The sequence below is a fragment of the Notothenia rossii genome (genome assembly GCF_949606895.1).
Source record: "Notothenia rossii genome assembly, chromosome: 4".
Taxonomy (NCBI): Eukaryota; Metazoa; Chordata; class Actinopteri; order Perciformes; family Nototheniidae; genus Notothenia; species Notothenia rossii.
The window spans coordinates 15,241,016-15,312,463 of record NC_136902.1 but is presented as its reverse complement, the minus strand read 5'-3'; the positions used below and the strand labels follow the sequence as shown (position 1 = coordinate 15,312,463).

The 71,448-nt window shown below is 40.1% G+C and overlaps 5 protein-coding genes across 11 annotated transcripts in view; 2 read left to right on the top strand and 3 right to left on the bottom strand.

The window, feature by feature from the left end:
• cnbpa (CCHC-type zinc finger, nucleic acid binding protein a) overlaps nt 1-417 on the bottom strand; it is a 4,029-nt gene extending 3,612 nt beyond the window's left edge. The window contains exon 1 of one of the 3 annotated variants that reach the window (XM_079678911.1): nt 284-417. The gene's annotated coding sequence lies outside the window, so the exon portion shown is untranslated. The remainder of the gene's footprint in view (nt 1-283) is intronic. The other 2 variants (XM_079678910.1, XM_079678909.1) reach the window with 2 other exon arrangements.
• A 2,038-nt stretch (nt 418-2,455) lies between these two features.
• On the top strand, nt 2,456-15,091 carry raf1a (Raf-1 proto-oncogene, serine/threonine kinase a). Of its 5 annotated transcripts, none has more exons than XM_079678872.1 (19): nt 2,456-2,935; nt 5,225-5,281; nt 5,367-5,593; nt 5,705-5,817; nt 5,931-6,033; nt 6,131-6,288; nt 6,756-6,845; nt 8,670-8,823; nt 9,227-9,286; nt 9,502-9,526; nt 10,110-10,225; nt 10,502-10,619; nt 10,798-10,882; nt 11,015-11,191; nt 11,275-11,321; nt 12,554-12,672; nt 12,788-12,919; nt 13,729-13,863; nt 13,958-15,091. In XM_079678872.1, exons 3-19 carry the CDS (start codon nt 5,393-5,395, stop codon nt 14,096-14,098), a joined length of 1,974 nt encoding a protein of 657 aa, XP_079534998.1. In that variant the 5' UTR covers nt 2,456-2,935; nt 5,225-5,281; nt 5,367-5,392; the 3' UTR covers nt 14,099-15,091. The 5 variants fall into 5 exon arrangements, with proteins under 5 accessions (XP_079534998.1, XP_079534996.1, XP_079534997.1 ...); XM_079678870.1 differs by having other exon boundaries at nt 9,227-9,346; XM_079678871.1 differs by lacking the exon at nt 5,225-5,281 and having other exon boundaries at nt 9,227-9,346.
• A 4,105-nt stretch (nt 15,092-19,196) lies between these two features.
• syn2a (synapsin IIa) lies at nt 19,197-29,449 on the bottom strand. The gene is made up of 11 exons (XM_079678881.1): nt 28,894-29,449; nt 23,659-23,716; nt 23,473-23,564; nt 23,122-23,278; nt 22,879-22,968; nt 22,657-22,719; nt 22,321-22,463; nt 22,159-22,233; nt 21,867-21,969; nt 21,577-21,723; nt 19,197-21,422 (listed from the first exon to the last, which is right to left on the bottom strand). The coding sequence occupies exons 1-11, from the start codon at nt 29,229-29,231 to the stop codon at nt 21,288-21,290; spliced, it is 1,401 nt and encodes a 466-aa protein (XP_079535007.1). The 5' UTR covers nt 29,232-29,449; the 3' UTR covers nt 19,197-21,287.
• A 4,634-nt stretch (nt 29,450-34,083) lies between these two features.
• Nucleotides 34,084-40,786, top strand: vgll4a (vestigial-like family member 4a). Its single transcript, XM_079678902.1, has 6 exons — nt 34,084-34,274; nt 34,837-34,991; nt 35,891-36,053; nt 37,133-37,358; nt 38,152-38,266; nt 38,398-40,786. Exons 2-6 carry the CDS (start codon nt 34,910-34,912, stop codon nt 38,595-38,597), a joined length of 786 nt encoding a protein of 261 aa, XP_079535028.1. The 5' UTR covers nt 34,084-34,274; nt 34,837-34,909; the 3' UTR covers nt 38,598-40,786.
• Nucleotides 40,787-52,284: 11,498 nt separating this feature from the next.
• Nucleotides 52,285-61,124, bottom strand: LOC307037769 (sodium- and chloride-dependent GABA transporter 1-like). The gene is made up of 15 exons (XM_079678858.1): nt 60,842-61,124; nt 59,438-59,815; nt 59,078-59,209; nt 58,808-58,908; nt 58,538-58,647; nt 58,263-58,395; nt 57,461-57,595; nt 57,260-57,363; nt 56,481-56,605; nt 56,186-56,298; nt 55,390-55,521; nt 55,175-55,277; nt 54,802-54,902; nt 54,471-54,638; nt 52,285-54,340 (listed from the first exon to the last, which is right to left on the bottom strand). The coding sequence occupies exons 2-15, from the start codon at nt 59,661-59,663 to the stop codon at nt 53,900-53,902; spliced, it is 2,124 nt and encodes a 707-aa protein (XP_079534984.1). The 5' UTR covers nt 59,664-59,815; nt 60,842-61,124; the 3' UTR covers nt 52,285-53,899.
• Nucleotides 61,125-71,448: the final 10,324 nt, after the last annotated feature.

Below are 71,448 nucleotides of genomic sequence, written 5' to 3'. Positions count from 1 at the left end.
TATTGTTTCCGATGGATATTAAAGTAAATACATCATAAAAACTACATTTCCCGCGCCGGGCGCACACACCAAAGTCGTTGTTAGGAGCTAACGTTAGCAGGCCGGAGCGAGAACCCGATGCAGTTATTCAAACCAAACAAAACCCGTGCGTTTTTACAAAAGAAACCGGACTAAACGTCCGATTTCCCTGCAATTCTTCATTTTGACACGGTGTCGTTTTTCAAATCTACACGAATATCATTTACGTTGATTGAATCATTTGTAGTGCTGTTTTATTGCTTACCTCGCTGGCTACCTTAGCTCTGTCAGTGTTTACGCCTCCTTCTTTGCGCTACATGCGGTGCGAACAGGAGTTCCTGAATTGTCATTCACAGTATCCAGTAGAAATCGGCACTCTCATTGGTCACATACTCTGAAAGAAACCAATCAAACACGAGGAAGTCTGGACACCGCCTCTATGAATCAGCCAATCGCGGATACAGAATGGTCCCCTTTCCCTAAACTGACTGGTCTTGTTTTTCCAACTTCTTAAAACATTGAGGAATGTTAAAGCCTTATTATAAGCAATATACTTATAGGAAAACTGGCACTACTACTTATACAAAAACAACGACTACTAATCATTTAAATAATAATATTGATAATATAATCATTCATAATAGTTTCAGAAAATATGAAAAGTTAAGTAATTAATTAAATGACAGTACCTGGACATGTGTCAAAAGAAGCTTCTTTTTTAAAATACAGAATTAGTGCAATAACCAGTCTATCTGATTCTAAATAAACACTGCCACTGTTATGTGTGTTAATAATAAAGGAAATAATAAGATGTCTATGAAAAACATTCTTTGATTACTTCACTTCTCCCAAAGTGTAATTAATTGAAAAAAACAGAATTAAATCGAAGTAGATCTTAAACTATATTGTATACCAAACAGCTTATTTGTGTCTCAAACAAGAAGGGTCTATATCAGAGTTACTAAATGAAAGTCCAAGGAGTCCTGATTGCATCATATTTTGAATACAAGTGAGCTGATAGAGATAACAATCCATGGGAGCAGCAAGCATCTCAGCTAACTGCCTGAGTGCTCAGTCAGATCAATAAGTGGGAAAGATGCATTCAGCTCAGTCTTAAGGTGGCTTTCACTGTAAAGCTTTGTCATAGCAATTATTATTTTCTGTGGTCTTTATTCTGCAGCTCACAACATTAAACACAAAGAAGGGCAAATATCACATCCTTTGTGGCATCATTTTAAATGTAATAAGAGATGTTTTACCATAATATCCAGCAATGACTGAAATACAGTAATACTGTTGAATGTGGGGTGGAGTACCTTAAAACGCTCAATGACAAAGCCCTGCCCTCATCTTCACCGAAACAGTGTTTGGCATTTCTGTTATTTGTCAGATGGAACATCTGTTAGAAAATTGAATTTTTTTAGAAAAGTAGTACATTGTAAGGAGGATACAATTTAACATGGGTTTGTGATTTGGATTTCTGGAGTCTGCTGCTGCTTTATGGAAACAATGTATGCTGAAACCTAAGACATATTTACCAGGATGTTGATAAGGCTGTTTTATTCTCAGATGTCAACTCCATCTGGCTGAAAGGACCTATGATCCATCTGTAATCCGGGTACCTCAGGGGACCCACACCGGGATGCTACGGAGATGATGAACACATGGTGAGTGTAAAGGGTACGGTTTAAAAATGTTAGTGTTTCTGGGTTTGATATGTCATTGGCTAACAAAAGCTGTAGTTTAAAGTCTGTTTGTTTTTTTAGTGTTGTATGTCTTTTAATAATGGACCAAGAGTCTCTTTAAATAAAGCTGATGATGATGATGTTTTAATTTATTAAGCCATTCATATCCAACAAATTAAAGAATGATGAACCTTTATCAATTAAAAAAATATGTATTCACCTTTAAAACTAGATTGAATACTTTTCTATAGCCTACATGCCATACTTCAAATGGACTCTTTATTGTCTTTTTGACCAGATATGTAAAATGTAGCATGACTGTCATGAATTTCAGGAAGGCTCCAAAGAAATCCAAGGAAACGCTGCACTGTCCCTTTGTATCCAGATGGTGGTGCACTTGAAGTTAATAATGGATTACTCCCTTACTCCAAACCGGTAGTGGTTAGATTTTTTGCTTTTCAAAAGATACTGTTGCAACTTGTATTTTAACAAAAGTGCACGAAAAACTATATTATTGTTTCACATGCATTAGCCTTTGCAAAAAACCCACAACAACAACAAAAAGACACTAGGAGCTCATTTGCAACGTAGTGGCTATCCAATATGACTTTAACTATAGTATATTATGTATAGTCTGACCTTGTATAAAGACCCTAATACTATAAAAATATGCAGTTCATTTTTAATAACCAAAACAGCGGTTTGAACAAAGTGGGAGGGATTAAATTGTGCTATAGTTGCGCAGTGTGAGGGATGCTTGCAACTCTTGTTATGACTGCAAGGTCCTGTTTCAATCACTGGCGTCAGACGGACGCACGACACCAACTCAAACCTTTTCACCTTCTCCTGAACAACGTAAATATTGATTGAAAAGCAAGGACGTGCCGAGCAACTAATGGGAGTTTTAATTTGAAAGTGCTTCACGGGACTTTAACAGTATCCCTCGTCGTGTCACTTTGAGGGTCCGACGGATTTTTTCGCTTGTATCACGACTGGGATATAAAACTTTTCCTCTTATTATATTTTGTGGCTCGTAAAAGCGACAAGCCTATGACCTTCACGTCCAACAATATTGCAACATTTACCGGATACAAGGTTATTTGATACAACTTTACGGTTTTAAGAAGTTCGACTTTTTCCCTTTTCTTTGAATGCGTTGCAAATATGATGATGTCACCGACGCCACTTTTTCCTGAAGTTATGGCGGAGCACAACTTTTCTAACTTCTCTTGGTAAGCACACACAGGCTACTGGCTCTTAGCATGGCTACTCTTTTGAATTGGGTTTGAAATGTTAACTACAACTGTAAAACTGCTTCTCCTTCGGACACATGACCACGACATGCATCGCTTGAACAAGTGAAATTTGAATGGAGGGTGAATGTGCAGTGAAGTTTAACGATAGAGTTTGCCGCTGAGGGCCTTCAGGCAATTTCACAGCAATAACTGGATCTACCAGGCCTTATAAAAACACACGTAGCTACTAATAGCTTCTGTGGTTATGTAGCCTAAATCATGCACGCCTTTCAGTGGTAGGCGTAGTTTACTAGTATGTTTAGTAAGTTTGGATTTATTGGAACTCAATTGAAGCCGTTCAAAAGTCACTTTAGCGAGCCTCTCTACACAACTCTCCTGAAATCAGATGTGGAAGAAGTACTCAGATATTGTACTTCAGTAAAAGTAGAACTACCACAGTGTAGGAAAACTCTGTTTCAAGTAAAAGTCCTACATTCAAAATGTTACTCAAGTAAAAGTACAAAAGTGTTCGCATCAAAATGTACCAGAAGTAAAAGTACTCATTATGCAGATTGGCCTTTTCCAGATTGATATATAACATGTGTTGGTTATAATTATTGTGTTTATCAAAGCTGGTAAGGGTGAAGTTGACTTTTTATACTGTAGGGTAGCTTGTGAATTTACTCATTTTTAATGGTTGTTTATATTTCACATCATTAATCAAAATCTGCAAAGTAACTACATGTATTAAATACATGTAGTGTATAAGTAAATAGAGTAAAAGTACACTATTTACCTCGGATCTGTAGTGGGGCAGATACAAAGTAGCAACACAAAAGTAATACTCAGGTAAAGTGCAAGTCTCTCAAAAGTGTCTTGACTCCATTACTTGAGTAAATGTACTTAGTTACTTTGCACCATTGCCCAAGATGTGCTGACATTGATCTTACCTATGACTTTAAAGACTTAAGCGAAGTCATTGAAACTCTGCTGTGGATGAAACCATTGTGCTGGTAATTTATAGCTGACTGCGCTATGTAGACTGACCTGTTATGTAGAACAGATCTAAGCAGAGAGTAGTAAAGTCTGGACTTCACATTTACTGTTGATACACATTTTTATGGATGAATCACAGTGCTTGCTTTGAACACGATTCCTGTATCATGTTAGGAAGAGTGGAAGAATTACAGTCTTCCAAGTTCTTGACTTTCTGAAACATTGGTATGTCTGCTGTGACAGGTAACCACTAACTGCAGTAAATCATCTCCTCAGTGTTAACAGGTCTTTGTTTGGGACACACCAGAGATAATTAGGAGTTTTGCTGAGTAAAAGTATACACAATTAAAACGAAGACCAAGAATCAGTGACACTTCTGGATATACAAGTTGAACTAACTCTTTGTATTGAAATCAAAGTGAAAGAGGGATCACATTTGTTTGAGGAAGGGTAGGTCCAACTTAATTAGTTTTTTTCTTCAAGTCACTGAGTAGTTGACAAAGAACAAATTGGTTTGGAAGAAGCACATATTTCTTTGTTTAGTTAACCAGTTTTAAGTTATTCCTTCCCTTTATCTCTTTGTATAATAGTCCTAATGTGTGAAACTTGTATGATCCAAACTGTTACGTTTTAGTCTTCTTTTGCTGCCTGACCATGCAGAAAGAAAGAGTCTGTTGAAAGCATATACTGTAAATAACACGACTGACCTCTGTGGTGGCCTGAGATTCTCCTGGTCTGAGTGGATTAGTTTGTCTACATAGCTCTGCTGCTCCACCTACAATGAAAGGGAAAGGACAATGGCTAGTTTAATCCTAAAAAAAGCACATGTGGTATTCCTTAAACTACTACTATAGTGTGATATAGTTTAGGGTTGAGAGTTTAATAAGCACATTGGAACAATAAACTGGTCCGACTGACACAATCGCTTGACTTTTCTCTCACGTTTCTGATAGGGTTTGCTACTAAGCTACAGATATAAGCCAGTGAAACGCTTGAATCGCATTGTCCTATGAGAGGTTTGATTGCATCTGAGATTAGATCAAACAAGTTCTCGATACATTAACACATCTCTGTTCTGTCACATTTTTCTGTCAGTGATACCACAGCTGCTTTTTCAGTGGTAAAAAAAATGCCACAATTGAAGCTACATATTTGATATTCTAGAGATAGATTTAGGTTGAGACTATGCATTTAAACATTTGTACATCCTCCGAAAGATTGTCTGGCAAATTTAACTTAAATACTTTTTTTCATGGTGGAAAATCATTTACCCTCTATTTAAATCTGCAGACTACTCTTTTACACTTCAACACTGAGTCTGCACACCACCAATATCCTCCCAAAGAAGTAAGAGAACTACTGTAATATTGATTAGACTTTGCTTTGAAGCCCTTGCACTGCTTATACTGTGTGCGGTTTTCTTTTTTTTCAGACCATTGAGTGCATTTGGCTTTACTAATGGAGCACCTTCAGGGAGCGTGGAAGACCCTGAGCAACGGCTTCGGAATGAAGGACTCAGCGTTTGAGGGCCCGTGCCTTTCCCCCACCATGGTCCAGGGCTTTCCCTACCAGCGCCGCTCCTCGGACGACAGCAAGATCCCAGACTCCAAGACTAGCAGCACTATTCGTGTCTACCTCCCGAACCAGCAGCGCACCGTGGTGAGTCGCTTTTTCCTGCTGGAAGAAGATGGCATACAAGGCTGATGAAATACTGATGTACAGTTACTTAGAAGAATATGGAAGGGTTAACCTTTTTTTTTCTCCCCTCAGGTAAACGTGCGACCAGGTATGACTTTGTACAATTGCCTGATTAAAGCACTAAAGGTGCGAGGTCTGCAGCCTCAGTGCTGCGCTGTCTTCAGGCTGCAGCCAGGAGAGAGGAGGTGAGCTCAGGACTGTTTGAAACATCAGAAATTGAACTAAACACAATATTTCCTGTTACTGTTATTTTTCTTGCTTTGATATCCCCTCATGTAAAGTTTGTTCTTTTTTACAGTAAAAAATTACGAATGGATTGGCACACCGATTCCTCCTCCCTGATTGGAGAAGAGCTACAGGTGGAGGTTTTAGACCATGTTCCATTGACAACACATAATTTTGTGAGTATCTGAAGTATTTGCATTAAGCTTACACTTAATTCAGTTCAGAGTATCACTGCTGAAGTAATACATGTGTATTTTCTTTGTCATTTTTCAGGTTCGGAAAACATATCTGAAACTAGCGTTCTGTGATATTTGCCAGAAGTTTCTGTTGAACGGTTTCCGCTGCCAAACATGCGGCTACAAATTCCATGAGCATTGCAGCACCAAAGTGCCCACGATGTGTGTGGACTGGAGTAACATCAGACAACTCCTGTAAGTGTCTTCAATAGCCCATTCTGTAACATTACATTATGATGAATCTATTATAGAAATACAACTGACAGACATACTTGCCATCGTAGAGCCACGCTTTCTTTTAGCTTAAGCTTATAATGTACTTACATTTTGAATCTAATCAAAGCTGAGGTTGGATTCATAGTGCATGAGAAATAGTGTTGAGGTAAAAAAGAGAAAGCATGTTCTGCTGATACTACAGGTCTCCTGATTTAGCTCCTATATATGGATTTGCGTACTCACACTGAGAGTAGAAGCTTATTAGTGTTATTTTGCATGCAGGCTGCAGGACTGATAGTTATCATTTGTAGGATCCATATCATTGACAGTGGCGAGATCAAGCCTTTCACCTGCCAACCATTGTATTCTTTAGCAGTCGGCTGTTATTTGATTAAACTCTGACACATTCCCACGCACTGAGGGTCTTTATCGCTGTCGATCTTCAGGTTGTGTCCGACACCTGGCGACAGCAGCGGCCCGTCCCTGCCCTCGCTCACGTCCCGGCGAATGAGAGAATCCTTGACACGGTTTCCAAGGTCAGGCAACACTTTTATCTCTGATCGATCCACAACCCATACTCATTGTGGTTAAGATAAATACTCAAATCTACTGTAGCTTTGCCCTCAAGATGGAGTTTTTCCCATTTTTAGGGACAAATAAAAGGACATTTTTGGAGACAGAGAACCTACACACACAAATACAAACTACATACAAAATATTTTTGCAGATTTGAGCCCACCTCTTCTACGGTCAAAGGGGCAAAAAGGAGACAGTACTTATTTTTAGATGGGTTTCCTTGTATACAAACCAAATGTATGCTTGCATTCAGTTAGGGCTGCTCAATTAATCATAGTTTAATCGCAATTACGATTATGGCTAGCAACGATTACGAAAACAACGTAATCGAAATAAAACGATTTTTTTTTAAATTATTTTTATTTTTATTAAAAAAAAAAAAAAAAAATCAGTTGAATTACACTTAAAGTTCAGGGTAATCAACTGTTAAAAACATGCTCTTCAAATTTATTTTCTCCAATAAATTGATGTTTTCAAAGTGAATGGATAATCGTTTTTAATAATCGTGATATCAATTATTGACCCAAATAATCGAGATTATGATTTTTGCCATAATCGAGCAGCCCTACATTCAGTGTTGCTTACCAAAGCGCATTGTGTGTATCATCGCTCTACCAAATTAGTCTAATGCATTTTCTTTCACATAAAACATTTGAAAGTATTTCAAACCCGGCATTGTTTACTTGCTCACAGTCTTCCTCTTCGACTTTGCTGCATATCGCAACGTCTAACATAGGGAACATGTAACACATCAAGTGCTTCCTTGTACACAACATGAACAAAACGGGGACCTTCACAAAGAACCAAGTGTGGAACAATGGCGTATTTAGGCAGCTGTGAACATGATCATTTCCTGTTTTTTGCAAATCAGTCTTATTGTGATGTGTAAGGCACCTAATCTGAATTGAATTAAATCCTATTTCTAATGACGTCCTCAGCTTTGAGGTTTTAGCAGTCTAAGAGCTGATGTAATGAGAGGCGTGAAAAGAGCCTGTTGTTTCAGCAGCACTTCAAATGGTTAAAAAGCACTCTGAGCTGCCAAATTAGCGCTCGCAGAGTATCAAGTTGTTCCATGCAGAGCGATCTCAAATGCTCTTTGGAAACATAGTCCTGGGCTGCCAGAAGGGGGATTGTTCTTGAAGAGAGAGCAGTGCATGGTTGTAATTGTGATTTAATATGATCTCTATGATTAAATACGTCATTCACTCTTCGTCGCCCCATTTTAAACAGCAGCTAGAGCCCAGCTGTTAATAATCCAGTAACAGGAACACTCTTGTTCATATGTTTTTGGATATTTGAACTGGATCAGGTTTTGTGCATTTTTGAAGTGAACATCTCAAGTCAGACTAACATTTGGTTTGTTATCTGATTTACATATTGGGCTAGTGAGCTTTGTACTCAGCTGAGCCAATACTGATATTGGCAAACATCAAGGGCAAAATAGCTCTACTTTGTCAAGTGAGCCAAACATGGGGAAGGCCAAAGTAAAACTACTAATAACTACTTCACCGCAGTGTGTTTTTCCCCCATAGTATTATGCATGCGTGGTAGCAGTTTGTTGACGACACAACCTCAACATATGATGCTTGACTGGGGAAAAATAACAAACGAAACCTGAAAGCCACTGCATCAACCACCGCCACACCCACCACAGTACAGATTATAAAGAATTCACTGTTTGCTCTCCTGTCATTGGTGCATGTGCATTTTGAAGCAGTGACAAGAGACGTAGACGAACAATAGCTGTTCTCTGGTAATATTTGGTCCTTGTCCACCTTTTACAGCTCGGCCCACCGATATTCCACCCCTCATGCCTTCAACTACACCGCGCCTTGCACGCCCGCAGGCGGCTGGCTCTCCCAGAGGCAGCGCTCCACCTCCACACCCAACGTCCACATGGTTAGCACTACCCTGCCTGTAGACTGCAGCATGATTGAGGTAACTACACACCACCCTCTTGGGTACTCCTGTAGGTTGAAGCCACTCCTAAAATATCTCCTGCCTGAGAGGGATCTTGCCCTCTTACGTACATCTCAGGCATTCCAACTATCTGCTTCTTTCTACCTCTTATCTGTGTCAAGTGATTCACCTGAATAGCGTTGAGCCTGTTTTTATGTTATTTTAAAATGTGCCACACTTGACTTCCCCCTCTGCAGGTCTAGCTTCTGCATTTTTCACTCATGTTCTTGCATAATCAGCTCTTTATTTCCTCTATATTGTGTTCAGGTAGTAACTGAGAACTATTATTTTCCTCGCTCCTTCCTTACTTTGCTTTACTCTGTCCCTTTCCCCCCCCCTGTCTTCACTTGCCTGTTGTATTGTGTACCCTGCTGGGGAGTAGCTAGACTGCCTGAACACGTCCCCCAGCTCCTGGTGCCATAGGTTCTGGCTGAAGAGGAAAGTAGGTATTGTGCACTTCTCCCAGTCTTTTGTTGAGGCCTCATCCGAGAGACCAGAAAAGGTTAGAAAGCGGTGCGTCTGTGTGCAGTCTGAATTGCATGCATTGCAAACAGACTATCTGCATTCATATCTCAGTACGGAAGTCAAACCATGAGTGACTGCACAGCATGTTGTTCACTGTGTTTACTGACACCATTCTTTTTTTTTTGCCTCTAGGATGCAATGCGTGATCATGACTCGTGTAAGTACCCGCTCTACTTTTCTCGTGGTGTGTACTTTTTTGTGTTGCATCACACTTCATCCTTACACTGTCAAATCTCCCCCTTTTTGATTGTGCATTCATTTGAAACAAGTGTAATAATTCAAAACTTGTTCTGTTTCTTGACTGCTCTGTTTCCCACCAAATTGGGACATTTCTCATCAAAGCATTAATAATATTTAATAGATGTAAATAAATAGCTTAACACTACAGGTGGTAGGACGGTAATACAAGATGGATTTGTATGTGATTAAACATCAAACAAGGAAAAAAGGCTCTACAGACACATTGTAATTAATCAATACACAACTTTTACATTCATTCATATCAACAAATGTGTCACCTATTTATTTTATCATTGGCCATATTAGCTCCCTTTTGTTGAGCCTGATAGAAGCATGAAGGAGGAGGATTGGACAGGAGTCAACATTTGACACTTATATCCCATTTAATGAAATCTTAAATATCCAACACTATATAAATGTCATCCTCTGTGTAGATTCAGTAGTAAATGATTTTGATGGTGATGATCCATACTTAATCACTTTTTTCTCTAATCTTGAAGCGGGTAGTTCCCCCAGCCAGAGCCCCACAGGCTGGTCCCAGCCTCCGTCCAAAGCCCCCGCCCCCAACCAGCGAGAGAGGGCACCGTCCTTCAACACTCATGAGAAAAATAAAATTGTAAGTCCGATGCATTGTTTGTATGCCGGTGTCGAAGCAGTTAATGACATTTACTATCAAACCACTTTCAAAGTAGTTTTTTAAGAAGTGTACTTTGCTGCATTCCACTAGTGGAGTAAAACAATCCTGCAGTCATTTATTTCCTGCTTATATGCTGTATATAAATAGAAAATACTTTCAGACCAGTTATGGAGAACAGTGTCTGATGATAACTGGTTTGATTGATTGGTTATGAGTCTCACATAAATTGCTCCTTCTTGATTTCTGTTCCTCCAGAGGCCTCGGGACAAGCGGGACTCTAGTTACTACTGGGAGATCGAGGCCAGCGAGGTCTATCTGAACAACCGCATCGGTTCTGGCTCATTTGGAACCGTGTACAAAGGGAAATGGCATGGTAGGAATGTATTTCAGATGGGGCAGGGCACTTTCAGGTGTAACAACTTGCACTTTTACTTGTCTATACTACACTTAACAATTACAAAAGATTCACCTGTGCCCATAAGGATTTTCATATGGGCTCACAGGGGATTCTTGGGGATCATGGGGATCTGAGCAGAGTCTTTTTGTTGTAGGTGATGTAGCTGTGAAGATATTAAAGGTGACCAACCCAACACCGGAGCAGTTTCAGGCATTCAGAAATGAAGTGGCAGTCCTGAGGTAAAGGTTATGCATCAATACATTTACACAATAACCCTTTTTAAAGCTAGGTTTTTCAGCTGTTTAAAAATGTCACCGCAAAATGTTATGTTATCTCCAATTCGTTGTTTCCTCTCCCTCTCTACCTCACAGGAAAACACGACATGTCAACATCCTGTTGTTCATGGGCTACATGACGAAGGACAACCTGGCCATAGTGACCCAGTGGTGTGAGGGCAGCAGTCTCTACAAACACCTTCACGTCCTGGAGACCAACTTCAAGATAATCCAGCTCATCGACATCGCCAGGCAGACGGCTCAGGGCATGGAGTAAATCCTGAGAAATTGATCTTTTTTGATTTACAAAATTAAAAGAAACCAAAATATCATAACAAAAAATCTCTAATTTTCAGCTATCTGCATGCAAAGAACATCATTCATCGTGACATGAAGTCCAACAGTATCCTTTCTATTAGCTGTGTGTGCTTTGTGTGAAAGATAAAAGCACTTCATGCACTTTAACCTGTTTTTCAGGTCTCAGCCTCGAAAATGACATTCCCAGAACAAATGACTATAACTTCACTTCTAAAAGGGGAAAATTAATAATCTTTTCTCTCAAAGCAATGATAAACCTGTGAGTTGGATGTAGAAAAGTCAGAATCAATATAGATGTTTTTATTTTAAAGTAAATTCAGATTGAACATAGTAAAAAAAATTTAATTATAGTTTCTGTCCAAAGAAAACCATGACTTATAGTGAAAACCACCCTTGAATGATGCGATAGTAGACAAAAAGCTTTAGGAATCCAAACTATAACATACAATAAGTACCCTGTATCAAGATTGATGCAAAACAAGTGACATTTGACCTTTTTTAGAGAAGTTTAGAAAAAAAAAACACCTCTAGGGTCATTTGGGTGTATTTGCCATATCTCTGAAAACTCCATCGGTCGATTTTGGTGATTGACACCTCTTTTGAACCGTTAGAGCCAATAGAATCGAGGGGAAGTTCCTAAATCCATCTAAAAATTACCATTGGTGAATGAGAGTGATGCTCAGCCAGCATGCCCAAAACCGGAAGCTCTCTTACACTCTATATGAAAAGTACGTTTATTGACACAAATGTGATGATGGATTATCAGTAATCATTTCAAAGGGACACAGAGACATTGGATTAACCTTCAGCAGCGTTTATATGCGTTTTAATGCCCTTGAACACAACTTTTGATCAGAAAACAGCAAAGGTAAGAGGTATTTGCCGTTTTGGCCCCGTAAAGTGAAGTTGTGTGTTGTCTTTCCTGCCTTATGCCGCCGTGAGTTTTGGTCACACAGTGATGATACTTATACCATTGGAATCTCAGCTTTTATATGATATATAGTTTGTGTAGATTGCATGAAGTATAAAATATTGCTACCGTGAGTTATGTGCCAAGTGCTTTAGCACTCTTTCGCTTAGTGCTAATTCACAGGCTTGGCGTTAGAGTTGTGTTTTTTTTTAGGTAAAAATGGTTCATATCGTCAGTTAGCTGAGTCTCTTCCCGTTAAGTGGGTATGACACATTAATAGGTTGTTAAATGTTAAGAAGCCCTGAGACACAGTTTAGTGAAATGGTGTAACAGGTTAATCCTCATGGTGGTCAGGATGTGTGCTTTTCTCAGTGTGCTTCAGCTGTGATTCCTTGACAGCGGTGTAGACATCTTCTTGCATGAAGGGCTCACGGTGAAAATCGGGGACTTTGGTCTGGCCACAGTGAAGGCCAGATGGAGCGGCTCGCATCAGGTGGAGCAGCCCTCTGGGTCCATTCTGTGGATGGTCAGTAACACAGCCTTCCTTTCACTGAAGCAATGAAGACAACTGTTCTGAGACTCTTGTCATGTGAGACACAACAGCAAATCTAAAGAAATGTGTGTTAACTGTGTGTCCACAGGCTCCTGAGGTTATCCGGATGCAGGATAACAACCCCTACAGCTTCCAGTCTGATGTCTATTCCTATGGAATTGTTCTCTTTGAAATCCTGACGGGAGAGCTCCCTTACTCCCTGATAGCAACAAGAGATCAGGTAAAGTCTCATCAGTTACACGTTTCATATTGTGTGTCAAGTGGCAATAGTTTAGTGTTACAAAAGCTCCTATAGCTGAGACACTTTTGCCTAAACTTTTAAGTTGGTTTACAAGTTTGGTCATGTAAAACAGGGCTGCAACCCACAGTCAGTCAAGCTCTAGTCCTCGCCTGTGTCCCAGTGTCAGTCAGTGAGCCCGGGCCAGAAGGTGGTGGACAGACACTGGGTCGCTGTCTGCAGGGGGGTTATGGAGCTGGCTTGAGTCCCATCGTGGAACAGAGGCGGCCTTCCTGGAGCCACTGGCCTAATTTTAGACCCCGTAACACAACCCTGCCCGTGTGTTTGAAAAGCGGTGCATGGGAGTGCAAATAAGTGTCTGTGGTTTTTCGTCCTCCCGCAGGCCACGAGACCAAGTCTGGATCGTGTCTGGCTGCTTGTTCAGTTCAGTTTATTGTGTTTGTATTCAAAATAGGATAAAGTCTCTGTACAAAGTGTGCCCGTAAGTGCTGTTATGATCCCCTTCTGACTGGCAAGCACATGGAGTACTCCTATCATCCATTATCTGAGCAGCATCAAGCACTCATGCCTCAACAAAAGCTCCCGTGTTTTAGATGCTTGTCAACTTTTTACTCTCTGGGTGTTTTTTTAACTTGTCCCTGAGACGATCTGCTGAGTAATCAGGTGCCTCCTGTTGTGGCACTGACTTGGATCATTAGTTGAACTCTTAAACGTTTTCAAATGGGATCCATGTTCAAAACACTCCCTCAGTCTGATCTGTCTGTGACCCCCCCCCTCCCCCCCCCTCTCAGATTATCTTCATGGTGGGAAGAGGCTACCTGTCCCCAGACCTCAGTAAGCTCTACAAGAGCTGCCCCAAAGCCATGAAAAGGTTGGTGGCCGACTGCATCAAGAAGTCCAAGGATGAGAGGCCGCTCTTCCCACAGGTGAAGTACTCTCTAATTAAAGACTTCTAGAGGGATAAAGACTGTTTTGTATATTTAATAATGTTCTTTTCCATGTTATGCTTCTTTTTAATAGATTTTGTCCTCCATTGAGCTTCTCCAGCACGCCCTACCTAAGATAAACCGCAGTGCCTCAGAACCGTCCCTGCACAGAGCCTCTCACACTGAGGATATCAATGCCTGTACTCTGACCTCCACCAGACTGCCTGATTTCTAGAGTTTCAGACAGCCCTGCCTCCTCTCCTTACACTTACCCCATCCACCTTCTCTTTCAAAATATCCAGAAGAGTCCAAATGCTAAGTATGCCCAAATGCTATACACACAGATGCGAATGTAAACCTACAAATGTACATACAATCATACATAAACCCTGTCTAATCAATACAATATGTGAGTAAGAGAGGAGAAGGAAGTGGATCTGAATGAAGATGGATTGCAGTGGGAAGAACACATGAAGAAGCTGGCTTAAGATGGTGCCCTTGATTATCGCTGCACGTATTAAGAAGTATGCAGAGGCTCAACGGTGACAATTTGGTAACATTTGTAAATAAGTGCACGCGCAGCTACCTAAGACGATGATAAATGGACACTGAAGGAAACGCAAGAGGAAGACAGATGTTTCTCTCTGGATTTGGGTTCTGGGATGTGAAGCACAGCCTTCTGTCTGACCGCGCTGGTTTCTGATGAAGAGGAATTGAAAAGCTAAGATGCCTTAAGAGGAAACAAAGCCTGGACTAAGATCCTGCACAATTCACCTCCTCTTGTCATCACAAAGCCGTCGGAGGTAGTCCATTTAGTTGCACAATAGTAGTTTATTTTGCATTGTCTTAAAGGATAATGGTGTAGAAATGGGGAAATTGTTTTTCTTTTTTTATTGTCTTTTTTTGGGGGGTCATTTTGGAGAACTATCAGCCTGTCGGACAGCGAGCATGAGTGATGACGGTAAAATGGAATTTGCACACACTAGCAAAAGCAATGGTTATTTCCTAACCGTATACATATGGCTTCATAGATCTGTAGATACACACACATTCTTATCAGTCCTCACCATGGGAAGGTTATCATGAGCTGGGCATGTGGCGGTTGTCTTAAATGATTGGAAACTAATTAGTATTTTTTTGTCTTTGATGTCTCTTTCAGGAGGTTAAACGTGTTTTGTGTCCTTGGATTCGATATTTTAATAAAATTAAGTTAATTTCCTTTGCCAAATATGTGTTTGTTAAATGTTGTACTTATTATTAAGGGGAACAAATGTAATTAGTCCACACACTGTACGTTATATATTTGTATGACCACCATTTGAAGCTGGTGAGGTGAGATTTGATCAGATTTGTACGGCCTCCTCTCTCGTTCACTCACACTAAAGTCCCATACATGTGCAAGACTTTGTGGTGGGGTGAAATGTTTGCTGTAGCAGTGGCAACGTGGTGTAACCTCACAGGGGATCCAGTGCATACACCATTATACATACACCAGGGGATTCCTCCATTGGCTGATGCTTCTGTGTAGGGCACAGCCATTGGCAGGCTCTGTGGAACAACAATCATTTAGCATGGGAGGGACGTGCTGTGGAAAAAGAGGACAGTTATATTTTGTTTTAGAGTAAACATGCAACGTGTAGTTCCTGCTGGGCAAGGGCGTGCACATTTATAGTAAATATGGGCATCATTTATGTGATCTAAATAAGAAATGATTGATTATTTTGAATTGAAATGTATGCCAAGGCTGTAAAAAAACATGATAGAAGCTTTTTTCAGTTCCTTATATTTCTTGAGTGACACGTCACAGGTTACAATAGTGCGGATGTCATCAAAAGTGGAGCAAGGCAATAAGAGCAAAGTCATCAACTGACCGCTAGTCTTCTATTTTTAAGACGGTTTTGCTATATGTGTTTAACTGTTCTATTTCTGCTTTCTGACTAGCCACACAGGCACACAGTCATACGCCCCTACAAATAGCTCCATCTAGTGGCTGTTCCTTCAGGGTGTGTCGCCCTTCTTCACACGCTAGTTGCAGGAATAGCGGTAAGTACAAAGTAGCAAGACAACAATGCAAACTATGCCATTATGAGCAAAAATCTGGCATTCAAACCCCTTGTTAAAATGACAAGGAGCCTGAACTACCTCATTCTTTTTAAAAGGAATACGTGTGTAAGGAAACACAGGCTAATCATCAGGTTATCCATCTTATTCATTGTAGTTCACAAAAGCGTTTTTTAATGTGTAAATGTATTTTAAATATGCATATACACATTTATTTCATTACCAGGGTAAGTATATTAAGTACATTTATAAATAATTCTCTTTAGACAATGCAGACTCAAAGAGAATAAATAACACACATTCATCTACTAATGCAGTTTAATAACAAGAGAACCTCCAGATGTCTAGCACCAAAATAAAGCTAATAGGAGCCCAGCTGCGATCAATGTAATAGTGTCTGCCAAAATCTCTCTCATAGCCTCTATGTGGAATAGAAACCCATTATATGAGTGTCACTTTATAATGAGCCTACAATGGAAGACCACATCTTTTCAATGGTGCTGTAACAGCAATCTTCACTGTATATGAGAAAGACAAGTGTGTGTTGTAGGCCTCTTGTGCCTCAAATCCACCACCAGGTGGCATCAAGAAGCTTTGTGTGGTCCACCAGTATTTAGCAATCAAACTGCAATGTTGATGGTGTGTATATTTTTGGTGTTGTTTCATTGTAAACAATAAAGTATTAAAAAGGAACGCTAATACGTTAGAAATAGGAGTCTGGTACATTTCATGATATGCAATGATCCCTGTGTTACTCACTCATTCTCCTTCATTATTGGATGTATTGGTGCTTCTTTCTCTCATCCACTGTGTTTTTCAGCAGATGGTCAGTGCACCAGGGTACAAGATTTCCATGTTGTGCAGCAGCTTGGCAGGCAGCTGGGAGGAGTCTAGACGGAGGCTCCTCAGCTGGATCTCCGGGGCCCTCAGTGTATTTCTGAGTTCTTCAGTGGCTTTTACTCCACCACCAGGCCAGGCCAGTGTGCTTGTTAAGAGGAGAAAACACATCAGCACCATCTGGAAGCCTCACAAACACATAAGGATGAGCATATTTGATCCGTTGGAGATGCTTGCTGATATCATGACTTTGCTGTTTCCAAGACAAATAGCAGATGTGTGATGTGATATGTCATTTAGCTCCACTACCTCAGATCTCTCAGAAAATGAATGCTCCCATCAGGACATAAGGTCTCTGCAGCCAATTACTGATGAGTCATGTGTAGGCAGAACGTGCACAGTGCTGACCAGTCTCTGCTGTTAGGATCAACAAGTGGATAAGCACAGAAAGGCCTCATACTAGTAAAATAACAAACTCAAAATGTTGAGGTTATCATTAGAATTGTGGGTAAAATGATCGTTGTTTTTACAAATATAAGACAAATACACACTCACTTCACAATGTGTTTTCTCTTTGTTGAAATAATTTAAATGGTTGACATTTACTGTGCATAGTAGGCAGGGTTTGTGCTTCTATTTATTCTTAGTTTACAATGTAAGTAAGTTTTGATTGTCATGTGGACATTTGAAGCCCTCCTGTGCACATACAAGGTGAATAGACATAGTAGAATTTACTTCAAAATCCACAACTATATGTCTTAAAAACACAATATTTGTAATTGGTACAGCACACCAGGTCTGTTAACTTGACAGTAATTGCATATGCTGAGGGATCCTTGTGTACTCTCAGTCAAAGTAGCTTGGTTGTGGAAAAAAAGCATTTACAGATCTGGTGGGAGGTTGTAACACTGTCACCAGTTGGCTGATTCAGTATAACTAAAAAGGCAAAACATCCAAAGCAACAAAGCAAAACAAATAATATCATAATGGAGTGCACCTTATGAGATATTTTTCAATTTGGAAGAAGCGTTATCAAGAGAATAATAAACCCGATTGACAAATACGCTTTGGTAAGTAATGAATGTGCTAGGTGAGGTATTCGTAATATCATTTGTTACTGTCATGCAATGCTTGAAAGAAATGTTAATAACATTGTATTATATTTTATGAGTCAGCACTTAGTTTGTTGCTTCGTCTAACCTCATATAATTCGATTTAAATCACAAAAGAGACTGTTCACATTCACAGGAAACTTCATTCAGGGATTGCCTTTTCGGTTTAAAACGAGGACTGAGGAAACATAATCTTGGTGTAGTTGTGGAAACATTTAGATTTTTTCTGTCTGTCAAACCAAAAGCACTGAGACGAGAGCATTGTGACTCTATATCTGCAGAGGGAGTCAGGATATTCACTCTGTAGCGATTCCATTAGGTTTTCATGTTTAATCTTGTAATGTTCACTGGTTCTGGCAAAACTGAATCCTTAAGCCATTCAATAAGACAGTCAGTAGCAAGCATAATACCCAAGGCCCAAAATACAGGCAAGCTGGAATAGAACAGCCAGATCCGGTAAATACAGGCTAGAATATGCTGGAGAGTTTGGTTGAAGCAGCCAAGACAATCTGGCAGCAGCTAAAAGAGGATGGTATAAATTCTGAAGGACAAAAAGGAACTGAGCTGCAGGTGATGAGTGGGGCTGTGGAAATGAGGTGAGGGAAATAAGTTGAAGTCAGGATCTGAAATGAGAGGAAAAACAAACTAAGAGATGGTGCATTGTGTAACAGATAAAATGCAAGCCAATATATTTGATGACCATGTGTTTTTCTTACACTGTCTTTGAAGAGTTTCTAAAAGTATGCCACCCTCATGTATCTGATATGAAAATGACAAACAAATTGTCATGCCAATATCATTTAGTCCAGCACAACAGCATATTGAGCTAGGATCTCATTCAAAACAACATGTATTTGAATTTACACTTATTGTGAGTATTTGTGGATTCATTTTCAGAAAAGCGGTTACAGCCTTGAGGTTCAGCTTTGGAGCAGTCCTTTGTGAAAGAAATCCTTGTGGGGCCTTTCATTTGAGCAAAAGATAAATGTTGACAGAGTGGTGAGTGAAATTTAAATGTACTTTTGCATGTTTTGATGAATGTTTTAATATACTGATCTGACTCAAATATAGTAATGCCATATTGTTTAAGTGTGAGACAACACAAAGAATGGCACAAACAAAGAGGAGGGAATACATTACTACAAGATATATTTACCACAATATGAATATTGCATCGTGCATTGTTGTGTGCAGTGCAGCATGTAGGCAATCTTTGGAGTAGTATGGATTCCTCAAATTGAATTTGATACATCTTGTATATTTTTGATCATAAGGGTTCCCTTCATGAACAGCACAACAACAGATGAGGACACAGACCATACATGTATTGCAAAGGAAGCTTTATTGCCAGTGACAGAGGGGAAATATCCAGAAAGGACGTTTTTCCACAATATATTGTATTCTGATCTTGATTTAAACAGTCCAACACCGGTTTTAAAAGTACATATATTGAGCAAGTTACCGTGGCCCTTAATAGTTGCAGTCCTGCAGGTCTGAAGATATAGGTTTCACCTCAACACATTGGCCAAAAAAAGACGTCCAGTTATAATTTGTCAAATATCGAGTCTCGATCACTGAACCAAGGGATGACCATGCAGCAGGTTACCTCTGCATGTTCCTCCCTTGGAGTTCAATGCCATGACATATTTCCTATTGAACAGAACAACACACTCATAAAGCCCCAGGCATGGCTTTTACAAGGCTACACTCACAGATACAATGGCACTTTATAAAACTCGGAAAAGAACTGCACACAGAGCTTGCTGAACATATGTCATACTATAGTAACAAATACATTGGAAAACAGGTACAGATTTCTTTTTACAGTTGATTTGGTTGCTTTTTAGCTGTTTCACCATTTAGGGTATTTGATATATTATATAGCCTCAACATAAGCCACTGGACAACAACCAAGTGATTGTGATATTAGTTTAGAAACGCTTAAAAAAAAATTATTGAGTGGATGACTATAGCTTTTTGAATCATTTCAATGGAAGATCTGATTTGAAAATAAAACGATTATTGAGTAAAAAACAAAGATTTGTATTGCACTTTCCATCAAATCACAGGAAGAGTGTTGAATATCCAGAAACACAGACGCTAAAACCTCAAAGAATGTGCATTGTTGTCATAGCAACACCACAATGATAGCCATTATCCAGTGTGGGGGCCACAGGGGGGCATTATATCTGGCAATTGAGTGGCAGATCATACATTATTCACCTTTGTATTAGCAGCCGTAATGCCCGCCTCCTCATAACCGGAGAGACCACCATTTTAATATATGGCATCAATTCAGTGGCTTTGATTCACAACAGTCTATTTGAAAACATAGAAGTATTGTCTTGTTCTCTGGTGAAATTACACACACTGCAGCCCACTCGCTGATATTTACATTGTGGGTTACAGGAGTGCAAAGACCGATTGAAAGTAAATGATGTATTCTTTGGTTCAAAATTATATAAATATATTTAAGTTGTGTGTGCAGACACCTGCACAACCCTTCATACTATAATCTGTATCTTTAATAGAGCTAATATATCTTAGACTAAGTTTTATTATTTATAATGTGTTTATGAGTATCCTAAAATCACTCTACATAATCTCTTTTCTGGTAACATTGTGACAGTAATGATGAACAGAAGGAGAAAGGCCACATACTGTATATCTCTATAGTATGTGTATGCACACTGGTATAACGCTTGATTGGTAATGGATACATGTAAGCTATTTAACTTATATAATATGCATTTCATAAGACACATTCACAATGCATGAATCACAGGGAACACAGCTTGGGTAAAACAGTGACGTTTCATGATTTTCCCACTTGATCAGACATTAGTAACTGACTTGCACCTTCTTTTGTATCAATCATGCAAAACAAAAATAAATATCTATTATATTAGTATGAAAATAATCACCACTACAGCCATACACACTCACGTACTGTACACATATTGAGATACACACACTTCAAACTGCACGATAGTCCACAGTTCGAACAATATCTAAGGTACACACCAAAATAGTAAACAGAAAAGGGGGTAAAGGGCAAATCAAAATATTTATAGCTGGGTCAAACGGGTAGCACAGAGCAGCACTGGACTCAGTGTAGGCACGATCTGCTTTTTACATCATCAACAACAGCCCCAAAGAAAAACCACAGCTACTGAAACAAGGGTGACCCATACAAGCACACAAATCAACAGGTCAACAAGTAGACAGTACATTTTGACACTGCATAGAGTTAAAAACACAGTCCAGGGCAGCACTCAGCTGTTCCGAGCTCACGTCACCAAGATCTGATTCAAGCTGTTAGCATCCACACAAACACACGACTGCGCTTGAGTTTGGCTAAGAGACGTCGTTGTTATCTAGACTTTGAGAATTCTCTAGTTTCTCCTGGGTGACTCAGTTGGCCTGGACTTGTTTTTGGCCCACTGCGACGCCATTACAGTCGAGAATGTACTGCAGACAACCTTGAGGCGGGGCCACAGCACCGTTCTTAGCTGGGTCACCGACAACCTCTCCTTTCTGGCCAGTTCCCTAAAAAGACAAAGCAATTACTTACTCATCCCGCAACTTTGCTGGTTTTCTCATAGTGAGATCTAAACATTTGGGTTTTTGATAGTATATAAACAACGATACTCATCCAACACAAGCCTACGTTTCTAATCTCAGTGCCTGTGTGTTACTGTACCTGGGATGGCTGAATGGTGGTGGGTCTCTGGGGAGCATTGGCTTCCTTCTCTGCTAACTGGTTCATCTGAGCCAGCACCATGTCAGCGATCAGCTGCCTGTCCTCGGCCTGGTGCTCCCCCACCAGAGGCATGGAGGATCCCACCACCTGTGGAACAAGGAGGATTTATTATAGCAGAGAGCGAGGATGTCGACACATACATCTGTCGCATTATTCCGAAAGTACTGAACACTTGACCTTAAGGAACAGGTGTTTCATTGTACGCTTTCAAACAGGATTTTCTCTCCTACCTCTGTGATAAAATCTCTGCCATCTTTCCCATGGATAGCTTTGACGGCGCAAATAGCCAGACCTCCAAATATCTCTGAGCAGGTGTCAACCCACAGCTTGTACCTAGACAAAACAGTTCTGACTTAGACAAGCGGCAGCATAATGAGACACACCGGATTATCACAAGTGATTACAGAAACAGGTTAACGCACCAATAGTTGCTTGCTTCTAATTAACATGTAACATAATACGTTGAACGTCTTTTTCACACTGACATTTGTTTTTGTATTGGAACATAGGAATAACACACACCTATCAGTCATGGCCACCTGTTCGAGCATAGCTGAGCCAGTATTGGTCTTCCAGTTGCCAGATATAGACGTTCTCCTGAAGTGTGTAAAGCCCACAAATTATAACATCTTTGTTTCTCATCTAGTTGTACATTTGAGGTATAAAAAGTGGAGTTACACATACATGTAGGCCTTGTAGTCGTTGCCAATCTTCTGGATTCTGATGTCGTACTTGGAGTCGATGAGAGGTTCTGTGGTGGTGTACGTCTGGGTGAGAGCCACGACACTGGCTATGTCCTGGAACTTACTGTGATTGTCCACCTTCACCTGTACACAAAAACCGACATATGAGAAGAAGAACGAATGGACTTTCAAATCGACATGGTGCAGACAATGTTTTCTAGTATTTTGATGATTTTCAAATGTCTTATATTAACAGCATATCATTTAAAAATGGTTCGCCCAAAAAGTGTATATAACGTATTCTTTCCTAATACTGCACGAAGAAAAATGTATTTACCTTTCCAATACCAGAGTGGGCATGTCCAATCTTCACAACTACAGGGAAGGATGGCATGCTGACCTGAAGTATGAAAGTTATTGCATTATATATTTTTTCATACTTTACGTACATCTTACAAAATAAGCAAATAAGGATAATAATAAATAATTGCAAATAAGGAAAAAATCTAGTTTAATGTCAATCACATATTCTGAAATGATCTTTGGATTTGGTTCTCACCATCTCCTTGTAGTTGGGGTAAAAGGTCTGCTCAATAAGAGGGAACTTCTCAGCACCCAGCTTCTTGTGGGTGTTGATAAGTTGGGCAAACTAGACACACAAAAGGTAAATAAATCATAATTCATAAATCATGTCCCAAAGTAATCTTATTTACTTAGTATAAACAATGCAGTCAGATTAGATCTCATTATTATCCTGTTCCCTGCTTCATTGCTTTACAGTATTCTCCTGCTGGTTGCTTACCGCCCATGGCTTGTCACACAGGTTGTAGATGGACTCCAGCGTGTTGATGCATGGAACGCCTCCATACTGCAGACCAATGACCAGGTTGCGGAAATCTTCATTCTGGGTCATGCTGAAGGCATGTTGACGAATGAGGACAAAGTCCGGCTTGAATGACCTGGTAAGTAAAATTCAAGCAAAGATGTGACAAAACTCTTACAAGAAATATGACAAATAGTGATAAGCATTGATATCAGTGTGGATGATGAATCATGGAGGGGCCAACATCCCTGTTGAATCAACCTTTAAATTAACTTTAATTTATGACTGTGGCGGATAAGTCTTCACTCTTTTCTTTTGTGTGTGTCTCACCTGATAACCTTGGTACCATTTCTGTAGGCTTGCATGTTAACGATGCAGGTCCCGTTGGCATGAGCCACGACGTTGATCTCATTGAATTCAGCCTGAGGATGACCAGAGAGAGACACAAAAGGTGAGAGTAATAAACTTTTCCTCTACATAATAAAATGGATATCGAAGGCTTGGTAAAACACATACCTGCTCCACTTTGATCTCATAATCTCCAGGTAGTTTCTTCCCACGGAATAATTTTGCCCTGATTAAAACAGAAAGACAACTTTCAATAAAAGAAAAAAAGGAAAAAGAATAGAGACCTTAATTGATTACAAACCAAAGGTTAAATTAAGCATTCACGTATCACTTTATGAATGAATGTTGATAAATCCTGCTTTGTTGGGTGAAAAGGGTCCATTTGCAGCACAGTATAGACAAAATCTCCCTTTCACGTTCTTCAAACTGCTAAAGCACAGCCTCCTCGACACTTCTTCCCTTCAATCTGGCAACAAGTAAAGCGATAAAATATTGCAACACTATTCCAAGCTACATGATTGTTGAAAACCAAGCCCTTCAACAGCACACACGCAGATGCAATGAAGACTTTCCTACGGCCTGATCCACTAGCAGTACCACTCAGTGGGGATATTTCAGGACAATGCAGTGATGGAAATGGCTGCATTCAGCACTCTTCAAAACAGGTTAAACAAAAGTGACACCTGTGGGTCTTTTAATTCCCATTTTTCCCATGGATCACTGGATAAATGAAACATTTTTGCCATGGGATTTAAGATGGATCAGTGTCTACATACCGACACCACACAGAGATAAAAGCGGCAGCAAATAATGATTGTCGGTGTTAACTGTGTGTTTGATTTATTGGACTTTTTCCTAGACCTATGTAGCAGGGCTGGGCCTGAGAAGATAAGCCTTGAAAGTACAACTTGGGTGAGCTCAAATAAATCAATAATAAGGATGGACCAAAAAAACCTTTCTACCCTTTTACTTCCACAAATTATCATGTAGGAGTTTTCCTTTCCACAGCTTCTCGCTCAAACTTAAACTTAGTGACATTTACTGCAGTGCAACAGTGTTAAATTGGTGTGAGGCTGAGCATTATGTAACTAATAGGGTCCGTAGAACCTCCATGTTTTGGCTGTGTTTATATTTTTAGACGACATGCGGTGGAGTTCTCATTCCCTCTTCCTCTGAGTTTGCATCACCCTGCTGTCACGTACCCAGCACTCCCTGCCAATGTGGCGTGGAGGTAGATCTGCATTATTCATCCCCAATCTAATTAGGGCATGGGGATCTATTTGGCTAGGGAGGACAACAAGCATTAAAGCATGAATCACTGCTCATATATCTGGGAAAATGAAAAGCCTACTCTACTGTGATGAATATGCTTTGTCAAAACATACAGTGTAGACTGAGGCGGTGTTTCCATTACACGACCCCAAGAACAAAAACAGACACAAGGCTACAAATCCTATGATTTCATTTGAATGTTTGAACTGTACTTTCTCACTCTGCAGAACACAGCCCAGCTTAGCATACTGAGCATGGAAGCCCCGTGTTCAAAGAGGGCACCACCCTATAGCTCCTTTGAAATCTTTCAGCACAGTGCATTAATATGCATAAGTATTTGATAGTCAACTCACATTAAGCAGCTCCTCTGCATGGAGGCCCTCGGTTTAGTCTACCTATTCTCCTTATGTTTGCGTCCATCCAAAAATAAAGGACGTTATTGTTATGTATAAGCAACATTTCTGCCATTTCCCTTAAAAAAGAGTTAGACTCTGGGCAATGTGCCTAACTGCTCACTGATATGAGCCATGAAATGAAAAACCAAATAAGGTCAGAATCCTCTTCCTCTCTTCTGATTTGAAGAGTAAGTAAGACAACATAGACAATGAAAAATTAAGCAACCTCATTCATTGTTGCGGGTTGTCAAATTGCCAAATTACATATATCTGCGAAATTTAAATCACTATTTATTCATTCTGATGAGTCACCCGGGAGCTTGGTTAGCAGGAGTCCATGTTGAATTTTTATGTCTCATCACTTAGCCTAATTAAGATTCACCCTTACACGTGGGCAGGGTTTGAATAAGGTACAGCTCACAGTACAAAACATTCATGTCCTGATTCCTGTTCGAAGCAGGCCCATTTGTGCTTTTGTAATGTTGAACAGTGTGACTGAATATAAGGACTCTGAGCCTCTCTACTTTCAATTGAGCGACAACACGGAGAGAATAAGAAGCAGTACATGTCGACCATTAGTCTGATAAGACAGGGGAACATCTGCTCCTCTTGCCATAAGAGACATTTCTAGCTCAGTATTCCTGGCACAAAACAAACATCTCTGACTGGCAGCCTCATATAACAAGTCAAAGCGTTGTCCAAATGACAAAATGCTGCTTTCTCTATATGTGCTGTGAGCCTAGTAATTTGCATTGATGTTATCAGCATGCATTTAATCTACATATATTTATTCTGCTTAACACAACCTGTTACACAACCCTTTCTTCTTCAGATACATGTCCATAATGATGTGCTTTTTGTTTTCTATAACTGGCTGATTCTAATATTGCAGGACATTTTTGCATTTAAAGGCCTCTGTGGAATATGTCTCACTTACAATTCAGTCACTGTGATTTTCCAGAAATATTAAGGTTTACACACAGTGTTGTGTTTCCCAATATTGTCAGGGTGACACAGTATGCAGACAGTGCTGTACGAAAATGTGTTGTGTGTAAAATATCATCTGGGATCTTAAAAATAGATGTTGATGACAGAGCCTTCTGCCAGATGCAATTAGTCTGAAGGATTCTTCCTGATTTCATTCTGTGTCACCGGTATTCATCACTCTGGCTTTTATTTACAGCATCAGGCAGATATACTGTCACACAAGATAGATACAGCACATACACAAGCTGAGAGACTCAAGGTGGGCCAACATTACAGAGGATGTTGGGTACTTAGTGAAACCTGCATGAAAATAAAGACATATTTCATCTCCTTAAAACTTGCCTACAGCTTTTTTTTTTTTATGTTTTCTTCCTGCCTCTTTGAGAGCTGAATACAAAGTACCCTTTTATATATTTCAGCCCTTTTCTCAATCTTTCTCCTCTGAATCTCACTCAATGTGATATTTGTTTCTTTATGTTATAGTTAATGGTCCAAACAGCACAGTTTGGTACCACATAAATCTCCTATAAGCTACACCAATGTGAATGAAGCTGACACTACACAGAGTAAATCAAGATTGATTTGTAGTGCCGTCGTGACCTAAACCCCCTTTGTGAAAGATCACTTAAAAGCAACCAAAAATAACCAAAAACATGTGCAACTCCGGACTCAGTGAAATTGAGCAGTCATGAAAAATAGATGCAGCACTCAGACAGAGGAAGCCTTTTGAATGAAGCATTTCAGCTCATTCTCCCAAGTGGATGTATGCTCGATATATGAAGCAAGAAACCATTTAAAACGATACTAGACTGCAGAGCCCATGAACCCAATGAACTAACATTATATAGAGCAAATTGCATAAGGAAAGAGAAATAATGTCTGAGCCGTAAAACACTTGCTGGCAACACTTCAGATATGGTTTAATACGGACAGTTAGAACAATGGAGTGTAAAACATCATCTCACTCCCAGCTCTACCAACTCAATATTCTCAATTAGAACGAGCTTTGATAAAAGGCATGGTTTAATTTATTATACTGCGTTTCTCTGCCAAAACTGCAGAGCAGAGTCAGTGTATTGGCACATCGGACTGTAATCCTTATTCTCCAACAAGCAGCTTGCTATCCACTCACAACAAATGTGGAACAAGTGGACGCAAAAGTCTGGCGCCCATCCCGTTGATCTTATTAAAATTGATCAACGGTTCTGTAATATAAATGGCTAGTCCTGCACGCATAAACAGTGTATACTGCAAGTCCACCTCAATGAACCATGCTGATATCCTAATTTCTGTGGGACTTGTTTTAAGGGCATTTTCCTCTGAAGATTTAATTACATTGTCTGTTTATGTGCATCTAAATCAGCGTGAAATTAAATCCTGCATATGCAGTAATGAGATACAGATGACACATACAGCATTAACCTTGATGTGTTAACCATGTATAAAACAAGACATCCAGACCAGATGCATCCAAAATGGGAAGGCCATCCGGTCTAATCTGTTTCCTTGATCTGTTGGACAATGTTTACTATAGGTAATTTTCATAAATTCAGTCAATTTCAATGAGTTAAAGATCAGCTCCAGCTACCGAATATTGTGATTGGTATTATCCAAGCATTTGGAGTGGGTCCATCAAATCAGTTTACCATCCAGTTTGAAAGTGCTGAACATTAAAAAGGCATCATAAAGCTGAGTTTTGGTTTCCTGATTTTTAACTCTAGGTGACTTTCCATAGATGCTTTGCAACAGAATGGAATATCACATAAGATGAGTTGTGGGATATTCAGTAGAATGTGATATCCAGATGCACAGCTCTACACAGACACCTTGCTGTGGAAAATGTGTCAGCAGTGTAAACAAGGTTATAGAATCAACATAATGTTTAATTTACAAAAATATATGAATAACTACACAAAATAAGTTTTGTCTAAGGCTTTGTGCATACTGATTTGAAACAATTGAATTCCTTACTACAGTTGACTGACAACAATGCTTGTTCTAAGCTACCTCAGAGTTAGATCCCACAGGATGCTGACTGTCAGTGCATCAGCTTTAATGTCGTAACGAACCCTCTTGCCCCCAGCAGGATGAGAATATGCAGGCTATGGCCACCCTATATACTGCACATGACTTGTATGTTCGACCAATGGAAACCACCATGTGCTGCAGATACATGTCATGTGATCTATCAGTGAGCAGGGGCAACCCCCAATAATGGAGGGAAAGCACTGCAGTATTCAGATCACTAACAGGGAAATAATGTACATTTCCATATTTTGCCCAACTTGTGGATCATCTTTTTTCAGAATTTCAAAAAGTTACATTAAAGGGCGTATGTTGTGAGTTAATGGAAAAAATATTTTACAGGCAGCTGTCATAAACCCTGCTTTCTGTTGCTACGATATGTATAACCGAACCAAATGCCAAAGAAAAACCCATCCTAAAACACAGACAAATAGAGGACAATAAAAATGACATATCTCTATCTAATGTAGTTACTCCTGAAAATTAATAGACCGTATTTGCTTAATTACTGTCTGCCTCTTGTAATATCATTACACAGGGATGCTAAACCATCAAACCACAGGAGTAGTGCCCATTTCCATCTGCAGGGTGCATGAAACACATGTTGTTGTCAAAGGATTCATGTGTAGAAAATCAGTACAAGGATGAGCAAACAAATAATACATAACCCATAAATGATTTGAGATGGATTTAATGACTGAGTAAAGAAAACATATTTTCTTACCACTCCTGTTGTGGTTCATCAATTACCAGGAGAATCTTGAACTTCTTAGGCGTCGTGACTTGTGTCTGCTCCACTAGCCCTGCTGAGGCAGCTGTCTGCTTAACAACGTTGGTGATGGAGCTGAAGAAGCCTGCTCCGCTTGACTGAGATGGCTGAGGTTTTCTCTCTGGAGCAGGGGAAGTGGCTGGAGGTGAAGGCCCAGTAGTAGGAGACTTGGCAGGTGTGGGGGAGGCAGGTGGAGCAGCCTGAGCCTCAGGCCTCTGGAGGTCTTGCATGTAGCCATTGGGCAGGTTGGAGATGAACGTGCTGTCCGAGAGACGCCGACGCAGATAATTCATGGCTGCAGCTGAGAGAGGAGAACAAGCACTGGGTGTGGAAAATGATTCTGCAGAGGAGTCCCTTTTCCCAGTGTGCAGCTGACGATGGCTGAGCTCTCAATGCAAACTCCCAGCAAATGTGTTCCCTCCCAGTTCAGCAAAGCATCCTCAGAGCAACCCCTCACGAGCAGTGACGCTTCGCTCTCCCTCAGCCAATCCCTTTCCCCTGTGCTTCCTTCACCCACTGCAAATGATGCTCCTACTCTCCTTCCTCCTCTCGTTCTCTCCTCTCTTCACTCTCACTGGTGTGCCTGCCTTCCCTACCCCTCCCCCATTTTCTACTGCCTCGCAGGCGTCATGCTTTCTTGAACCACAGCATTTTAGATAGAGGGGTTTCCAGTGTAAGTGCAGGAGGGTATACAGAGTACTACACAATAATTGCCTTCCTCCGGCTCCCCCTGTTTCTTATGTTTTCTTTGCCCTCTGTCCATGCACAGCATGTGTGTGTGTGAAATGCAGCCATGAAATCTAAAATGGCTGTTTGGACTAGTGGGCAATGTTGAATGAGAGGAGAAGCGTCAGCAGCAGTCCCCTAAGACACAAGTGCCTGCAGTAAACCCTCTCTCTTAATTGATTTATCGATCCCATTTAGCTACTGATTTTGGTTATTACATTTTCCTACAAGACATTCTTTTCCTGACTGTTTTATATGACTTAATTAGAAGGCACTTGTCTACCATGGCACAACAATATTATGTGCAATTACATTTTGATATATATATATTTATGTGTTTACACAATCGAAATACTTATGAAAGCATAAAAACACAACATACATTTTCTGTATTATATTGTCTGTAACTGAACATTTACTTTCATACATTTTGCTGAAAAAAAGATATTGACCAACTTAATGTCTCATTTAGCAAAAAGAATGTGAATGTCAAAGGAGGAATCTGCCCCTGGTACTCTTTTATATACATTAATGGCTGTTCTGGCATGTTTTCATTGGTAAATACAGGGAATATACTTAGAAGGAACTAAAGCGGTTTGATGAAAACCTCAGAGACTACCACATCTCGTTTTCAGTAATAGATTCATATTTTGAAATTGCATCAAGAAACAGATCAATAGATCAATAACTCATCAATAACACACTCACCACAAATCTTGTCATGGGGCAGCACAGTTCACACGATTCTGAAAGGTGCACATTGACTCTTAAGCACAAATCAACCTAAGATTAATAAATGTTATTACTAAGGCAACGGAATATTTATTTCTCAGCATGAACACTTTTATACGAAGTTAATCGCTTTGAGCAAACTCCCTCAGCAATCAGGAGATTTAAACCGCACTGACCAACACATCCACAGGCCACTTGGAAAATGTAGTAAATATAGCAACGGGCTATTTGGACAAAAAAACTCCTTTAGTACATGGTATATCATTATACAAAATAGTACGTTGTGTATGAACTGGGGATAACAAAAGAATACGACAAAATATATTTCGAAAATACATCCTTGCATATTTGATATCCCTTTCATTGTTGAGTATAAGTGAACGCTTTGTTCAAATTTGCTTTGTATACTGCTACTATTTCTAGACTTCATGGTGCACAAATAAATATATCTCTAAGTTTTCAGAGGGTTAATTTGTTTAACACACACATGTCACTCATTTGGGGATGGAGCTTACTCCTCTGTTTCAAGGAAATTGAACAGAAGGGAGATTTGGATATTTAACAATAAATCATACAGAAAAAAATTACCATTTGTCAAAAGCTTAACATGAATAGTGGAGTTTTGTTGAATCCATGAGTGACAAACTCCAGCTCTAATTATAGGTTGTTTGTTTGCACTTTAATATTGCCATTCTGTTTCCCCATATTGTAATTTTGCTGTCACTCATTCTGGTTATTCTAAACAACATCTGTTGCATACCTATTTTCTACAGTCAAATGTTTCTCTGTTATTGAATAAAAATGTTTTCTTAATTGAATCTATGGTCTAAGGAGATAAGTGGAGACCATATTTGGTGATATATAAATAAAGAATTTAAAGTGTATTTACATTTTGAAGAACAGTATATGTATAGGATGAGGATATGGGGCACCCCTTGACTGAATATCCATGTAAAGGACAAGGGTGTCTCATTTACTTTTTGAACGTTTATCATAACAGACAGTGGTAAGGAGAGTCTAAATGTTAGTTGTATTTTTACTTGAGAAAAGCTGCACCACACACCCGTACTTACAGGACTGTCTCAGAAAATTAGAATATTGTGATAAAGTTCTTTATTTTCTGTAATGCAATTAAAAAAACAAAAATGTCATACATTCTGGATTCATTACAAATCTACTGAAATATTGCAAGCCTTTTATTATTTTAATATTGCTGATTATGGCATACAGCTTAAGAAAACTCAAATATCCTATCTCTAAATATTAGAATATCATGAAAAAGTATACTAGTAGGGTGTTCAACGAATCACTTGAATCGTCTAATTAACTCGAAACACCTGCAAGGGTTTCCTGAGCCTTGAAAAACACTCAGCTTGGTTCAGTAAACTAAATCACAAGTATGGGGAAGACTGCTGATCTGACTGCTGTCCAGAGGACCGTCATTGACACCCTCCATCAGGAGGGTAAGACACAAAAAGAAATTTCTCAAAGAGCAAGCTGTTCACAGAGTGCAGTTTCAAAGCACATCCACAAAAAGTCTGTTGGAAGGGGGAAATGTGGCAGGAAACGCTGCACAACCAAGAGAGATGACCGCAGCCTTAACAGCATTGTGAAGAAGAGTCGCTTCCAGAATTTGGGGGAGCTTCAAAGACAGTGGACTGAAGCTGGAGTCCAGGTATCAAAAGTCACTGTTCACAGACGTGTCCGGGAAATGGGCTACAATAGCCGTATTCCCATGGTCAAGCCACTTCTGAACTCAAGACAACGGAAGAGGCGTCTGACTTGGGCTAAGGAAAAGAAGCACTGGACAGTTGCACAGTGGTCCAAAGTCCTCTTTTCAGACGAAAGCAAGTTTTGTATTTCATTTGGAAGTCAAGGCGCCAGAGTCTGGAGAAAGGCTGGAGAGGAGCAAAATCCAAGTTGCTTGAAATCCAGTGTGAAGTTCCCACAGTCAGCGATGGTTTGGGGAGCCATGTCAGCTGCTGGTGTTGGTCCACTGTGTTTCATCAAGCCCAGAGTAAATGCAGCTGTGTACCAAGAGATTTTAGAGCACTACATGCTTCCGTCTGCTGAAAAGCTCTATGGAGATGAGGAATTCATTTTCCAGCATGATCTGGCACCTGCCCACAGTGCCAAAACCACCAGTAACTGGTGTACTGACCATGGCATTACTGTCCTCGATTGGCCTGCAAATTCCCCTGACCTGAACCCCATAGAGAATATGTGGGGTATTGTGAAGAAGAAGCTGAAAGACACCAGACCCAACAATGCTAATGAGCTAAAGGCCGCTATTGAAGCATCCTGGGCATCCATAACACCTCAGCAATGCCACAGGCTGATTGCCTCCATGCCACGCCGCATTGATGCAGTAATCCGTGCAAAAGGATTCCCAACCAAGTACTGAGTGCATTAATGGACATTTTCAAATGTTTGATTGTGTTTTGCTGTTATAAATCTTTTTTTTTTACTTGGTCTGAGGAACTATTCTAATTTTTTGAGATAGGATTTTTGAGTTTTCTTAAGCTGTATGCCATAATCAGCAATATTAAAATAATAAAAGGCTTGCAATATTTCAGTTGATTTGTAATGAATCCAGAATGTATGACATTTTTGTTTTTTTAATTGCATTACAGAAAATAAAGAACTTTATCACAATATTCTAATTTTCTGAGACAGTCCTGTATAAGGGTTCTTATTCAGTGATACTTGGGTGACATCCACTGGTAGCAGCGCTGTAGTGAAACATTAATACCAACTTCCACATTGTAGAGAAGATCAAAGTCACTGATATGTCTATAGATGAGAAGAGTATACAGTAGGAGCCGAGGATAGCCGAGTGGGGGTGCCAAATCCGGCAGCACCATCACCTGGTCTGCCATATGTGGAAGCCCCTCTAGTTTTACACATGCTGAGCCCAGAGTAAAATGCTTTTGTGTGCACAAACTAGAGGGGGACAGCAAACACCAGTGTGATTTTGGTGAAAGTACGACTATCTTGGAAAAGTTATAGAGGGCGTGCCAGATCCGGCAGCACCATCACCTGGTCTGCCACATGTGGAAGCCCCTCTTTAGTTTTTCACCTGCTGAGCCCAGAGTAAAATGCTTTTGTGTGCACAAGCTAGAGGGGGACAGCAAACACCAGTGTGATTTTGGTGAAAATACAACTATCTTGGAAAAGTTATAGAGGGGGTGCCAGATCCGGCAGCACCATCACCTGGTCTGCCACATGTGGAAGCCCCTCTTTAGTTTTACACCTGCTGAGCCCAGAGTAAAATGCTTTTGTGTGCACAAACTAGAGGGGGACAGCAAACACCAGTGGGATTTTGGTGGGAGTACGACCACCCTGGACAAAGTTAGCGGAGGTGCCAAATCCGGCAATAATGTCTGACTCAATCATATGTGTTATCATTACTTGTCATTTTTTACGTATTTTGTATTCGTGGTTATCAAGTATCAGACATTTAAACAACAGAGAATATTTTATAAAATAGTACTATACTGACAAAACACATATTATCCTTTCACCATGTATTCTGTAGGAATAAAACATAAAAACACTGACGTTTATTCCTATATGAAAAATGTTACAGAGTAAAACCTTTCTTTCGTTCTACCGCTTAGAAAAACTAGACGTAACGCCCAATAATTGAAATGACGTCAGCCTTTTGCCTCGCCGCGAACACGGCTTCAATCCATGGCAAACCTTCAATCTACGGCACAACACCGGTACCTTACTCCCTGTTCGCCTGGTCTCCGCTAGGGCCGCTCGCCACTCTTTTGTTTGGGGACTGGTGCGGTGGGAAAGTACGTGAAGGCAGTGTAAAGGCAAGCTGGACTAGCCATGGTAGTGGTGAGGCTGTGAAGCGTTTTGTCGATAAAGTGAGTAACTTTAACATCACTTTTAATGTTACGCTGTTTTGGAATGGTGTTGTTGGGCATACATCCAGTAAATGTACCGTAATGTAAGTGCTCACTTGACTAGTTGGTGTAAGGTTGTTCAACGTTTATTCTGTTTAGGCGAACTAGCTTGACTACAAAGTTTTGGACTAGCTAAGCTGCTAATGGCTAACGTTAGTTTGTCAAAGTCGCTAAAGTTAGCTTTCCAGTTTGTTAGCTCCTGTAACTAAGACATCAGTTCCGTAACTATTGTAACAATCATTGTACAATTATTATAGCAACGTAACTTTCTGATCTACTTTACTCATGTGTCAGTGAAAGGTAACATAACATTGTAGCGGTTAGCTGAAGCTACGTGTTTAACTAGCAGGACTGCTAACTGTTAGCATTCAAAGCGTTAACGTCAACGTCAGGAGGATACCTATCGTTAGCAAGCTACCCACTAACGTCAAGGGAACATGATATTTTTCCGTTAAATTACTTGAAATATAAGCTAATCTAACACATTGGTTTACGTGATGTTTCCTTTGTTTCTCTTTTATAGGATATAACTTTTTTGTTGCTTTCGCTGGTGTGTCTTGCTAACATCAATGTTAGCAACAAGCCTGTTCGTGTAAATGCTATTCACTAGAATGGACCTGTTGAACTCTCAGTTCCTGGACAAGATGAACAATAACATCGGGAGACTGCACTACGAAGGTTAGTTTGACATTGTTTGCGTGCTGTTATGTGTCCAAATACTGTGTATTTCACGTGTTCTGTTGAACCAATAAGTTTAGGTGTCTTTCTATAATTAAAATGTCTTTTTTTTTTGGTGTTTTGCTTTTCAACTAACGCTATTTCGGAGACACAACTTTTTTTTTGTACGTCAATTTGGAATAAAGATACATCGGAATATGTTAAACTCACCTTGTTTTAACGAGATAAAGTGAATACTACTGTCTGCATGTTTAACTTCTTAGTTGGAAAGACTAGAAGTCACTAATTACTCAGTACTAATTCTAAATACCGGAAATACTACAAAAAAAATGACCATCGGTTTTTCTCATACCCTCCCTTCAAAGCTTATAAGAAACTAAACACACCTAATAACACACAAAGATGTGAATACTGTATGATGAAGATACATAATATGAAACACTATAAATATGGCCTAATTTGATGTAGGAAGGACTTATGTCTGTGTTTGCTGATAGTGTCTTTGGGGAGGCCATCCTCCAAAATACATCTTGTTAAAATATGAATAAACACAGTTTCTAGAGAAATATATTGACAATAACAGTGTTGTTTTTGTTTTTAAGCAGAGGGTTTTTACTTCAAAACAAAAGGAATCTCTTGTTGATTGCACAACAATTTTAATCAAAGCTGCCTTCAGAAATAAACAAAGACCTCAACCTTCCATAATTAGGAGGGTAATCTGGAAAACAGTTTACTTGCCTTTTTAACAATAATTTTTCAAGAGGATATGACTAAGCTAATAGGCTTAATTAAACAATTTGCTGCTCTTATTTAGCAGGCAAACACCAAATTAGCTGTGGTCATGTTCATGAATCTAAAGTTAATCAAGGTTATTTATACTGCTGATTCCTTTACCACAGATGAGTCCAGGACACCCTCCCTGCCGACTCCCATGTCCAACATCACTGGCCCTCCTCCTCACTGCCCAAGCAAACGGAAGTACGGCGAAGAACAAATGGACGATCAAATCAACTGTGATGATGACCCCATGACCAAAATGAGCAGATTGTTTGCCACTCAACTGTAAGAACCTATACTCAAAACTATGTCGAAAATACTTTAAAAAAAATTCAGTTTAGTTTTTCACATACATTTTTTCGTACAGTGTATCATTTAAGTATTTAAAGGTGGGGTAGGTAATTTTGGAGAAACCAGCTCGAGTGCGCTAGAATTTGAAAATACACAGTCGGAACAAATCTGCCACTTCCTTACAGAGCCCCTCCTCCAACACACACGAACGCGCACATGACCAATGAGGGCACGAGATAAGTTTGTGCACAGATGGAAGGCTGACAGGCAGGTAGGCCATCCAGATATTTTAGCCGAGCCGGCTAAAATGATTGGTCATGCTTTTTACAGTACTACGGCTTCCACAGATGCCATTTTTTTTTTAATGGATTTTTTGTCAACGCACTTAAGATATTCATTGCTATCGGGATGTTAAGACCATTCAATGGAATATAACAAAAAGTGTATCTCGAGCCGGTTTCTCAAACTTACCTACCCCACCTTTAACCTACATCAACCACCTAAAGTGGAAAAAATAGATATGTAGCTGGTTCAGAACTCATTATGCTCAGTTATGCATTTTCTTTTGCCAACAAATTGAAATACGTAGCACAAGGCAACTTTACGAATATTTAAAGGTACTGTGTGTACTCAACAGTACTGCTTTCTATTAGTATTATCCATTTCCCTAAACCCCAACATTGTTATTTATTCTCTGCCTTGCCTTAAACAGCAGACATATTGTATTAAACACATATCAAACCATTCAGCTTGAAAAAGCCCGTTTTTAAGTTTTTTTTAAACAAATGTCTGAATGCGACCTTACAGCATTAACTCTGGTGGAATGCAAGGATCACCTCCAGGCTATAAAGTGTCATGATTTTAGGAGAAAACTTGATCAGCAGCAAAACAAATTCTGCAGTAGTGAAAAATCATAACAGTTTCTGAGAGATGCCTACAACCACTGATGTGCTGCACAATACAAAAGACAAGACCACCACCCCAGTTTACGCTGTGTAGATGCAGCTATTGATTGTCTATGAAAAGGTAAAACTGTTTGTGGTATATATTTAATATGAATGTTCTTTTTCTAGGGCCCGTCCCTCTGCTGGAGACAATCGTAATGAACACTGGAGCCTTGCTCACACTCCTATGGAGCATGTTACTTCCTCCTCCAACGGTCTCCATGGGAACCACCTGTATGCTTCTTATTCTAGCTATGCTGTAGACCAGCCTCTGGCTCTGACCAAAAGCATCCACGACGTTGGAGTCAGGACCAAAGGGAGGTCTGTCATTAGCGGGACTGTGGAGCGACAGCAGGTATGTCAACTTCTAGAACTTATTTATGGTATAATTTAAGTTAACAGTAAGAAGAAAAAAGAAAGCACTTAACTTTTAATGGGGGAGTGATACAATAGAGTGCGCGGTATAAACATTAAATCATTTTTGATAAATTCAAGTGGTATTCATGCCTGCTGTATCTGAGCGGCCATGATTGATCCACGTGATGTACATTTTATCGTGTGATTATAAGCGTGAAGGTCCACCAGCCTTATTGCAACTGAAACATTTTGACCGCGCAAGCTGTAGCGAGACACTTCCCCACGTCGATGCTTCTCATCTCCTCCGACGATGTACTGATATATTTGAATCTCCTTGGTCCTACTTTTAATAAGCGGTCACACCCATTTTCCCTTTATTCCTTCTTCTTGTTGTTTAACCAAACACTTTCCTGCTGCAATGAGATCGGCATCTTATTAGCTATTGTCTGTGTACACAGATCCCAGACTGTAGTATGTATAAGATTGCTTGCAAGTCTACAACTGTCCGTATACATATTGTTTTAATAACCCCTGATTCTAATTGTATTATATTTCAGATTAGTCTGTTGGGTGTACCACTGTCATGTTTTTTTTTTTTTTGTAATACCTTGAATCTGCTGGAGACAATTATCTTGGTATTTACATATTCAGAGAACGTTGAATTCTCAATTTAAACTCTTTTCAGTAATGATGTGTACAATATATGAACAATCCGGAACAATATGCTAAGCTGTGCAGAGTATTTTACATAGTTCTTTGTAGCTGATTGTATGAATGTTTTCCACCTATAGAATCGTCCCTCTGTTATTACCTGTGCCCCTGCGAGCAACCGTAATTGTAACCTCTCGCACTGCCACATGAACGGCTGTTCACCCAGCCCACCTGCTGATGAGATGAAGACCAACGGTGAGACAATCATTACTATACATCATAATAATAATAATCTAATGTTTATATATAGTAGTGTAATATTTGTGATATATTACATGCATGATAATAATCAGGTTTTATTGCCTCCACACATAATGGCCTTTCAGCCAACACAGAATGCGATCCTGTGATTGAGGAGCACTTTCGTCGCAGCCTTGGAAAGAACTACAAAGAAGCAGAGCCTGTGTCCAACTCCGTGTCCATCACCGGTTCAGTGGACGACCACTTTGCCAAGGCGCTGGGAGATGCCTGGCTTCAAATCAAGGCTAAGGATGGGGGTCGTCAAACCCCAGAGGCAGATCAATGAAGCAGAAGGAAGTTAACATTACCATCACTTCCTTACTGTTTCCATATGAGAGTGGAGATGGCCCACCATCATGTCTTGCCAAGAATCAACTTCCCTTAGCCAAGAACAATGTAAGTCATATGGTGCTCACATAGGCTGTTCCCTTGTGGACATCCAGGTCGACTTTTTAGAACGCTCAGTTCATATTTATACTCTAAAAATGGTCTCTTCGTTGAGAAAAGAAGTATTGCGTAGTTGGGTTGACAATGTTAGATGTGGAAACTGTACAATCAGAATTTTTTTATTTTGCATTTCAAATGAGATTCACAAAGTGTTTGGTTGTTTAGGAGCTCATGTTCTTGTTTGACTTGCCTTTACTTTGCATCAACAGCCAAAGAATTTCCCTTCATGTCCCATCAACATATAAGCCATAGATCTTCCTTTCTGAAATCACACTGCTCCTCTTTCATCTCTTTTTACTTGAAAAAGTCAGCCAGATGTCATTCTCTCTTTTTACAATTCTGACGTTTAGGTAGCAGGTTACCTTGATAGATTCGTTTTGAATCAATGTCTTCAAGAACAATCCTTGTTTTGAAATTGTGGACATGCAATTCCCCCCCCCCCCCCACCCCCCTTGTACTTTCTGAAGACATTAATAATTTGTCTTATTTATGATTCTGAACTGGACTTATCCACTATTAACTGAATTATTTTAGTTTCCTGTCTATATGCTAACTGTGGCTGATTACTTAGTAAACTAATATCAATCATAGTAGATGTGCCTAACTAGAAAGCATGTTTCAAATAGCTGGTTTCTATTACAAACCTTATTCTATACTATATATTTACTCAGAATTTATTTTTTATCTGTAACATTTTAGAAATACTCACTGCTGGTACAGTTGTACTCAATATATTTTTTGTATCTGGTTTTCATTACTATATGTAGGTGTATATCTTAGCACCGACCTACAAATCGCAGCCTCTGGAAAGGTTGTCTGAATGCAGTTTAAAAGGCTAACTTGCTTTGTTATTCTGTGGACCTGGATGCTTACGCTCTCTAAATTACTGAATACAGCAACATCTGACCTTTCGGTAGCAGTCTGCTAGCAGTGGCTTTATTTATTTTGAACATGTCAATAGTTACATTTTGGACTTTGGCTAAAAATGGTGACAACAAACTAACTGTGTTAATAAATGTCTTCAATGCTTCAATTGCAAAGCAGTTGATTTCCCTTAGGACTAAGATTTAATGCCCATGCAATTCCTGAACAAATATTATTATTATTATTATTATTATTATTACACCATGGCTGCCTGACCCTTATTCGTCTCTCCAGATTTGTTAAGAATGACAAGTATGTTTGTCTTTTATGATCAAGACGGTGTCATGGTGTGAGCTGCCATATCTTCCTTTTAAATATAGAGAAAGGTGTCGGTGTGTAACAAAGGTTTTTTTTGTGCAGATTAGTTTTGTTGATTTTTTTTTTTTTTTTCCCTCACCCTTCTGAAATTCTCTACTTAAGGTAGCCTAACCTATTTGTCAACACTGATTAAGATATGGTATTGCAATTTCAGTTTTTCTTTGTATGTCAATTAACTGTCATATACATTTGTATTAATATCTTACAGTTTTTGAAATTGTTACATACACTATCCTGTCTTTATATATTTTATTTTACTCATTTAAGACTATCGTTGCGCCGCGCGGAATGATCATAGATATTTTGTTTTGATTCAGAGTAGTGTACTCCTATGTAGCATGGGTGCTTATTATCTTCTAACCATGCTTTTGTATCTTCCTAAAGTTGGTTATCTTCCCAGAATTGTCAGATGATGAATACGTGCAGGAACACAACAGTCTTTCGATCAAAGACTTTCTTGGTACAGTGTCAAAGACTTCTGTACTAACAGTAAAAGAGTTAGTTTAGCTTCTGTGCGTACCTTAGCGGAGTTTAGGGATTATCAATCGAAATCTGTTTGTTTGACACAAGTAGAGTTTTCAGTAAGATGTTTGGGGTATTAGTCCATTGTTATTTAATTGTTATATAGACTACCTGTACTTTTAAGGCTGTTTGCAGAAATGACCTGCTCCAGGTGTCATACACATAGAAAAAAAGGTAATATTTGTTCACTTTTGTCCTTTTTTTCTCTGGAAGAAAATGCCACTGTTTTGTACTTAATTTCTTCCAAATAAACATAAAAATGCCGACCTTTTGCATATTCTTGTGAAATGTGAAACAATCCACTCATTCAGCTACATACATAATGTTAATTATAATCAGCAGTTAAAATAATGAAGCTTGTGGTTGGTATAAATACAAATACTTATCAATTGGATTGCTAGGATAGTAGGATGCAATTCAATCTCATCCAAGTGTCTTTGTTGACAATGAATCAAAAATAGGGTGCTTTGGAAAGAAACCGCTTTAAGTTGTAAGGTTATTGTTTATTGCAGACTACTGATTAACATACAAATTGTGTTCTAGTACTGTTATATTGGTTAATTGTCAAACTCAAGACATCTTGTTGCTTCAATGTACAATAACAAGGTGGTTACTCTGATTAGAGCCCAATACAAGCAATAAGGAGTCATGGCTCCTTCTCTATTGTCATTGGACCAGCGCTGCCACGGCCACAAAGGAAGTGATTTGACAACATGTTAACCAGAACTGTTTTGTTCGGAGAGACCAACATTGGAAAAATGTCCTTTTTATACTACTCCATAGATATTAAATGTGATGATACTATCTGTAAATAGTGTATTGGACAGTGCTCCTGGTGCATCCATAATTGTACGTATGTTGACAATAGTCTCATAACAGCTGTATGTTTAACACCTTTTATTTGTACTTAATGGCTGTTAGTGCGTAATAAATTCTATGGCAGACACATCATGTCCTGGACCAACAGCTGACGTCTTCCCACAGATATTAAAGTTGAAGCTGCTTTGGCTAGAGACATTGTTTGGTTGATCTGGTGTCATGGTAACAAAGAATGGGATGATAGCTGTTGGAAAAATCCATTGCTTTTAAAGAGAGAAAAGGGTAGGATTATCGGTGATAAAAATGTTTTGACTCAGACTTGAGCATTGATCTAATAAGCCTTCAGCCTCAACATTATTATGCTATAATGGAAATGAGATACTGTATGACCAGGCTGTGGTTAAATCAGAGAAAAACGGGATTCTCTTTCCCAACCAGCAGATGGCAGTGTTAAACCACTCTACACACACACACCCAAATTCTCTTATTCCCTGGAGATCAAACAAATCCACGAGCGTCATCATTTTGGGAAGAGTGATATGGATGCAGCATTTCTTCAATGTGTCCGTTAGTAATGTGAAAATGTCCTTTTGTTTTAAAAAGAGTCTATAGGTGTGAAGAAATAGCTGTCATAGTACTGAGAGCAGAATGGATTGTAGATGTTACCCAACATGGCTCCATATCCCAGACTATTGCATTAAAGGATCTTTTTTGAAATGTAATTGAAGATGTATTTATGTATGGGAAACATTGTGTCGGATTAGCATATCCCTCTTTAAATCTTAGGATATAAATAGATCCCTTAAAGGCTGAATGGAAATGCAAATGAGTATACCTCCACTTTGGTTAATTTGAATTTGCCGAGCACCATTCATAAAGCAAATCTTTAAACTAGAAAGAGAGCTTTTTTTTTCTTTCTTTTTGGTGTTTGTTGCTCTCACCCCTCGGGCTCAAATCTGCTCAAAAGCCCCTCCAACAGACCACTGCCTCCACGAGATTAGAACAAGCCATTCACCAACCACAATGCCCCTGCTTCTGCTGCACCATGCCTTCCAAGGAAGCCTGCTCTTGTGGGATTATAGAGAGGGGAACACATTTTTCCTACTTGTGCAAAACCAATCGCAGATCCACGCACCGACAAACTACTGCACGCACATACTGTAGATATAAGGCCACATTGATAAGCCGGCATGAAAATAGTGTCTAACTCAAGATGACACATCAGGGTCACGCCAATTTAGACTTGGCCCCTTCAATGTGTGAAGGCCACAAGGAGCATGACATCTGGGCCTGCGATGGAGGACTGGTCTCTCAGCCGCTGCCCCCTGTTATTGACAGGATGGACCCTGCTGCTTTCAAGAAACACATATGTTGAACACTGTTCGCTCCGTTTTGCTCTTGGTTACATAAAAGGAAGGAACCAATGGAAGCGGTTCAACAGAGTGGACACGGTATGGAGTGATAATTAATCCACATGGATAAATGCATGATTTTACTCCAGACTGAATGGAAAAAGTTGCCCCAGCAGTGTCACACATGTTGGCTCAAATGTTGCCTACATAGCCTACACAAATGGCCGATAAAGATCTTATTATTTGCATAATTCCAAATTTGTTATGCCTGAATAAAATGCGGGGCTGCACCCGTATCTACAGCATCCCAGAGTGCACAACGTCTGGGGAATTTGCATGATTGCCTGTAGATTATTTCAACATTATCCATTCCCCCTCCTCTTTTTTCTTATTTCTGTGGCTCTCTGCTGTGAGGATACACACACATCCTTGGGCAAAAAGAATCTAAAATAGATCATACAAGCAACTGGAGTAGATGCACAGGCACAGGAAGCAGCTCACGGGCACACTTGAGTCATGCTGGCAAGATCATGCACCCTAAGCTGACAGCCCAACACACCCGATTACCAAGCACGTCATTTCTAAAATGCAGCCGTAGCCTCACTATAGGTCGCATACAAGGGCGGAATGATTGCGATCAGGCGCTGATTTACCTATGAGTGACTGTTGAATGTGGTATTGATTGAGTGCAGGGTCGGTGCGTACTTTAAGATGGAACATCTCTGACTCCAACAATTGTGGCTCATTCATTCTGTCATGTGGACTGCTGGCAATGGCATAACCTTTGTGGAGGGAAGGGAAGACAACACGATCACTCTGGATAACAGTCTCACGATGAACAGAAACAGACCCTGTCAGGCCACCTCAACATCAGCTCTCAGCTGCACACCACCGCCAACACACTCTCCCAATCGCCCTTTGCCTTTTCCTCACTTCCTCCTTCGATCAGTTAAGGCAGCTCCTTCTTGATTAGGCCGTCTTGTGTGGCGTGCATGTTACATTGATTTGGTAGGGTCCTATTAATACATTTCTCCTTTGCAACCCTCCATGTTGCATGCTGTTTCAGCTCCATCTTTGACCCGTTTTGTTGCGCCACATTTGGCTTGCCATAAGGCCGTATGGTGCTTGACACAGCCAGTCATTTCTTACCAATACAGTTGGCTTACACTTCATACTTTTATATATTATTGATTGATTTGTAAATGATTGATTTTTAGGGCCATCTGCTTTTGCAGTAGAATGACTGTGCTGCCATTGTGTTGTTCCTTCAAGATAATGAATTGCTTCCAATTAGGGCCTACAAATGATGGGCTAATATTTTGTGTTACAGACTATATTTTTCCTACAAGATCAGGAACCCATGTAATTATTCAAATGAACTCTCTTAACAATCGACCAAAAGGATGTGTATTGAAACAGTTAGAACTGGGCACTGAGCAGGAGATCAATGTTTGAACCGTCACTAAAGGGCATTCTCATGTCTCATTATGAGGCTTGTTAGGGCCCACATTACAGCTGCTTGACTAAGCAGCTGTAATAAGGAAAGTGACCGAACACCAATATGAGCAGCAATGCTTTCCCTCACAAGTCCATCTACTACTCCTGACTTCCAGGGCCCTATCTCTTTCCTCTGATCTGTCTGCCCCCCCCCCCCCCATCCCGCCTTTACCACAGCGCACCACCCTACCACTCCCCCCGTGTGTTTGGCAGTCACACAGTCGGCCATGTGTGTGCTGAAGACGTTACATAATGCCCTCCTTTCACTGCACTCCAGATCAAAGGGAAAAATCCAGCACAGAAAAATGGCTCCTTACTGATTTTTCTTCTCTTCCACCTGCGCATTGTCTTATCAGACTTAAGGGCGCAGAGATTGTACAGTAGACTGCTTTATTATCTGCTCCAACATTCCCCTTCATGTTGAAACGCTTACAGAGCAAATGGGGAATGGTCAGAGGTTCAATGTAAAGAAGAAAAAAAAGCCCCAGGTTCGACCTGAAAGACAAGATTCTTCATGTACATACATCTTTAGATTGCAGCTTTTTGATGAGCTTTCATTCACATTTAATGTATATTATACACAAATACAGGGAATTTAACTTTGACCCAGTCAGAGGAAAGGATCAAATTAGGTGAGCTGTGGAGATTGATTTTAATTTAAAAAAATGTGATCGCTTCACGGAAAAGCAACACAACTATTTAATACGTGGTAGCTTTAATGTTTTATCCACAGGGGCTGGCCTCTTTTACAAAAAGAAGAACATCCTTAAAAAAATGATGCAATTTTGATGAAATAACTATTGAGAAAGGGCTTTGCAGATCTCTTTTTGAACTTCTTTGTGCACAGGGAGAATGATTGTCAATGTGACGCAGTTACATTTTCAGCTAAATGTTTCACCACACATCCTCACACAAAGCCAGGTAGCCTTGATAAATCAAACAGAAATAGAAATAAATAGAAAACAAGGTCAAAACTAGAAAAAACCCAAATCCTTTCTCCATCAAGTGGAAGAAATGGTGACACAGAGAGAGAAAGAGCAAGAGCATCAAACGCTGTCAAAGAGGCCGGGTCTGTCCACTGCGTTGTAAGTATTGAAATAATGAGTGTGTGCTGGGGGAACATTTACCTCCAATGCCAAATGTAGGCATGCATTTTGAGACTAAAGGGCACTAATGACAAGATAAAGAAAAGAAAAAAGCTGATCCGTTAGTGTACAAGTGTGAGGAAGTAGTTACTCTGTAAGAGGAGGATTGTGTTCAGCCTTTGCAAGGTGGTGTGCAGCAGTCTAACAGGATGAGGAACTGTAGTTGGTGATTGAAGGTGTATGTATAACATGCACCATTGTCGCTGACTGTCCCCCCACAGTGTGTCTCAGCCCTATTTGATTTCCTCTGAAGAGCTGGGATCAGCAGCAGTCCTTATTTCAGTAAAAAAAAAACAGTGATGGAGAGAGGTTGGTGGTGTGAGAGAGCGGAGCATCAGGGTTATCTCTTGTCCTCAGCATCGGGGGAACGTGCAGGTGAACCAGGAATAAAAGTATCTTTAGGGCACTGCACATGCTTGCAGTAGTGCAGACTGTGAGCTGTGCGGCTGCAGCATCAAATGAAAAGTAGGGGAATGGGAGAGGGCAAGGCTTCAGAGTGGGTTTGGTGCTCAAACTGTTATCACACCTGACAGTGTCTGGTTTGGGATCCAGTGGTGCACGTGGCATACGTAAGCGGCTGGTCATCTGTAAGGCAGAGTGATAGAGTATGACGTGTCACACGCCACATTAGGCCCGGCCAGAGGATGTGTTTGACAGACCACAGGAACTTCACTCCAACTCCAACACTTTGCCTCCCTTCATATTGTCAGACCTATTTGATAGTTCCAAGCTCAGATCCACGGTCTTATTTATCAAATGTAGGGTTGTATTTCATGGCCAGAATATGGAAACATGATGAAATAATTAAGTGGCCATTGATTTTAAAGTAAAGTTACTTCAAAGTATCACATTTCCACAAATCCAAACTTTTTTTATCAAATGCTTTTTTACAGTTAAATTATAAAATCTTTGTAGCTTTAAAATAACACTAGTATTCCTTATGATATCTTTAGAAAATCAGCAGTGGCATTCAAAGTTCGATTGAGGTTTGAGTAGGAATGTAATCTAAATAGATAAAAGATCTGCTATACCTTGTGTAAGCACTACACAAAAGGAGAGGATGTGATATATTTTAAATTAAATACATTAGCACTGAATAACTAAATATGATGTGGTTTAATTTAATATGAAATAACATAGCATCTGCCCATGTGAGATGATGTCTTATGTGCTGCTGAGTAGAAATGTGTTGTGTCCTTCACGTGTGTCATAGTAAGTTTCTGACAGTGGACTCTGTTTGCACCACTTCTTTAGCTGTTTCTTGACCTCAGGGATCCCTGCCGTGTCTCTCAGCCCTGCAGTTCGCAGGCGGCTCTCGGGGCGTCTCACCTGTCACCGTTTATGTCAGAGGAGGGAGAGAGCGGGGCTGAGGTGCCCGAGGAGGAGGAAGGACAGACTGGGCAGGACTCTGTGGCCCTTCCTGGTCCGGCTCACTCATCAGTGAGCACAGTTTCCTCTCTGACAGATTAGAATAGAAAGCATGCACCACATCAAAGCTATGAATCACTGCAGCCCTGAGTCCACACGTGCGCTGAAGGCCCTCAGACCTCTTAATCATCGTGTGTGCCTCTGTGTGTGCATGTTGTTTAAGGAAGAGAATGAGACAGACAAGGAATGAATGAGCTTGTGAGCATACGACAGTGCTTCTATTAAAGTTGCCCGTGTGTTTTTAACATGTCAGAAAGAGTCAACCGCATCTGAACAGGCCTTCAAAATGTTTCCCAGAGCATTGCATTGTACGTGTCTCTCGTGTTTGCCTCAGTTTTCGCTTCATATTTGAGGGAGCGGGGATATTTATGTATGTGGGTCAGCTTAAATATCTGCCTCTTATTATCACTCATAAAGTGTAGTCAAGGGCATAACTACATGAGTGAAAATGTCATGCAACAGGAGGGGTAATGCATGCAATGCACGTGTGGAGGTCACTTCGTCACATTTGCATATAAAATAGGGCCAAAAATAATCACATCAGCAAACAGAACAACACCCAAAAGCACAAAGACAATGAAACTGTGATTCTCACCTACTGTGAATACAAAACAGCAATGCAAGGGTTTTTGCTTACCTTCAATTGACTTAACATTACTTTGAATTAACAGTCATGAGTCATGAACCTTCCTACTCACCTGTGCCTCACCTTCCACCTCGCATTCACTTCCCAGCTGTACTAAACTGAGCAGACTCAGCCAACATCCTGAGGAGTGAAGTGTTATGTGTGTGCTGGCGTAATCTGACAAGAATTCATTTAGAAAGCAGGTCTTTATAACGCTTTGCCTGGAGCAGCTGCCTGCCTTGTACACTTATCAAGAGTTTTTGTACACTTCACATATTCACACTTGTTTGTGCATCCGCTTAAGCAAACTGTACACATACTACAGGCATATACAAGCATACAGAATGGGTACACTGTGGACACACAGAGGTGCAGCTTTGCTAGTCGGTGTGGGTTAAGTTCCAGGACATTTGCTATAGAATAATGAAATTCAGTGGAAAAAACTGTGCGTTTCTTCTGTTGTCCATTCTGTGTAAGAGCAGGGAAACAAATAGCTCAGTTTGATGTCGGCAGAGATTTTCATTTGTCAGCCATTATCAAAGTCGCACAGCCTAAAGAGGCCCAGGGTAGAGCACAGGGCCTGAAACCCTTTGGGCAGGGAATCCAGGAGGAAGCCATTAGAGGAGCTTCAGTGGAGAAATAGCCCTTCCTCCCACTAGCTTCACATCAGAGCACAAGATCATTCAGAGCACCCACTGTGCGTGACATCCAGGCAGATTAACATGTCTTGCTCACCATGTGGAATTTCTCCCCTTCGCTTACGTTTCCCATAAACTATTCAGACCTTTGGAAAAGCCTGCTCTGATAATAGTCGATTACTATGAGAAAAAACCCTGGCTCTAATATTCTTAATAAAAACAAAATCTATATTCAAATATATGCCAGTCCATACACACACATTCAGCCAAACACACTTGAAATTAAAAAAAAATTATACGACACATATGTACAATAAGACAAATATTGCAGTTTATTTTCCCTATATGTGATTCCAGTTTCCTGTGCCTGTTACTCGGCCTGATTTGCATTCAGTGTTTGACCAAGGCAGTAATCTACAATGACTCCCCCATAAGCCTCTGGCACATTGGGGAGACATTATAAGCTGTGTCAAAAGACAAGAAGCGCTACAGCAAACTGAAAGTAGCTGGGGACAGTCTTCCTGATTAGCTGAAATAGCCTCTTTATTGTGAATTAAAATTAACTCACAGAGATTCACTTTGGTCACAGATGCTTCAATATTCCTTCATTGAAAATGCCGTCCCCTTTTTAGATGATACAGGAAAACTATACAGTTGTGTGTACAGAAACAGACATTTGAATAGTACAAATATTTTCATTAGACATCAGACAGGTGCAAGGTTTTCCGTGGGATGTTGAAGGTTTATGAGCTGGCAAAGTGGGGGAAGGGTAATGTCATGTAAATTGAAGTCCTTTCTGAAGGGTCTATATGTATTTGTTAATTCAAACCCATAGATTTTCTACGGCGCGGGTGATAAGCGCTTATGATTTGTGACAGAGTAACCTCTGTGGGATAGGATTCAGACTTACATTTGCATCTGTACTGAAATCATATGCTCTGCTTGTCTCCGAGCCTCGCTGCCTGAACAAACTGCAATATTTGCTGTGTCACGAGAGCACAGTATCAAACGGAAAAAATCATTGGGAATCCACAATTTCACATTTCCCAGAGTGCACCCGGTAATCTCAAATCTCACCCAGCTGCACGGCATAAATGCTTGATAAGTAAGCAGCAGTGCAGTTTGCGTGCATGTGCAAAATGACACCTTAAAAAGCGAACTGGTAAACAAGTTCATTTCAGAAAGGTTCATATTCAGATTGGAAAATGGAGCCCAATTAGCATATATGCAGAGAGGCTTTGCATGCTTGACATCCTCTCAGCCCCTCTGCTGGAAATAGCCATGCACACAACATCCTCTGATTACATTGATATGTAGATTCATGCATCTGCAAAGATTAGTTATTCATTAATGTATTTGCTTTGAATTCTCGCGTGAATGTACCTCAGACAGAAGTCTGGAGCAAACCAAATGCACCAGAGGAAAAATGTCACAAATGATCACACAAAATCCACATCAAAAATATGCAGGTTCAGTGACCCACAACAACATAAACCCAATAGGGCGTTACGATAAAAAAAAAAAATCCTTTGGCACTGGGGTTAAAAACAGAAACTATAAACATAATTATCTGCCTTTTCATCTTCAGCAGAATTAGTTTTCCTTCCTTTAAGTGGGCAATGAGGATTAATCATTGAAGCCTGTGTGAGTTTATAAGCTGTAGCGTTCTGTCATCCTTTCATAAAAGCATCATGGATCACCAGTTTGCTTCTTCAGTGTCCTCTCTTGCGGCCAAACTGCAAGCACTTTTTAACTTTAAAAATAGGCTCGCCACATTGAGCGCCAAGAAATGCTAAACACCAAACAATGTCCCCTTGCTCAGATCCGGCCACAAAATGGAGCTGACAGACCCGGAGATTGCATAAAAAATGGTGTCGTATTAATTAGTGCTTTTTTATATCTATTCATGTGTACAGTGCTGGTACATACACATGCAAAATGTACATATTTGATGGTCCATTTCATGAATACACCCCTTTATCACAGTGACAGAATAAATGGGCTGCAGATCATTCACATAATGAGATAAGAAATGATGGGGAGGGGGTTTGGGAGTTGATCTCTTTATTTGCTCATCAAGGCGAGAAAGAGAAAACTGATGAGCATGGGCTGACTAAATGAGAACAGAATAATAAAAAGCAGTAAGAGTGATTGAATGAAAATCCAAGCTGTTTAGACATCAGCATCAACTTTTCCACCATCTTCAACTGCTATCTTAAAGGGTCAGTCATTTTAGCAACAAATATTACACTGGAATGTGTGACCTGTCAGATTTAGTGACACAACGGGGTCAGCTATATAAAATAGACTGTCCAAATATTGACAGGTGAGGTGTCTCTTTAGGCAGACCTTTAATAATGATAAAGGTTATTTTCGTAGCACCTTTCAAACAATGTTACAAAGTGCTTTAGAGAAAAACCGAACACAATTAAATACAAATAATGAAATGACGTAGAAATCTTATTGAAACAAAGGAAGTAAAACAAACCTTGTACAACACAGTAAAACAAACCAGTGAAAAAACATTAATAAAATAGAGGCTATTCTGAAAATGTGGGTTTTTAAAAGAGATTAAAAAGAGTTTGCCGCTCTGATCTCCTCAGGCAGCCCTGGCAGCGACGGCTATCTCCTCAACGTTTGTACCTGGACTTTGGGACGACCAGCAGCCATGCTTCTGAGGATCTCATGGTGCAGGAGGGGACATAGGGCAATAAGAGGTCAGACAAATAGCTCACAGTCTCTCAGGGCTCTTTAAGTAAGCAATAAAACCGTAACATCGATTTCTAAAAGCAACTATACACAAATAATCACTAGTCCCAATCCAGATATTATTCGGTGACAATGTCTTACTGCAGCTCGCACATTTTAAAAGTATCTAAATACTATAGAGGAACCATTTTCAGTGATGTGTTAACTATGATCAAACCTCTGAAGAGGCAATGAAGCCAACATTCCTAATTCAATCAATGAGTCACAGGACTTAGCATGACACTAAGGTTGCAGCAAGTATTGGTTGTTGGAGAAAGAAGTTACGAATTAGGTCAGCTATTTGTACATCCTCTCTGGAAAAAACTAAAAAATATATATACTGAATATATATTGGTACATTTGTAAAGACGTTTGATCCATCACTGCTGAAGCTGTGGAAGACTAATTGTGTTCTGCTAGATTGGTCCCAACTAATCAAGAGCTTCCTCGTCGCTGTCCTCCCCCTGCCAAAAACAATGATCTATGGCTCCTGTTGATGTAAGACATCAGTTTGGGTTATCATGCTGGTGACTGGTTTTCATAGGTAATGATGCTCAATGACACAACTGGGAATAAGGGAATAAAGGGGGATAGTTTATTTGAGCTGCCATTAGGGGCATTATTCAAACCCCAGTCCACTCCAACAGAGCTTTCTGTCCATAACAACCACCCCCCTCCCTTCCCTCCCCCCCCCCCGCCCCCCCCCCCCCCATTACACAGCTACACACAGGCACACACAGTTTGCCACGAGCTACTAGAGGGGACATCTCATTCTTTTATCCACGGCGAGTCATTGTGGTGGTGTCAGCTGGTGCTGTCTCTTTTATCACACTGGAAGCTAATGGAAGCAGCCACGGCAGGAGGTGGGGGAGAAGATGCAGGCACACACACACAAACACACACACACACACACACACACACACACACACACACACACACACACACACACACACACACACACACACACACACACACACACACACACACACACACACACACACACACACACACACACACACACACACACACACACACACACACACACACACACACACACACACACACACACACACACTCAAATACACAGAATCAACACACAGAGCTATAAGAGGTTGGGGAGATGGGGCGGGTGGGCACGCCAGGCCCCCGGGCAGGAGCTGTTCTGTGGGGATGTTCTTCATGCAGAGGCCTCTCTATCAGCTTGTGTTTCTGACACTTAATAAACCATAAGGAAGGACTTGAAACAATTTTTCTCTATTTCTCTTTTGATGTTTCATTTGACTGTAATGGTTAAAGCGTGGGGTTGCTACTTGAAACACACAAGCTATAAGGGACATATGCCAGGCATATATTGAATTTATATTTTCTATAATTCTTTATTTTTTCAATCTGTTTCTGTTTGTATAACATAACAATCGTGCTTTATCATGTGACACCATTTAAATACATATCATGTTTATATTATGTTTTACATTAGGCAGTGAGACAGTTAAAAATATACAAAACAATATTGTTTTACTAGACATAGTATCTATTTTTAATATAATCCTCAGTATCTTCATTGTCATCATCATCTCGTATATTTCTGTAAGATATGTGCTTTAGCTTCTGTGATCAAAATATTATTGCAGAAAACAGCAACTCCATTTTTTCAACATTTAGACAATAACTTCCAATGTATTACAGACATTCACAGTTACATGTTTTACACAGTACAGTTTTACAACAAAGTTCCAGAGAAAACTGTGGTAGAGTAACTTTATACAAAATTCACAGGACATGAACTGTAGCCATTTCACATTTTCGCTCAGTTGTTTTGCTTTTCAAAGTAAACATGTTCTGTTCAACCAGATGCCTTTCACAGTAGCTGCCATAGAAGCAAACTAACATTGTCCTAACAAGCCATGGCAAAAGTCTGGGGCAATTAAAGCTTGTGCTTTTCACTAGTAAAGCAAAGACAACATAAACAAAAAGAGAAACAGACCACTTGCTTACTGGCCTGGACTTATACATCTACATATGTATTGCTGAATACATATTGATCAAACTATAATTGATCATTACACATAAAAAAGACTTTACTTAAACACAGAGTTGGTCCAGGTTTTTGTGCTAGCATACAAAGTTGTATTTTGTAATTCTGCCAGTCATGTAAACAGACTATGGCTTTGTTGAAATTGGTGTATTGGCTTAAGGCCTTCTCTCTTCTTCTTTTTTTATTGTTTGTCAGGAGACATTTCAGAACGTTTTCACTGATGTTCCTGAGGAAAGCATGCAAGACGTAAACAGGATTGACTGTCAGCATTAAAGGATAGTCAATGTTTGTAAATCACTTCTCTAACCCTGTGCTTTTTTTTGTTGTACTTCTTTGTACCCTGTGCTTTGCCAACCAAACACTAAATGGCATAGTTTTTGCTTTTGTCTGCCTATTGATTTTGGTCCTCCATCACAACACATATAGTATAAAACATCCTAAAAATAATTCTAAAAATGTTTCGATCACATAAAAGTTTTCCCTTTTTTTTTACTGAAAAAAAAGGAAGGAAAAATAACAGTCTCTCTCACACACAAAATCTTTTGCAAGAGCTCCTAAACATGAACTTCTTATTGGCATTGTGCTTGCTCCCCGTTTGTCTTGTGGCCTGTAGTTTACCTCACAGAGTGCAACGTTTGGAAAAGAGACAACTTTGTGAGGTTTAGTAAACATCCACAATAAAATTGACATCCCTTCCACTCTTCAATGATGTCAATTTTTCACTACTTCATCTACTATATTCACACGGTATTTACTTGAATCATGAAGATATTCAACAAATCTCTAAACTATATCTCTGTTTTTTTCTTTTCTCACAGTATTACACAGTATGTTTACATTTTTTTTTTTTTTACTCAGATGTATGGTTGTATTTGTCAACACTAACAGTCTTTGACATTGTTTTCTGAATGAAAACCAACAATAAGACATAATTGGTTTGGTTTTTACAAATGCAGAACAAATTAAAGATGGTTTGAAAATCAGCTTTGATCACATATTGCCCCTGGAGGTAGGTGAATCAATTAAAATCTTGGAAGTCCTTTGTAATGTTCTCTTTTGTCAACGTGCTCCATGAGGGTTTCTTTGTTGTCTACACATTGGCCTCTGCATTGGTCAGGTTAGAGGTCGGGCTCGTTGGGTTTGGGGGGATAATAGGCTCCGTTGGGCTTACTGGGTTGGGTGGTGGGAAGGTCGGGCTAACAGTTGTGATAGTAGGGTTAGCCGGACTGGCCGTGGTGGTGGCGGTGGTGATGGTGACAGTGGGACTAGTTGCCGGGTTCACCGGGCTAGTGGCAGTGGTTGGATTTGCTGGCGGAGGGGCCGGGTTAGCTGGAGTCACAGGGCTGGTGGTGCTGACTGGAGCTGGAGTGGTGGGGCTGGCAGGGTTAGCCGGGGCCGGGGCCGGGCTGACAGGGCTGGCGGGGTTGACAGGGCTCGATAGGGTAGCGGTGTTGGTTTCTGCCTGCTGCTCAGGTCCATTCTCCAGAGGTCGCCTGACAACTGCAGGAGGGTGGAGCATTATCCTCAGTCGCTGGTAGAGAAGAACAAGACAAATCATTAAGGGGTTAACTTGCAGAATCAGAATAGATAGAAATATGGTGAAACAGGCTAGCAAGACCTCATATTCACCTAACAAACCCAACAGAAAATACACTTCTTACCTCTTTGTAAGTTCCCTTGAGTCCCAGAAACATATAGACCATGTATCCTGGTATGAGAATCATGGAGGACAAGGCCATGAGCCAGCCCACTCCCTGACCCCAGCCTGGGTACACATAGTCTCCCATTTTGAGAGGAACCATTTGTATGGCGCTGAACAAGAACACACCCTGCGGGAGACACGAGACGCTTTATGCATCCTGACAACACTGACTACAGGCAGCACTGTCTCATTGCGACATGGCTGCAGGCAGGTAATATTGACTTTATTTATTGTTTCATTTTTCATGTCATGACATTAGATGTACGGTTGTATTAGTTCAAAGTACTCACACCAACAATGAGAGGGGTGAACACAACCCAGCACAGCTTCCACCATATACAAGGCTTGTAGCCAATCATCTCCTCAATGTTGTCGTAGAACTTGTCCGCACCTGCGAGACAAATGAATCTATGATCAAAATATTCATAACCAATTTATTTCAATTTTGTGCCAGTCTGCCATGCATGATGATGAGGACGGTGAGGTGGAACACATGAGTTCTCCTGACCTTGAGGCTGAATGACGTTTGAAGATGCGCAAACATGTCTGGATAGGTGTGACACTTTCTAACCTTCCTATCTACCCCAACTTTTCACGTGTGATAGTAAGTTACCTTAATCTGTTAAATTGTAAAGAACATTTAAATGTTTTTGTGACACACACCGTAGAACCAGGATATGGAGATGCATTCAAAGAAGACCAAGAACAGGAGACACATTCCACTGGCAGAGTAGTAGTCAAACAGCTTGAACACATAGATTCCACCCTGGTTACAGAAAAACAAGAAATGTTTTACAACTTCAGTTACACAAAGTAGATGCCTGCGCTGAATCTTATCTTGTGCCATTAATGACAAAAACGGCGCCTCTGCTGTATACCTGTGTGATGTTTGAAAGTCCAATTATATAGGACACGAAACAGACGGCCGCGATGAAGATCTCTCGCCTTCCCCTAAGAGCTCTGGGATACTCATCCACCAGTGCAGTGATGAAGCCTTCAACAGTGCAAAACTGCAAAACAGAATAATAGAAACAAAATCAAGATAGTGTGGACATGTGCACTATATGCATCTGATGCTTTTTTGTTCTTTACCACAAATATGTTTCCAATACATGCATTGTTATTTTTGTTTATCTTGTAGAGGTCTGTGAATGTTTTGTAGAAACTTTTTTTTATTCAGTGTTATGTTCGTATTTAGGTTGACTGATGATGATAAAGAGTTGCTGTGTGCACTGAACCATGGGACAGAAACACTAACCTAATCTTCTGAATGACCAAGCATCCACTTCTTGGAGGCCATTCTGGCAATAGCTCGGATATGCAAAGACTATTTACCCAATTTACAATTTGGTCATACCTTTTTGTCTTATTCTTTTGAGTTCTGGTGGTTATATTACTGCATGTATACATTTTGTTTGTTTGTTGATGTGGCCCTATTCGTACTGAAATAGCATACACAAGGGTAAGACACACAGACAGGAAGACCTGCGGCACATAGAGGTGATATAATTGCCTTAAAAAGACCTGACAGCTGATGTCAAAGCTCAGCTATATCTGTCCGTAAGGAGCAAATTGCATGCTTATCATGCAGAGACCAGGGGTGGGCAGCATGATATGTACCTGCATTTAAATATTTAGGTCAGCCCATGAGCAGATCATCCCCAAGCCCCTTACCTGGCTGTCTATCCCCAGCATGAGCAGCATGGAGAAGAACAGAATAGCCCAGAGAGGAGACACGGGCAACTGGGTTACAGCCTCAGGGTAGGCCAGGAAAGCTAAGCCAGGACCTGGATAGCAAATAGGAGAATCATATTTCATCAGGGTTATACTGATAGTACCCTGATATGACAGCAAACACACACATTCACATAGAAGTGATGATAAATGATGTATTAAGTAGTCAGTATCAATGACAGTGCTCCTTTTGTGTGTGCAGCGACAGAAACATTAAAGAAGAAGAACATCTTACCTGAAGCTGCTACGTCTGCTATGGATCTCTTTGTCACATTTGCCATGAAGCCAACAATAGAGAAGATGACCAAGCCAGCAAACATGCTGGTACAAGAGTTGATGCAGCACACAATGATAGAGTCTCTGGAGAGAGGGAACATGAAATAGACCCGTTGATATCTTGACTCTTTTCTTTCTCTGTATCGAGCTTCCATAAACATTCAACATTGCAAAGAGTCTGAGGTCTGAAAGGGTCAGTTGTGAGGATAAATCACTGCTATTCCTTTCTTTTGATCATACAGATGTTTGAACATTTGTATTGTTTATGACAGACTAAAACAGATCTTATTAAAGAGCTAATGATAAATCATGAAAATGATTTCATGTAGGTTTCATAAATGTAGATGTAGATCTAGAGCGCACAAAATAAACACAATTATTTTTGATGTAACTAATTGTTGATGTGACCTAGAACCATGGTGCTGCAGGAGATAACATTCAGGCTTTGCAATCACAGTTGTTATTTTCCTCCCTCTAGCACTCACATCGAGAAACAGTCTTCTCCTTAGATTGTTATTCAATTCATGGCAGCAACTCACATTAATAAGACCCTTAAAGGGCTCTTACCAAGTATCATTGAATATGGTCTTTAATGGGAGCACCATACAGTTAAACAGCAGCAATTGAATTACCGCCATCTTCCGCCATTATGACTTGCTCTGATTAAATTCAATTTGCCAGCGTTCTTTATCTCTTTCTCAGAGATTATCTTTAGTCGTGAATCATCACCAGTCTTACCTGTAAACATTGTTTTTGAAAGGATTATAGCTGCCCAGAGCTATAAGTGACCCCAATCCCAATCCGTAGGAAAAAAAGATCTGCGTAGCTGCATCCAGCCATACCTGACAAAGAAGCACATCATTTAGCTGCATGATGCCGAGCTCTCCTCTCTCAGGCATGCAGTACATAGGTATGAATGATATGATGATATTTGATTACCTCAGATTCTTTGAGTTTTGCGAAATCAGGGGTGATATAGAACATAATTCCATCCGTAGCTCCAGGTAGAGTCACCCCACGGATGAAGAGAATAAACAGCATGAAGTAGGGATATGTAGCTGAGAAGTAAACGACCTGTACAATGTGAGACAGCAGGATCAGCATCATTACACCACTGAACTATAAGTAAATGTATGATGCATACAGAATTGAAACATTTAGAATTTGAGCACCATACAGACATTTTCATGAAGGTTTTTAAGATTTTCTGTCTTCTTCCGAATAAAGAAAACATCTAAACAGATAAAGAGACCAAATATTTGGCAAAGAATTCCCTGGAGTTTCACTTTCAATTGCTGTGTGCGTTTATAATACTGTGTAAGCAATTTGTGAGCAGCGTGTGCAGGCGGATGGGGTATTTTGTGACCAAAACAAATGTTATTTGCCATGGACACGTGATTTACTGAACTTTCGAAATGCTGCATCACAAGGGAAGGAAACTGCTCCAAGTAAAGGGAGAGGAGGAAACCAGATTGTAGCGTATGCTCCTCCTATCATGAATCCACACTCGGTATAGACACCATGTCAGGAGAATTGGAATTAGAGGAGCCACCATGAGGCAGAGTGGGATTAGTGGACATGAGTGTTTGATGTCTCTTCTATTATTATAAAATCATCTTGACAACTTTAACTGCAGTCTAAATGAATGATGAGGTTATATTAGACTGATAAATATTGAATTTTTTTGGGTAGCAGTATCGCATAAGATGTATTGGATACCGACATTTGGCAAACGTCTTACCTTCCCTGTCCAGGCAACCCCTTTCCAGATACAGAAGTACACAAGGACCCAGGCGATGGCCAGTGTTATTGCCAGTGGTGCTCGAATCTGGCCTGGTTTTTCCAAGCCATCGGTCATCTCATGCATGTTGCGCCTGTAAGTCAGAGCGAGCAACAGTGGGACTATTATACACACAGGGGAAAAAAAGCATGCAGCAGAGGAGGCTCTCTTTTATGTGTATCTGGGATGCAAGCTCTGCTGTTGTTAAAGCAAAAAGAAAGCAGTCAATATCTTACTCCCAAAACTCCACCACTGAGCTGGTGAGATTGGTGGTATCTACAATGGAGTAGTTTGTATAACATTTCTCTGTGTTCCAAGCGTTGTGACATGAGCTCCATGGAAGGTCCTGCAAAACAAAAATGATGATGTTTTTTCCTGCTTGACACTTTTATGGATGTTACATTTCTTACACGTATCACAGGCTATAATTCCTAATGAAACAACCTTGAACCTATGCTGGTTTTAGCTTTTGTATGAATCACATGAGCATACTATGTAATACTTACATATGTGAAGGAGTTGTACAGGTAGTAAATGGCCCACGAAATGATTACAATGTAGTAAATGTTTAGGTAGAAGGACACGACAGCTGCTGCAAGGCCCACACCTATCATACAGAAATGAATTAGGCAGTGTAAAACTATCATTGGATATATGTGTTATTTGGCCTCCATAAATCCTGACTTAAATCATTGAAAGCAACGAACACCATACATATTTTTAAGACAGGCTTCATATAAAGACACTTTTGTCCAGAAATATATTTTGAAGTATACCTTTAAACATAGGAGCCAGTTTCCACACACCAAGCCCTCCAATAGAGGTGTATTGACCAAGGGAGGTTTCCAGTAGAAACAAGGGCATCCCAGCAAATATTAGGGTCAAAAAATAGGGAATCAAGAAGGCTCCTGCATGGATAAAAGTAAATCAAGTTATACATTAAAAAAAAGAGTGTCAACTGCACTGACGCATCACTTAAAACACTTCAGCACAACGTCTATTAATTATGGTTCTAAATATATGTGATATTTATTATTTTCATGTATTCGACACTGTCAATTAAATGCTCCAATATGTATCATGGAGCTGAATGGGCCATGCAGTTTGCTTAAATTAGCAGTGAAAATATTGTTTACCTCCACCGTTTTTTCCACAGAGATAGGGAAATCTCCATACGTTTCCCAGTCCAATTGCATAACCCACACACGACAGGAGAAAATCAAATCTCCCTCCCCATGTTTCTCTAACAGGCAAATCCTTTAGATTCTCGGATTTCACGTCCAGCGACTTGGGCTTGTCGTTAGTGGCCACCTCGTTCAGTTCTGTGACCTGTCCGTCCGTTTTGGTGCCGTTCGTCGCCATGTCTCTGGGTTTTGCAAAGGTCCTGGCAGTCGGACGAGAGGCTTCAACACCAGTCCACGTAGACAGCAGTTTCGCAATTTCTAGAGCTTACCCTTAGATCAATTGTCTGGAGGTGAAGCCTGTGCACACACGGCTCTTCAATCGCCGTTAACCTGCAATCGTGAATAGAGCATTTGGTCGGTTTTTTCAGTAGGCGCTAAAAATACGGTCATTGTAAAGCAAACACATTTTCCACTGCATTTATTTACTCCTCGGCAGGTTCAACAATGCATTTGAATTACTGAATAGCAATTAGGTATCAGTATCTTTTATACTGAAATTTGAAAACTCGCACTTATCATCTCGTGAACATTTGACCGCCTGACACATTTTCATTCATATCAAACTCAGCAAACACTGATAAAAAAAAACATCGTTGGCAAAGTAATGCTGGATTTTACCCCATAACTAAAACACATACGACATATTTCGCGTCAATTAACAGCATCCAAAACCAGATCAGCACACACATGATCGCCTTAACAAAGTCTGCAATTAATACAGCCGCAGAAAAAAAGTGAAATTGATGTTTCTGACAAAAAAAGAAAACTTTAAGACAAATGACACGATCCAAACATGCACTCCAGGCGCAAGACGCACCGCAGCAATAGCAAGACAGCCGGCGATAATAACGCATTATAAAGTGGAGTCCAACAATTCCCACCTGCAGATTCTCCAAACAGTTATCCACATACAAAATTGCAAGCAGAATTTATACGGAGAGGTCTCAAATAAACTGGGACACAAAACGCATTCTGGAGACAAAGGGATGTCCAATGCGTAAAAGCTTTACGCACCAAGCTGCACAAATATCCACCCCATTCTATGCGCTTAATTGAGAAATAAACATGTTATCAAACGGCACGAAAAAGCGTCTCCACATTTGCACCATCCAATAGACGAGCAAACAGCGATCAATTCGGCATTTAATTGGCTGTAGCGTGTAGGTGCAGAACTCATCGTGCAGTCATTACATTGACCCCAGCAACACACTGACAGTCTCATTCACAATTTAATCACACGCACAATCGCTGCAAAGACACATTAGAAAAGAGACATGCATTAACCAGACTCGTTAGTATGAGGTTTCCAAACACGCACACACGCAGACTCAATATTTCACCAACCAGTTTACTCACAATGAATCTGTGTTGTGTGCCGCCGAGGATACGCTGCCTGCCACAAATCTCGAAACGAGGTATCCTTAGATTCCTCCTGTGGATGAAGTTGTAAACTCCCAATATTTCTTGGAACATAAATAGATGTTACTTCCATTAAAAGACTTAAAGGGACCATGCAGCGTTAGAGATGTCCAAGCAGGAGCTGTCCAGCGGGGAGCAGTACTGAAGACCAGGAGGAGGAAGAGGAAGAGGAGGAGGAAGAGGAGGAGGAGGCTGAATCAACACGGGCAGCAGCCGCTTCGCCTTGTGCGACTGTCTAACATCAACAACCAGAGACTCAACTCCCATCTACACAGCCTCAATGTCATCTCAAAGTCGCCCCCCCTCTTCCTCTTCCTCCTCATCATCATCATCTATAGACTACACTGACATCGCACTTGCAGTTTGTTTGTTTTTTTAATATTTAAAAAAAAAAATTGTACTATTTCCCTCCGTTTTCATAATAAAAACCTATTCACATGTTTTGCCTTGACCTATACATATAGTCATTCACGTTTTGCAATCCTAAAAACTGCAGAAAACAAAGACTATCCCAATTTTAAAGTTCTCAAAATTGGTCACTTTTGGGGCTTTTTTTTTAAAGATATTTAATTCAGGTTATTTACCTCAAACACTTATAGGATTTGACTGTTTTTAAAATGCAATTGGCTCTACGCCCAGCAACACAAAATACCCCCTCCACAAAAAGAGTACCCCCTCCCCTCCAGTAATGAAATGTATGGTCGAGGTGCAAAATGGAAACATATGGGGGGTGATATAAGCAGCATTATCTGGTCCAAACGCGTATATGTGGACGGTGAGGCCAGTCAGCGGCTCTCTGCAAATCTGGCAATAAGGGGAACCCGTCAATAAAGGGAGGGAGCAGTGTCTGGTGTCTAACTCAGCGTCCAAAGCCCGGCGTCTTCCACAAATGAGGGGAAGAAAAAACTCGAGGAATATAAATATGAATAAAAACATATTTAAAGTAAAAGATCAACTGTTTTTAAAATCAGCGGGAAAACACACGGGGGAAAGCTAATCAGCGAAAAGTGGATCCAGCCGCGGATTTTTTTTATCATGTTTTTTTTTTTTTTTTACAGAAACCGTCTGGCAAGTGATTTACAAGAACTATGACTTCAAAGAGCGGATCGTCAATTTCAAGAGCAACGGTAAGTGATACTAATGTAAACGGGCCCACTTGTTTGATTTACTTAAGTTTTTAAGTTTCTCTTCAGCTCAGCTGTTTTTGTTGCGTGAACTGTGATGTCACGTTAGCTTGTACTTGTTTGTGATTTACAAACTTTCCTACATTTAAAGGCATGGTAGTCTGTTTTCAAACTCCACGTGTCCTGGCTGCTTCACTTGTCATAATACGAATGGATAAGTTTCAGTAAGGTTGGGAGTGCACACTGACTGTTGTGCAAACTTCTGGAAAGGCTCTGGCGCAAGATCAGGAGCGTTTAGATTGCAGTGTGAATTTCCCTATCACAGGCTGAGAGGGCACCAGATGGCAAACCAATGAGGGGTGAACTAACCTACTAAATGATACCACATGAAATGCAGCATTTAAAATCCCATCTGGGTTGCAGTCCCTGCGGACATAGGGTGTGAAACATGACACATATTTATACACCTGCTGATGGAGCACACAGGCATGTCCAATAGGCTGGTGACATGTAGCTCAGCCAGCTGACCTGCTAACCCCGCAGCTCTGCTTTGATACAGCTCACTGCCCTTTTTCTCCAGCAGCCCACAGTCTGCTAATTTCAGTCGGAAGCTCGTATGTGGCTGTTGTACGGGCTCCATTAGGCTGAGATTATTTGTCCTTTCTTGTGATGGCTTTTAAAGTGTGACTGAGATTGACTCTTGGGTTGTCCCTCTTTACCGGCCCACTGGTTGTAAAATAATCTTAATGTTAGGCGGAGAATTGGTAGAATGATGTGAAAAGTGCTGTGCTTCACCTTAGTTGTTTCTTGTGTATTCATAATGTATTATTGTCAAAATATGTTTAGAAATGACAGTAAATAAACTTAAAGTTAAACCTAAACATGTAATATAAAAGCCTACAAAATATTTTAAAAAAGATAGATCCAATAAATCTCATGTATTTCTTAATTGTGTTTTCTAAGCTCAAGCTAAATTTGAAAAACATGAGATAATAATAGATAATTTTGTATCTAACTGATATCCTCTGTATGTGTCTCAGGCAGTACAGGCCACTCTATAAGACATTTTCTCCCATCGTTTGTACTGTTACATAATCTACCTTGAAATTATTGCTTTAGCTGCTTATCTTTGTTTAATTCTCTGAGCATTTCTCACTTTTCAGAATCCATTTTCATGGACTCATATTCCTCAACACCAGCCTGCAATTTGAGGCCACAAAATGAACTGATTAGCATGATGATTAGTCATTAGTATGCTAATCATAAGCAATTCACATATTTTATTCATATTGTCGCAGACTTGTTTTTCTCCTTCTGGTAAAATTGTGTACACAGCCCTTATTTTTATATTGTAAAAATGCAGTCAATCTGGTGACGTTTAACAATCACCAGTGAGAATGGTGATGTGTACACATAGTGCATCTAAACCCAATGTTCCCATTTGTACTTACAATAGACAAAGATAACATAAATGAAATGGTAAAGATGAAAAATAAGAAAACATTGCTTCTAACCCCCGTTCAGGATAAATCTGGTTGCTTAAAAGTTGAACAATACAATTCACAAACAAGAAATCACTTGCTGTTTACAAAACCCTTTTTGTTTTGACAGCAAGGCAGTCTTCAACAGAGTATTTGAAAGATAAATATGTCTTTTTAGGTAATCCCACAAAGAGTTATGCTGTCAGAAGCCTGGATGTGCTGCCTCTTTTCTGTTGCTGTCTGCTCTTTGTTTTCATCTGGCTCTAACCTGGATTGTTCCTGTACATCCTCCTTGACTTCTGAGCACAGAGAGAGTGTAGAGTATTATACCGCTGTGGTGTACCACTTGTGTCTTGATGCTTAAAGGGATTGGAATATTCCACCGGGGAAGTAATGCATAACTGAATAACCGCTCATTCAATATTTTAATTTTAAGCCTTAATGTAATTTGGCCCACCCAGGTATGATTAATCACATTTACCTCACACTTGCTGCACTTAAACATCTGAGACAGTCTCTGCATGTACAGCTTTGTTTCATTCTGAGTCAATGCATTGTGATATGTGTGTAGCTTCAGATATACTGAAATCATTTCAAGGCTAGATGCTCGTATTTGTCTGTGCTTCTTTAGTAAAGCATTTGTTTAGCATGACCCAAATTGCTGTGAAGTGAGTGTCTCAGCAGCTCTGTCTCGCCTCTCTCTTTCTCCCTCCCCACGTCTCTCTGTGTCTTTGTAAGCCTCCTTTTCTCTTTCACTTTCTCTCACAGGCGCACACACACACACACCATTTACAAACAAGCAATACAAGCTGAGAGGACAGTTTTTTAAATTTTTTTATAGCAAACAGCCTTTGCCAGATATTATTTACATAGTGAAGTATTGTTGGATGCAGGAATCGGTGAGGTGGGCTGGCCAATGATATTTCAGGAATAGTGGGTGAATCATCCAACAAATCTGTGGAGCATGCTCTGTTTTCCTCTGGGGTGTTTTTTTACCTTCCTGGAGGGATCAACTATGCAAAGAAGTTCAATCCCATGGCTCCAAAAGACAGCCTTTTCCCTCCGTTGGGATTCTGATGTAGCATTTGCCACTCTCTCAAAAGAAATGCAGTTTTCACAAATCCATGGAATTAGACCGCCATGATGTTAGAGGAATCAGCCTGCAGGTTTAACATGCTTTACATCGACACGTCAACATGCAGTGAGCCGGACGTGGACCGGTACCTGTGCTGATCTGTGGACAGCCCTGTGTGACAGCCAGTACACAGTGTGGATTTAGTGAACATATGACCTCCATGAGAACCAGTATGGGGGCACTAAATCGCTTCAAATTTTGTACATGTGTTGCTAGGCAACAGTATAATCGGTCTCCATCTCTCGCTCCTTTATATGGCTCTCTACTGGGATTGCTGAGCTGCTATCATTGAAAATGGTTAATTAACTTCTACAAAAAGTCCATTAATGGTGCAGATTAGGCTTCTGAGGTTTACAAAGCACATCTAGGCTATACGCAGGAATATACGCCAACATACAAATGCATGTCAAAGATCCAAAGGGTCTTTGAAATGAATTATCCTAGAACCAGGAATCTGGTTGTTTTCTAGCAATAACAGCCATGGTTCTAAACAATATTATCTGTATTCCAAAAAGGTTAAGTGGCAAATTGGACATAGTGGTTTCTGCACTGAGCAACTCATTTACAGGGATAATCTGGTTTGATTGATTCACCAAATGAGAAAAAAACATGTAATACAATAACATTCTGTAATGCTATACTTGCAGAAAAACAATGTGTGTTTAAACACGTCGTCACAAACTTATAGTCTACATTTATAAACGTGTAGTATTCTTTTTTTTACTCAACTTACTATGCTTTGCTTTTATTTAATATTTGCTGACCACAGCTATGCAAAAAATCATCTTTACATTATCTATGGGATCATGTATGTACAAACACACTTTAGGATTCTCATCAATTGCATTTCACCCAAATACTATATATTGTATTATTTACTAATAACTATTCAATCAATATATGAAATGAGTTGGTCAAGTAAAATCATCAAAACATAGAAATTGCACCAAAGAATGGGTTAGAGGTTAATTTTTCATTTACAGCAAGCTTCTTATAATATAATGTCTGCTATTCTAAAAAAAAAAATACATCTTTAAGGCAGTGCTGTTGAGCATCAGTATGACAACCATGAGTCCAATATTGTAGAAATTATGATTACAATTTTCTACTGTTTGATATATCCTACATTAATTCAAGCATACGTTGGCAGCCTCTGAATTCCTCCAAAAGAAAAGCCATTTTCACCGAGGTCATCCTCAGCCCTGGCATTGAACCGGCACTGCTTCTGCCTCAACCCCTTTGTGTCTGTAGCCTTTTATGTTTTCCTATCTAAAATAATTCATTTTAAATTAATGTTTTAAAAAAGCTGCCCGCTCAGTGATGGCATTTGAAACGTGTCCTTAGACGTGGATGGTTACTGTGCTTGGTCATTTGAAAGCATTAATAGCTTCTCAAACATAACAAGGTGTATTTAAAGCTTCTTGTTTTTTAGATAGACTTTACATCGGCTATTGGGTTAGATATTTGAGATGGACTGAATAATCTTAATAATCACAAAAACAATGTATGTTAATAAAATGCTTTAACAAAGTGACCAAGTAAATATAACCCTATTTAGGGTACAATGTTGGATAATGACTAAAATGATACTTATTACATTTCCATTTGTCTTCTGGCTTCTTCTTGTTAAACCGCTTTCTGTAATTAGGAGTTGCATTTCAGCTCCCATAATTATTTTTCCTTGGTTATTCTCATTATAACCAGAGAAAAAGTGAATCGATAGAAAATAAAAATAATAGGATTTAAAGCAATTTTAAAACAAATAATTACAAATCCACTATAATCGCTTTGCGGATCATTTATTTATTATAATGTGTCCGAGAAACGAGACTGAGATTACTGACACATAATGGTTAATCATTGTGATAAGGATTACATTCCTAAAATGACTGCCAGTGTGTCATGTGAACCTCAGATCTGCACTAATCCATACAGTATAATCTGAAGCTTTTAAGTGAGTAGTGATAAAGCCTCTTCTCATGCAGGAAAGTTGTACTTCAGAAAAGTTGTATGAAACAGCCACCCCTCTAACAGTTGAATGGCATTAAATTAAGAATATCTGTATGGCTGTTCATTCTGAAGATGTGTTTTTGGCAGCAAGGTTTGTAACATGGCTAACACTGATCAAATATTGTACACCTGAAAAACCGCCACAGAAAAAGGAGGCAGCCATTTCCGTGCACATAAAACACGTCTGAGAGTGTGGGGAGTGAAGGGAGACGAAGGGTCCATCATCAGCATCACCAAATAGGAGGGAGCCGAGACATGGAGCTCTTTAAATGCAAGCTCTGACAGAAGCCTGCAATCCTTTCTCACCACACTGCCCCTGCTAATCCTCTCCATTCAACCACATCACTATGGAAACTGACTGGATGTCTCACCCTTGCCGCCTAACTTGTGCCATGCAGCCACGTCCGCCGCTGACAGTGGTGCAGTTAAATGCCTGATCACCGTTCCACAACACGCCTCATGTCTTCATACTGTGACATTATTGGCTATTAGGGGGCTGCCATATTGCTGCAGGACCTTAAGGTTAATGTGCTTTCAAATCTGGAAGACTGCTCCGGAAGAGACAATCACTGTAGCATAAGCTCAGCGCTGTGCACTAGTAAGCACTTCAGCCTTTCAAAGACTAACTTAGCCGTATGCTGGGGAGTTTGAGGTGGATGAAGCACATTTTCATATTCCTGCGCCTGCTACCTATTCCATTTATTTGCCTTTCCTCTGGCAAAATGGCAGGAGAATATTTGTCATGGTTTTAAAAGGTTTATCAGCTTTAAAGCTGCGGGAGCTGGTCATCCAACCTATCAGTGAGACCACGCAATCCTTCCAGCACTCACAAGAATGGGTTGGAGCATGCGGACAGAATTCCCCAGCTAAGCTCTCAATTCAGAGCTTCAACGTAAAGCTTGGAGAAGCAAATTTGCATTTGCATTGCCGACAGCCTTAATCCATCCCAAACCACTTCTTCAACCCCCTCAACATCTTGGAGAAGAGCTTTGTTGATTGCTAATTAAAAGGAGAGACAGGGTTATCAGTGGCACCATCAGCCTGGTCAGAGCTAACACTGGTAGCCTTAGATAAAAGAACAGAGCCCACAGATGAACATGACCTAAACATAGGAAAGTGAAAATGATGACTCTGCTACATGCAACTTGAATTCAAGCCTCTGGAAATAAAGCAGGAAATTACCCTCATCACACCCTCTTTTCCTTCACAGACTGAACACGACTAATTGGTTATCACAACCTTTTTTAATACTCTATTTATGATAATACGTTTTCCATGAAAACAATACGATCTGATTCAAAAATGTGTCCTTACTTATCGTTAATTACTTGATCCACATGTTACCAAACACTATACAGACTTATATATTTATTTTCTTTGACTACATTACCTGACATAAACCCATTGCCCGAAATGTATAAAAGTATCGGAAGCATTGGACACAAAATAGGCTTATTAACATAAAAGTAAAGTATGAACAAAATGTTTTCACTTCCGCAGGAAAAAAAATGTCATTTACAACAGCTAAAAGTGAAGTGTGAAATAATTCAATAAAGACCTTTTTATAAATTATACATAAGCCATTTGTTCCTACAAATTCACATCTCGCAGTGCAACAATTATTCTAACATGTATGACGATGTTTTAGGAACAAATTCAGATGTTATAGACGCCGACTCTCAGTGGAGAAAACACACCTGGACCTGTTTGGCCAACACAACATCATGGACAAATGATTACTTTTGCAGCTGCAAGAAAAACGAATATTCCTGGGCAAGCTTTCCCTGGTAAAAGATTATTGCATTTTATATTTGATTAATACAACTTTTAGTAAGTTCTTAACACATTTACAACCCTGCATTGCATCTTAAATGTAAATGCACACCATTTTAAGTTTGTACTTCATTCAATAATTGACTACATACACCACTGAAGATGTAGGTGATATATGGTCACAATAAATAATGAATGTGATTATCTCTGGGGTTAGACGGTCCTTGCCTGAGGCCAGGTTGGCTGCTGTATGTAGGGACAGTTAAAGATTGTATCATCATTTGTTGACATTAGATATAGCAGTGACTTACAGTAAGAGTGATGCACATTAGACAAAGGAGGATTTACCACATCCACAGAATCCGAGATCCAGGCTCTGCCTCAGGGGCCGTCTGAACTCTTGGCCCTCAGCTTGTGTGTGGGGAGGGCCTTCAGTCATTTATCCATCAGCATGAGGCTGCTGGATTTACACTTTAAGCAAAATGGAGAATCATGTTGATTTATTGCCATATTAGGGAATATGTTTGGAATATACTTGTATTTTGCTTTGGAGTAATGGGGCGAAGCCTGCGAGCTAGTTCAGGCAGTCAACTCGAGCACTTATGCTGCATTCATAGATAACGCCCCTTGCCACTCTACAACCAACCAAACAGAGTCTCCTTAATATGCCGCTCTATTTAACCTGCCAGATATCTCCATGCATTGCTTGCTGCTGCTATTGCCGCAGCTACCTCTACGTCGCTGCTGCTTGCCTGCCCCACCACCACCCCAGCTTCCACCCCAGCTTCCACCTGTAGGCTCGGGGGGGCCTAGTTATTTAATCATCACTCATCGTGCTATGTATATCTACGGAGTGATGATGCCCGAGCCTAGTCTTCAAACTAACTATATGCTGCTTCTAATAAACATGTTAAAGAAACACGTGAGTTGTCTGACTGAAATGTGTTTGATAAGTGTCTTTGACTACATACTGTACTGTACATACATAGCACCTCTCCACAAAAAAGGAAAAAGATAACGTTTAAAAAAATGCTGTTATTGTCACATAGCTATTTTATGCTGCAGAAAAGATGCTATTTAGTTTAGTCAGTTGTTTGGAACTTAGCAACCAGTAGATTTATTCTCAATAGATTTTTGACACAATATATAAAAAGGCAAAGCTTTATGTTTGTTCTTTTTCGCTTGTTGTACCTCAGGCCCTCATGAGTGTACTGTTAACCTGAACCTGGCTGCTCATTTCTCAATTCTACTCAACTGATCATTGGCCGTAGTGTGAGTGGTCGTCCACCATGGGTGTGTGGTTTTTCGATCCCAGACCCCATTGGTCCACTTGCCAAAGTGTCCTTGGGCAAGATACTGAACTCCAAATTGCTCCTGATGGCATTGCGAAAGGTGTGTGAGTGTGTGTGAATGTGTATCGCTCCTGATGAGCAGATGGTTTGGAAGTGTGAATGGGCGAATGATGACATGTGTTGCAAAAGGCTATTTGATGGGTCATAAAGACTGGAGAAGCGCTTTATAAATGCAATCCACTTAAAAATGCAAGTCCCAAACTTGTTGTATTTCTCCCCCCTCAGCCTCCACTTAGAGAGACCCATGACTTACTGCTATTGCTTATTGCTTTGGCTGCTTGTTCTGTCTAACATATTTCCTCCATGATCTCTCACGTCTCCCCATGGCACAGTAAATTGTAGAAAGTATACTGCATTTTATCTGTAGAGCGTCAGATTAACAAGGAAATAAACCAGTGGCGGTCTGGAAAATGTATTTGAGTTTCCAAATTAATCAGTAGAGTGTTTTAAAACATGGGCAGATATTCCATTAGTTGCCACTCCACTGGGTGCATTAGAGAGTTTCAGGGTTTTTGGTCATTTGTGAGCTTCTATTTTTGCTTTAAAACACCCACTACTTCTAGCGCTGTCCCCCAGCTTTGCTTTTCCTTCCAACAAATGATCTTATCTTGGAGTGTTCTCAATCTATTTCTGAATGTACATAGAAACGATTTTGTTTACTGGATTGTCTTTCTTCTCCTTGTGCATTACACTTTTGTTGTGTCCATTTAAGCAGAAAAGTTGTGGTGCCTTTGCAAATAAGTACAAGTATTCGACTAAAAGCTGGACACATGTATGCGGGATACATTACAAAAACAGAGGCATGCATTTCAAAAAAATGCAAGATCATTTCAAGTTTAATATCTTTGTTGTATTATTGACACAAATTATTCTATTCAACCTTTAGCACCACATTCGGATAAAGAACATGGATCATAATTTGATTTATGAGCGAAGCTGTGCAGACGTGTTAATGCTCTGCTGTCACTGTCAGACATGACATGCATGAAGACAAACCCAAAGGTTGTGATTGCGTGACAGTGTGTGTTTGTTCGTATATATATACCTACGTCTCAGCATGGCAGATGAGCTTGTATAACAAACCCAGTGTGTACTTGTGTGTGTTTGTGTGTATGCATGGATGTTTGTTGTGTGTTCCGCTATAAATGTGAATGTGAATGGTCATTGCCTTGCATGAGCAGCGTGATGCAACACCTTCAATGTCTCCATCTCCTAAAATGGTACATATGTATGAGCAAGAGATGAAGTCACTTAATTTAGTTGTTGGCAATGGCATCAGGAAACGTTGACCTTTCGTTGGTTCCTTGAGGCCGAAAAATGAGTCACATGACAGCCGGATATTTACAGTGCCTCCTGTCACTGGCCTTGTCAAATCACAGCACACTCCACTGAAGCGTTGTAGGCCCTAGGCTGGACTTCAGCTACTCAGACAGATGCAAAGGTGTTTTTCTTTTTCCTCTTTTAGCCCCGGCGTACTGCATCCGCGAATAACATGGAAGAACATGAGGGCATTAGGGGACGTCTGTGTATGTTAGTGTGTGTTTGTATCATAAAAGCAGGAGAGAGAGTGAGACATATAAAGGCAGACACAGACTGTCTGCAGGACCCATGACTTTCAGGCCAATTTATCTTATGAATGAGCTTCTGGAGGGCGTTCATCCCCAGACAG

Excerpts from the sequence above, each read along its gene's own strand:
- syn2a (XM_079678881.1), bottom strand. The coding sequence starts at position 29,231 with ATGAATTATCTGCGTCGGCGTCTCTCGGACAGCACGTTCATCTCCAAC. Across the intron at positions 21,970-22,158 it reads CAGGTGGCCATGACTGATAG|GTACAAGCTGTGGGTTGACA; the intron begins GTGTGTGTTATT and ends TGTTTTGTCTAG. Across the intron at positions 21,724-21,866 it reads GCAGAGATTTTATCACAGAG|GTGGTGGGATCCTCCATGCC; the intron begins GTAGGAGAGAAA and ends CTTGTTCCACAG.
- vgll4a (XM_079678902.1), top strand. The coding sequence starts at position 34,910 with ATGCTATTCACTAGAATGGACCTGTTGAACTCTCAGTTCCTGGACAAG. Across the intron at positions 37,359-38,151 it reads GGACTGTGGAGCGACAGCAG|AATCGTCCCTCTGTTATTAC; the intron begins GTATGTCAACTT and ends TTCCACCTATAG. Across the intron at positions 38,267-38,397 it reads TGATGAGATGAAGACCAACG|CCAACACAGAATGCGATCCT; the intron begins GTGAGACAATCA and ends ATGGCCTTTCAG.
- LOC307037769 (XM_079678858.1), bottom strand. The coding sequence starts at position 59,663 with ATGGCGACGAACGGCACCAAAACGGACGGACAGGTCACAGAACTGAAC. Across the intron at positions 56,606-57,259 it reads TTCAAAAACAATGTTTACAG|AGACTCTATCATTGTGTGCT; the intron begins GTAAGACTGGTG and ends CCCTCTCTCCAG. Across the intron at positions 55,522-56,185 it reads TGCTGGGGATAGACAGCCAG|TTTTGCACTGTTGAAGGCTT; the intron begins GTAAGGGGCTTG and ends TCTGTTTTGCAG.
- raf1a (XM_079678871.1), top strand. The coding sequence starts at position 5,393 with ATGGAGCACCTTCAGGGAGCGTGGAAGACCCTGAGCAACGGCTTCGGA. Across the intron at positions 10,620-10,797 it reads GTACAAAGGGAAATGGCATG|GTGATGTAGCTGTGAAGATA; the intron begins GTAGGAATGTAT and ends TTTTTGTTGTAG. Across the intron at positions 12,673-12,787 it reads CTGGGTCCATTCTGTGGATG|GCTCCTGAGGTTATCCGGAT; the intron begins GTCAGTAACACA and ends GTGTGTCCACAG.